The sequence below is a fragment of the Haemaphysalis longicornis genome, unplaced genomic scaffold (assembly GCF_048455015.1).
Source record: "Haemaphysalis longicornis isolate Haplotype H1 unplaced genomic scaffold, Haemaphysalis longicornis Haplotype H1 scaffold_8, whole genome shotgun sequence".
Lineage (NCBI taxonomy): Eukaryota > Metazoa > Arthropoda > Arachnida > Ixodida > Ixodidae > Haemaphysalis > Haemaphysalis longicornis.
In genome coordinates this window covers 70,343,747-70,399,803 of record NW_027526445.1, presented here as the reverse complement: position 1 = coordinate 70,399,803, position 56,057 = coordinate 70,343,747, and the positions used below count along the sequence as shown (strand labels likewise).

At 47.3% G+C, this 56,057-nt stretch overlaps 1 protein-coding gene across 1 annotated transcript; it reads left to right on the top strand.

Moving 5' to 3' along the window:
- Nucleotides 1–2,968: 2,968 nt before the first annotated feature.
- Nucleotides 2,969–47,838, top strand: LOC144148336 (uncharacterized). Its single transcript, XM_077679885.1, has 2 exons — nt 2,969–4,055; nt 47,400–47,838. Exons 1-2 carry the CDS (start codon nt 3,007–3,009, stop codon nt 47,836–47,838), a joined length of 1,488 nt encoding a protein of 495 aa, XP_077536011.1. The 5' UTR covers nt 2,969–3,006.
- Nucleotides 47,839–56,057: the final 8,219 nt, after the last annotated feature.

The window sequence follows — 56,057 nt, the reverse complement described above, 5'->3', positions numbered from 1 at the left end:
GCTTTCTCTCAAAATATGTTAGAGATAGACGCGTTTAAAACAAAATTTGTCTTCTTCACCTTACCCCAAAATATTTCTACTATTCCCCCCCCTTATAATTGTGGAGAACAACATCCCTGAAAGCGATTCCTCTCGGTTTCTAGGAACGAAAGTCAACTGTAGCCTAAAATACCATCGACAAATTGCACACAATAAAAAAAGATGACGCAGGGCATACTAATAAAAATTAAAGCTAGAACCTTAGGTTGATGATATAACACTAAGATCCTTATATTTCTGTGCATCCATTCCTACATTTCTTAATGCATTGTTTCGGGGGTATCACTTGCCGCACTCACCCCACAACAATTCCGACAATTAAAAACCAAGCACTGAGAATTGCCACATCTACCCCATTTCGTACCAACACTAATTCATTGATTCATGAAAATAACATAATGAGGATAAGGTACCTATCGAATATAATCTTGTTATTTATATGTACAAGACAATAAACAAGTTCCACACTTCTCAACTTCAATTTCTATGCTTACAAATGCTAATCTCACGAGGTTTGCCTGGCCAAATATTTTTCTTACTCGTGTTCGAAGTAACTATGGCAAGCCGGCCGTGTATTTCTCAGGGATTGCATTCTCAAATCGCGCTCCCAAACACTCTCATGCTCGCAGACACACGCACACGCACTCGCACACGCACACTCATACACACATGCGCACACGAATGCACGTAGACGCACGCACACAATCACGCACACACACACACACACAGTCACGGCAGGCGACCCACCCGCGCCCGCACACGCGCATTTGCACCGAGACACACACGCACATTCACACGAACACACGATCCCACCAACGCGCACCCACCCACACACATACACGCAAGCATGCAAACACGCACACACCCACACACCCGTGCGCCCACCAGTCCGCCCAAGTCTACGCACACGCACACACAAGCAAATGGACACATGCACACGCACACATACATGTGCACACTCATAGGCGCACGAACACGCATACGCAGACGCGTATGTGCGAATGCGCACGCACCTGCATGCGCACACGCAGACGCGTACGTGCGCACGCGCACGCACACGCGCACAACACACGCACAAGGACACGCGCCACACGCACCAGCATGTGCTTGGACGGCACACAGACATACAAACACACACACAGAGGCACATGCTCTTGCCCACGCGCACGCACACACGCGTAGACACAGGACCGCGTGCACCATATCTAGGTAGAGAGAGAGACAGAGAAAACTTTTTTCTGAGCCACGCTCTGTTACGAATCGGCCAGCAACACGTGTTTTCCCGCATCAGCGACCACGTATGAACCGACCATGTGCGCCCGCGTGTCGGTGAATCGTACTTTCGTGTCTCGCCATGCCGGGTCAGTCACCTCGCTTTGCCATGTGCCACCGGCGGCTGCCAGCGCCACACCCTTCAGGCACCTGCGCGTCGGAGAGTCCCGCCCTGACCTTCCCGGCTCAGACGGTTCGCTATCGGCACGATCAACCTTTAGATAGCGCGACCCCGGCACCTTTCAAGGACACTCTCTCCCCTCTCTCGTACGCCACGAGGGGCGAAGCCATGACTCGCGAACTATGGAAACGTGTGTGTGTTTGTGATGTTCGTGGCGTGTTACTCTTGGGGGCGTTTTTCGGGTATAAATAGAAGCAGCACAAACGTTGAAATTCATTCCTGTCTGAGCAGCGAATCCATGCGGTCGCTCTGCTCGTGTCCTGTATTGTAACCTCGCCCGTCAGGGCATTGTATGTTTTTTTGGCTTCGGCTCAGCTCTCGCTATGAAGTAAACAGTTACGTTATCCTACTGCTCTGGACTTCTTCACGGCTGCAACACCGGCTGGCCGCTCGCTTCATACACGCTACCCATCGTATGTTGGAGGCCACGGAGGAATGATCGGGTGCCCCCGCCCGGTCGCAACAACTGGTTGGCAGCGGTGGGATGACAACTTCGTGACACCTGGAGCCAGCGGTGCGAGACCCAACACCACGGACGTCAAGGCGGCTTCGGACTTCGCAGAATTCACGGCGGTCAAGGGTGAGCGCGGGACTTTTCTTCACTGAGTTTTACCAGGCTTCTAAGGATAGCTGGTAGGGCGTCTGTTTTTGTCGCATGGGTTATTCGCGCAAAACGTTTTTTGGAACAGTGGGAAAGCAGTACTCTAGACCGGCCATGAATTTGAAAGCGTTGAAAAAACCGCAGTTGTTGGAGCTTGCAAAAGAGTTGCGCTTGGATGTTACAGACGCGCTGAAAAAGCCAGAGCTGATAGAGGCTATACTCGCTGTTGGGGCTGACGATGACGAGATGTCGGAGTGCATTGAGACGATCAATGGCAGGGAAACCGCTAAACGTCAGGCTGCAGAGGCAGAGGCTGTGCGCCAGCGTGAGGAACGCGAGGAAAGAAAGCGAGAACAGGAACGCGAGGAAAGAAAGCGCGAAGAGGAACGCGACGAAAGAAAGCGAGAACAGGAACGCGAGGAGAAGGAACGGGAGCGACAGCATGAGCTAGAAATGAAGCGTCGAGGCGTCTCGACCTAGACGTCAGAGTGGCAGCAGCGTGCAGTCTGCGGCGACTGAGCGACCTACGTTGCGAATGTGTGACCTAATGCGACCCTACAAGGTAGGAGAAGACATCGGTCTTTTTTTGGTCAACTTCGAGCGTACGTGTGAGAGACCCTACAAGGTAGGAGAAGACATCGGTCTTTTTTTGGTCAACTTCGAGCGTACGTGTGAGAGGGCCCAGTTTAGCCGAGACTCATGGCCGCAAAAGCTGCTTACGCTTTTGCCAGGTGAGGGATCCGACGTGATGGCCCGCTTGCCGAAGGAGGAGGCGGAGGACTACCAGAAAGTCAAGTCTAGCCTCCTGCGTAAGTACAGGCTGTCAGCAGAGGCGTTTCGCCAGAAGTTCCGTGAAGCCGAGAAAGCTAGGGGCGAGTCGTACTCGGAGTTCGCCTACAAGCTGAAGGGAAATATGGAAGAGTGGCTCAAAGAGGCAGAGGCTTTCGGAGAGCGCGACAAGGTAGTTGAGTGCTTCGGTCTTGAGCAGTTTTACCGCCGTCTACCAGAGAACCTGAGACTCTGGGTGCAAGATAGGCCAGGGGTAAAAACTGTGGATCAGGCAGCTCAGCTAGCCGACGAGTTTGTCGCACGTCGAGGTGCGCAGGGGCCGAAAGACGGCCACAAAGAGTTCAGGCCGAGGCCTGATAAGTCAGGGCCGAAAGGCAGAGCTCCCCAGGTAGACGGTGGAGCAAGGAAAGTCGTTGTCGGGGATAGAGAAACTGGCCACGATAGCGAAAAGAGAGCAGCTGACGCTGAGGAGCAGCGCAAAAAGAAAGCTTTTGAAGCGCGCAGACAGGCTGCGTGTTACAACTGCGGCGAGACTGGACATTTCGCGGCTAGTTGCAAAAAGGGAAAACTAGTCTTTCACGTACTAGATCAGGATGAGGATAGCAGGCAACTTTTAGAGCCCTACGTACGCAAGCTAGCAGTTAACGGCAAACCGTGCCGAGTTCTTCGCGATTCCGCAGCAACGATGGACGTGGTCTACCCGTCCTACGTCGAACCGCATCAATTCACGGGCGAGTGCGCGTCGATAAAGCAGGCCGTAGAAGCACAAAGCGTGTGTCTTCCGATCGCCAGGATAACCATCGCTGGTCCCTTCGGAAAGCTCGAAACCGAGGCCGCTGTTTCTCCCAGCCTTCCAGTGCAGTATCCGTATCTTTTCTCGAACAGGTCCGATCAGCTACTGCGCGAAAGGGGACTCGTTTTCGGGGAAGGGATAGTGTTCGCGCTAACGCGCTCGAAGGCTCGCGAACTCGGAGCAAAGGTGGCAGTTGAAAGCAGGAAAGATTCGCGAAGAGAGGAGGTTGGGAAGCTTGATGAGACTAGCGCCGACGTTGCTTCCGAACGCGGCCAGTCGGCCTCCTTGCAGGTTCAGATCGCGGGTGTCGAGCAGCAGCAGCATCCAGCCGAAACAGATGATTCTCCGGCAGAGATTTTTGTAGCACCTACGTCGGAAAGGTCAGACCGGTTGCTGCACGTCGATAGTAAAGCAGTGAGCGCGGAGCAAAGAAAAGATCACACACTGGAAAAGTTACTGGACAATGTAACTTAAGGGGTTGCGAAAAAGAACGTAAGATTCCAGACGAGGGAGGAGATACCCGTAAAAACCCGCGTATAATACGAACCCGCGTATAATACGAGGTGTAATTCGGGGACAGCAAAATCAGAAAAAAAGTTTTCATCCGCATATAATACGAGGTAAAGAGCACAGAAAACATTTATTTGCACTGCAGTTACCCTTCAACCCTTCAGTCATTGTCAGTTTTCGCTGGCACTGTCTCCCGACGTCCGTTCAGACATCGTCAAGTTCGCTGCCGCTGTCTCCGGAAGTCGCCTTGTTGGAAATGTCTTCCCACAGAAAGGGGTCCTCAGTGCCATCAAGGGCGTTCGAGATGCCGCATTTCTTAAAAGAGCGACTGACGAGCTCCTCTGGGATGCTGGCCCACGCATCCGCGATCCAGCCACAAAGCTCCGCTGGAGAGGCCCGCGTCAGCCATTCGGTAGCTGTCACTTACGGGTCTCCTGACCTCATCCACTCTTGGTAGCAGGACCTGATGCAGTCTTTGAAAGGCTTGTTGATGCAAACGTCTAGCGGTTGCAGCTGGGATGTCATTCCTCCTGGAATGACAATGAGTTCGGTGCGGGGTTCGCGCAACAACTTCTTCACTGAATCAGCCAGGTGGCAGCGAAAGGCGTCCAACACGACCACTGACGGGAACCCCTAACAGTGCTCCAGGCCGCCGACACCACACAGACTTTATCCAGTCAAGCACCAGTTGCTTTCTCCACCCGCGAATGCTGCCTTCGGTGGCGCCGAACTGCCGTCCTGCGGCGCAATTCCTGATGGTCTTGGCACATAAAATAAATTTTCTTTTAATTGCCGCTGAATGCTGCCTTCGTGCACCCAACATATCGTGATAGACTTGCGGTGAACGTGCCGATCCTTCGCGTGGTCAAAACAATCAAAATGGCGCTGGCTGAGAGAAGCAGCAGCCAGCTCACCGCAACTGCAAGATGGCCCACCCTCCGCTGAAACCAAAACCGAAAGTGCAAATTTTCGGCTGAAAACTTTGGGATCCACATATAATACGAGGCACAAATTGTACATAGTAAAATTGGGAAAAAAACCTCGTATTATACGCGGGTTTTACGGTACTTTATCGCAAGTATCGAGACCGGAGAGGGGTGGAGTATGACCAATTAGTTGTCCCGCAGGTCTATCGTCAGGATTTGTTGCGTCTCGCACACGGCAACTCATGGTCAGGACACCTAGGTATACGAAAAACTAAAGACCGCCTATTGCAGGAGTACTACTGGCCAGGATGCTTTCGCGACGTCGAAAACTTTGTGCGCACTTGTGATGTGTGCCAGAGAGTGGGCAAGCCGGGAGACAAAACCAAAGCGCCCATGAAACTTGTGCCGGTTATCACGGAGCCCTTTCGCCGTCTCGTGATCGACACGGTTGGCCCACTGCCCGCGACGACCTCGGGCTACCGTCACATCTTGACAGTGCTCTGTCCTGCTACTAAGTTCCCCGAGGCCGTACCCTTGAAGGAGTTGAGCTCAGTGGAAATTGTGAACGCCCTACTGTCGGTGTTCGCGAGGGTCGGCTTCCCGGTGGAGATACAGTCAGACCAGGGCACAGTTTTTACGAGCGCACTAACGACAACGTTTCTCGAGAAGTGCGGAGTAAAACTCATTCATAGTTCCGTGTACCATCCTCGGTCGAACTCTGTCGAGAAGCTTCACTCGGTAATGAAGCGCGTTCTCAGATCCATGTGCTACGAACGAAAGACTGACTGGGAGCTGTGTTTGCCGGCCGCGATGTTTGCTTTGAGAACGGCTCCTCACGAGACGACCGGGTTCACGCCAGCGGAACTTGTTTACGGGTGCTCGTTACGGTCCCCCCTCCGCATCCTCCGGGAATCATGGGAAGGTAGGGGCGAAGACCCAATGGTTGTAGAATACGTACTCTCGCTGATGGACCGCTTGCACAGGGCACAGCAGCTAGCGGGCACCGCAATGAGCACAGCCCAGAAAAGGTCAAAACCCTACTACGACAAAAGAGCCAGGGCACGTCAGTTTGAGGTGGGAGACCAGGTAATGATTTTGCGGCCATGTCAACGCCACAAACTAGAGGTTCAGTGGGAAGGCCCGGCAAAAATCCTTCAAAAATTGTCTGAAACGAACTACGTTGTGAGTGTACCTGGTAAGCGCAAGCTCCAGCAAGTCTGCCACAGCAACCTTCTAAAGCCCTACAGGCAGCGGGAAGCGGTGGTGCAGATGCTAGTTAACATACCCGAGGAGATCCCCCCCGATATTCCGGAATTGGGGCCGCTTACCCATGACAGCACGAGTAGCCTCGTTAACGACCTAGTATCGAAGGCGGAGCTAGAGCCTGATCAAAAACGCGAGTTGGAGGCACTGTTAGAAGAGTTCTCGGACCGGTTTTCGGATCAGCCCGGCAGAACTTCCCTCTTAACGCATGACATCGAGCTTACGTCTTCCCAGCCCGTGCGTTCAAAAGCGTATCGAGTGTCGCCGCGACAGCGCGAGATTCTGGAAACTGAAATCCAGAAAAGGTTGGCTCTGGATGTGATAGAGGCTTGCGAAAGCGACTATACTTCACCCCTGATACTGGTTGAAGTTCCTGGAAAGGATCCGCGACCATGTGTAGACTATAGGAAGTTAAACCTTATCACTAGAGACCAAACCTACCCGATACCGAACATCGAGGAACGTATCGTGAAAGTAAGCAGCGCTTGCTTCATTTCCACTTTTGACTTGGTGCGGGGATACTGGCAGGTTCCGCTGACGAAGGAAGCTAGCCGGTACGCGGCGTTTATTTCACCCATGGGCACCTTCCGACCGAAGGTTTTGAGTTTTGGGCTGAAAAACGCGCCATACTGTTTTTCAAGTCTCATGGACAAAGTGTTACGGTGGTACGACGACTTTGCGTTGCCCTACTTAGACGACGTGGCTATCTATTCCGCCTCGTGGCCAGAGCATCTGGAACACCTGCGCTCCGTGCTTTCACGTTTGCGCGAAGCTGGCTTAACGATCAAGGCACCTAAATGTCAAATGGCACGCGCGGAAGTCACTTACCTTGGTCACGTTATAGGTAGGGGTCATCGCCGACCTTCCGAAGTTAAGGTAGCTGCAATCCGAGACTTCCCGCAGCCCCGAACCAAGACAGACATTAGGTCGTTCTTGGGAATCACAGGTTACTATCAGAGGTACATTCCGAGGTACTCCGAGCTGGCTAGCCCTCTAACCGACGCGCTTCGGAAAAACGAACCGCTAACAGTCGCGTGGGACGAAACAAAAGAGCAGGCGTTCGCCGACCTGAAAAATGCTCTAACTAGCCACCCTGTACTGAACTCGCCAGACTACTGAGCGCCCTTCGTGGTCCAGTGTGATGCTAGTGACCGTGGGATGGGGGTTGTGTTGTGTCAGAAAGCTGACGACAATGAGGAACACCCAGTCTTGTACGCAAGTCGTAAGCTGACGATTCGTGAAGAAGCGTACAGCGCCTCCGAAAAGGAGTGTGCGTGTCTCGTCTGGGCGGTGCAAAAACTGGCCTGTTACCTCGCCGGCTCGAAGTTTATAGTAGAGACCGACCACTGCCCTCTCACGTGGCTGCACACGATGTCCTCTAAGAACGGTCGCCTCCTACGCTGGAGTCTGGCTCTGCAGCAGTATACGTTTGAAGTGCGGTACAAAAAGGGGAAACTGAATGGCAATGCTGATGGCTTAAGTCGGAGTCCTTAAGGCAAGATGTGGCCTGCTGACGCCTGAGTTTCTCAAATTTCTTTGTTTTTCCTGAATCAGGTTTCGCCCTTTACGATTACGTTTTTTTTTTGTGTGGGACATTTCCAATCACGCGAAATGTCACCTTTCAGGTTTGTGCACTTGTCTAAAGTACTGCTGGGCTAAAATATAACTAGTGTAGTTAGTTATTAGCGTATTTTTTCGCAACTAAAAGCCTGGTAGATCTTCAGTGTGGATTTGTCTTCGCACTTGCCGGCGATGCGGTTGTGTCTTGCTGTGTTGTTCTGTTGCTTGCCTGACCAATCCAGAGACGTTCTTGGGGAGCCACTTCTCGTCCAGTGATCGGTCCTGTGAAACTCCAGCACGGTGTCGTACAGCCCAGGCCTGGAGTCGAGCGTCTGCTGAGCACTTCACTGCGAAAGCATCCCTCCGAACAACGGTTGAAGACCCTTATCCATCGGGATCTCGGACCCCCGGCGGAGAAGCTGTTACGAATCGGCCAGCAACACGTGGGAACCGACCATGTGTGCCCGCGTGTCGGTGAATCGTACTTTCGTGTCTCGCCATGCCGGGTCAGTCACCTCGCTTTGCCACGTGCCACCGGCGGCTGCCAGCGCCACACCCTTCAGGCACCTGCGCGTCGGAGAGTCCCGCCCTGACCTTCCCGGCTCAGACGGTTCGCTATCGGCACGATCAACCTTTAGATAGCGCGACCCCGGCACCTTTCAAGGACACTCTCTCCCCTCTCTCGGACGCCACGAGGGGCGAAGCCATGACTCGCGAACTATGGAAACGTGTGTGTGTTTGTGATGTTCGTGGCGTGTTACTCCTGGGGGCGTTTTTCGGGTATATATAGAAGCAGCACAAACGTTGAAATTCATTCCTGTCTGAGCAGCGAATCCATGCGGTCGCTCTGCTCGTGTCCTGTATTGTAACCTCGCCCGTCAGGGCATTGTATGTTTTTTTGGCTTCGGCTCAGCTCTCGCTATGAAGTAAACAGTTACGTTATCCTACTGCTCTGGACTACTTCACGGCTGCAACACCGGCTGGCCGCTCGCTTCATACACGCTACCCATCGTATGTTGGAGGCCACGGAGGAATGATCGGGTGCCCCCGCCCGGTCGCAACAGCTCACTAAGTGTTGGTGGCAGCTAATGAAGGCCATCCCCGCGGTCGGTTAATTTGCGTGCCAGAGCCTCCTGAAGCACTTGCATCGAGCTACCCAATGGCTCTCTGTCGGGATACCACAAATGGGGCAGAAAAGAATGGGCACCTGCTTCATGAAACACACAAAGATTTAACGTGTATAAAATCTGTGTACTGGTGAATGTTTGTGTTGGGCGCGCATGAACAGAGAGGTGAAAGATCTATTGGCGCGGTGCAGAAGCTGCACGGACAAACTGATTCAGGTCTACCGCAGCCCTATTACTAAGTTGGCCGAAAACACCCTATTGGTGGCATCGAATGGACATCAATTTTGCGTGCTCCCTTGGAGGCAGAATTATACTTGTTGTGCCAGACAAACACAAAGTAGACTGAAGCATATCTCATAAACCACGGGAACACATATGGTACCTTTCACTGTTTAAGAATTCTGTATTGTTGTTCGGCGGGACAGGCATGATCGCCTCCGATATGGACACAAAATTCTCAAGTTGTACAGGTTGGATAGTCAGGCAAGTGTTGATCTACCAGTGGATCATGTTGGTAGCAGTAAGTATTCCGAACCGGCATACTCCGTCTTTGCATGCCCGTTGAAACGGAGCAGCGGTAAGCGCGGTTAAAACCGAGAAAACAAGACTTGACGTGGTTGTTTTTCATTACAGGCGGACGTCCCCAAAGAAATAGTAACCTACTAAACTGAGCGTAGATTCAACACCCGTTGCCGTCTGGACCAATATCTTTCTTCCAGGGGTGCGAATTTGCAGGCGGGTGCTGACAACTGCTTGGAATATGGCTTGCTTTTCTCATTTACTTCATCACGAAGCAGCGTAATTGTTACTGCAACGGATTTTTAAAGTGTCACAATATTTGGTTTGATGACACAAGAAGCCTATAAACGAAGTCCACTAATTCGCAAATTGCGTTTCAAGTCAGAACCAGTTATTCCGAGTGAAAAATATTTTAAACAACATATTTGTTACTCAAGGAAATGACAGACGCCAACTTCGGTAATTTGTTTCCCGTAGAGGCGGCTAAATCTTTGCATTTTAAAGGGAGGTCGCGAAAAAAGAAAGTTGAGGATACTAGTGTTTATGATTTAAAATACTCTCTGATTTAGTCCCTGTGCTGAAGAACGGCGGTGAGACACCTAAATAGATGCTCCTATTCCACGGGAGACATCTGGACTTCGCGTTACCCCTATGTCTCGTGTAACCCCCGTTACCTCCCGTTGAAAAACACTTACCATCGACCACATGAAATCTGCTTTGGGGTTAAGCCTATTGTCCCAGCAATCTCCTCCCTCAAGATATATGACAATCCTTTCACTATCAGCGAATTTCGCGCGATTAAAAATCGCGCATAATTGTTCCCTTTTAACTCGGCCGCTGACAACGCGACTAAAGCTGCGCGCTTTCTCCCTGACAGGGGGTAGGCTCGGGGCCTTCTCTTCGGTGGCCTTCGCTGTATCTCATGCCGTGGAGTTTTCTCATTTTCTCCGGAACATGGAGGGGTCTATTTCTGGTATGGTGCCACAAAAAAGCAGGCATGGCTACCTTCTCGCAAGCGCACGCTCAGGCTGGTAGGGCGTGTTTGGAGCAATAAAAATTTGTTTTCGAGTGGTCTCGTTTAAAGGGGAGTATTGAGTTCGTCACTCAGACTGCGCGCGTACTTAAAACACAAAAGAAACGCCAAAACTGTGTGTAAAGGTGCAGACATACAAGTGGTTGGTACACAGCCCTGACGACGGCGGATCATAAGAGTAAGTGCGAAAAATAGACCGCAAAGTTGACCAGCACCAGCCAATAGGACAGCCATGGCCTAAGCTACGTAGTTTAGGTGATGCCAGGGGTACACAATGAGGAGGATTGAAGACAGCGTGGTTGGTTTTTCCGCGTCTTTAAGAGCGATTTGCGCGCTTATAGCTTCACGTGAGCATGTAATATATGATCAAGATAATCCCGGTAGTGCAATCTTTACGTCATGCAGGTTAGCTTACACAGAACAAAAAGTGTTGCAGGGTGCCTTAATGCTGGAGAACCCCTTCACCTAGACAACTGTCTGAAAATTAAAATACCAAAAACATGTTTATTCCACGAAGTCAATCAACTTTAGACACATAACGACAAATGCCATTAGACTAAAGAATAATACAGAATCCTTTTTCGTATATAGTTATATTTTCTAGTAACGCATTAGAGGCATAAAATTATTTCAGCAATATTCTAAGCAAATGTTTTTGTGAATAGTTTTATGGATGTAAACATGTTGATAAATTCTTCAGTCTGCTCATTTTTAGTTAAAAAGACTGTTACCTCATATTGTATCAGCTTAATGCGAGACACTCAACCCACCTAAAAAGTAACGGGATATATCAAAATAATGATTGTAATGAAGTAAATGAAATGCCCCATAAAATCTCTGTAGAGAACCATGCATTTGAAAGCTCCTTCTAACGAACCAAAATTGACGTGTCAATGAATATAACGGACTACATTATCTTCTCGCTCAAAAAACTTACTACGGTGCGTTAAGTACTCCGCGGAGTTTGACAGACTTTCCGCAAGGGTGTTGTAAAACTTCCACGTAAATTTCACGGTCATGTGTACCAAGCCCGATGCGTTCTAGTGAGCCATCCTTCTCGCTCGGACAGCAGGGGAGCGAGCGAACGGGCATGCCAGGTGACCACAGTTAGAAGTGGCAGAAGGTGGTTTCCCTCTACGGCGGTGCCGACGTGGTCACTACGGAGCAGCCCACCGACGCTGGCCGCGGATATCGCCGTACAAATCGACGCAAGTGACGACGAAGACGCCGTTGGCTCCCATGTAGTTGCGTTCGACGTCCCAACATCGTCACACGCACTTGGTGCGTTCAATCTCGTTTCTTCTGCGGTCGGTGGACACTGCTTAAAAGGAAGTCGCATGCGTCAGGACTCCGAAACGAAGGATCATCACGGCATCTTGTCCAGCTCTGTCTAGCGGAGAATGAAATAGGCAGTGTGCGCATAGAGCAAGCAAACTATTTGTCTTCCATTCGATTTACATCGCATGCGTGTTTGCCTATGGTCACAGTGTGTTACAAGGCGGGTTCCTTCTTTGCATGCTTCTAGTTGTGCATTCCACTGAGCATACTTGCCGTTAAGTGTTATAATAAAAAAATATTCTATACAAAGTAACAAATGCGGCTATTCGATAACTAATCTATACCGCGGATTTTTCTATAATTTGTCCTTATTATCTGAATTCTTGAACCAATATTTCTGAACGGTACACTGTCTGAGATGAATCTTGTAATTTAGAAAACTGATGAGGGTATTGAAACAAAATGCGGTTAATATGCTGCGGTCGTCCTAATTTAGCTAAATTGTGCTATTTTACAGTGAACAAATTTTTTGAGTGTTCTTCTTTGCTATCTTTATAGGAGAAATTCACGAGTCCACTTATAGCTTTTTTTGCTGCACGACTGAAGCATCCAAACTCGAAATTGTATGATTACCCAAAATCAGAAGAAAATAATGTTCGAAGGATTATGCAAACGCGAAATACAACTGCTTTTGTGCATCAGGGTAACAAACAATATTCTTTTTAGAAAAAACGGACAGAATAGGATACCTTAATACATATGTGATTTACATGATTTTTCAATGACAGTGTATCACAGGGAATAACACTCAAGTAAAACATTGAACGGACCATTTCAAAAACCCTTTCTTTAAATTGGACAGCGGGAATAAAATCTAACTGCTTATGTTTTGGTCAAATATTACACATTTATTTTAATTAACGCTAACGTTCATGTTCCGTAAGACTATGTGATAATTTGTCTGCGGTATATGTGCACTGTTCGTAAGGTTTTGGGGGTTAGGTACCGTAAAACGTTTCTGCGTATTTGTACATTAGTATCGTACCATAAATACATTTATATCCCACAATTCAGGGAGTGTGGGGGTACATTTACTGTATCATTAGGTGCAGTATGAAAAAAGTGGCGCCAAGCTAGACACTTGTTCAACACTGCTCGCTATTTATTTATTTACATTACCCTCAAGGCCAGAAGGCATTGGAAGAGGGAGTGCTTTAGTTACAACACGGTTATGACAAAAGCAGTAAATGTCTATAAAGCGGTTACAAAAATAGCTTCTAAACATACAAGTATAGCTCACGCCTAATACGGCAAGTAGAAAAATCACAAATTGGCTTCTAAGTATATAATGTTAGCTAATGCGCGATGAAGACAAGAGGACAACAAAGTAACCTCTAATTATACAATATGAGCTATGGCATGTTTGAATAACTCAGGATCAAGAATGGCAGCTGTTGATGAAGGGAGGGTGTTCCATTCTACTGAAGTACTGGCTATGAAAGACTGAAAAAAGCACTGGTTTTTGACGATGGTATCCCAACTTTACTAGCATGATCCAGAAGAAACGCTATAAAATGGGGAGGTGAAATGAACTGATGACGTAGGTGTGGGTGATGAAAAATTTTATGGAACAAACAGAGACGGAAAATTTTCCGGCGGAAAGATAACGTTGGCAGTTGAAGGCTAGTTTTGATCAAAGATATGCTTGCAGTGCGATTTTAATTGGAGACAATGAAACCAACAGAATTATTTTGTACCATTTTTAGCTATTGTGCTAAAGCAACGAAACTCAAATACCACACTGATACGGCCTGCTCGAGTTTAAAAGGAACTAGTGTTTTGTATATTAGATATTGAGGTGTTGAGGGGGGCTTTTAAAAATTTAGTCAGAGGTGTTGTAACGTGCGGTTCGCATTGGCAATTACATACTCGGTGTGATTGGTCGATGCTAAATCGGCTGAAATGTGAACACCAAGGTATTTATAAAATGACACATAATCTAAGCAGTAGTTATTAACAAAGTAAGTAGGTAACTGGTCAGCTGTTCTGGTGGCACGTACGTGCTTACATTGGTTGGCGCTCAGTTCTATGAACCAAGTTTGGCAGCCGGACGAAATAACGTTAAGAACAGATTTCAAGGCGGTTGTTTCATTGTCACACGTTATTTTTCGGTACAAAACACAGTCGTAAACAAATAAATGAATGTTAGAAGAAACGCAAGCTGGAAAATCGGTAATGTAGACAAGAAAAAGAAGATGACCCAGCACTGAGCCTTGCGGTACACCGAAGTGGACTCGTGTTAACCTAAAGTTAAAATTATTAGCGGATACCAATTGCGAACGGTTAGTAAGAAAAACCTCAACCCAAGATAAAGTTTGAAATCAATGTTAAGCTGATGCAGTTTAAACAGCAATAATTTCTGACACACCTTGCCAAATTCTTTTTAAAAATCAAGAAAAATGCAATCGGCGAAAGAGGACTGGCCAAGAAAATTATGCCGTCTATGGATGAACAGTTGTAGCTGCGTTTCACAGGAATACGCTTTTCTGAAGCCATGTTGTCATACAGAAAAAAAGGAATTAGCTTCAAAAAATTTACCTAGATTATAAAACAATATAGGTTCAATTATTTTACACGGAATACTATTAAATAAAATAGGGCGATAATAAGGGGTGAGTGCCTGTTACCAGACTTGTAGAGTAGAACCACCTGCCGATTTTAAACTGAACTTGTAGGACACCATGATCAAGCGACTGTTGATAAATTTTTGTTAATATTGTGAAAAAATACGAACCAGTGCTGATTAAAAATTTAAGTTGATCAGGCCGTACCAGAAGCAGTTGATGGTTTTAATGAACTGAAAAGTTTTTCTATACCGTAGGAATCAATGGTAATTGGTGGCATCTGCCTGTGATTATAATTGCAAGGTAAGGGTAGCAGGACATTAGTAGTAGATGAAAATACGTTGTTCAAAACTTCAGCACACTGGCTAGATTGAATGGAAATATTACTAGTTTGGGAAAATTCTAATGACTCGCCATCTTTACGAGGGTTTGTAATGCGCCAAAACTTTTTTGTGTCAGTCGCCAGCATCGAAGGTAATCTATAATGAAAACTTTTTTCCAGCATTTTTAAGAGAAATAACTTAATCTTTAGAAGGGTTCGGTAGGGAGCCTACCGAACAGAACTAGGGGACAGCCTAGCTAGTTTGTACAAACGCTTCATTCGATTAGACAAGCGCTTCAAGTGTTTAGAATAACATGGTGCATTATTATTGCAGAGTATCGTGTGAGTGGGTATATACTTATCTATTAGTTCGTTATATTATCAGAAAACAATGTCCCAATTAGTCTGTACGGAGTGATATTCAAAATATGCGAGGAAAGTGTCAAGAAAACTGGATGGTTGTTCGTTATTTGCTCTAAAAATTCCTTTCTCGAAAAGCCGAATAATTCCGCGAACCTTGCATTGGGTCTGTTTATTTATGTTTTGCTTTTACCGCCTGTCTGCGCCGGTCTGTGTTATCTGTGTGCCAAGGGAAGTCCGTGTTCCATCCTTTTTTTCTATGCCTCATGTGTTATCTCTTCTTCCCTAATCACCTCGGTAAGGGTGGCGACTTCGGCCTGCGGCAGTGTGGGGAGAAGTTTCCGCATCTCCTCTTTCACTACTGCGCGGATGGTCTCGCGTAGGCATTCAGCCGGAACCCTCATGTTGTCGATGTAGTTCGCATTGGCCGCGTCAATAAAGTTGCGGTCATACTGCTTACTACGCCTTTCCAGGGCCTTCTCAATTGTAGTGGCCTCGGTCACGAGCTCGGCGACGGTTTTGGGCGGGTTGCGGACAAGTACAGCAAACAGTTCCTCCTTCACACAGCGCATTAAGAAGCGTAACTTCTTTTCTTTCATCATTGCGGGGTCCGCGAGGTGAAATAGCTGCTTCATTTCCTCAACGAAGATCACAACACCTTCGTTGGGGTGTTGCCTGCGTGTTTCCAACAAAATGGCGGCTCGTTATATCCGCACGACGGTAGCGAATGTTTTGAGAAACTCGCTCTTAAAGAGAGCCCACACGGTTAGAGAGCTTTCATTGTTTTCAAACCATGTTCGGGCCGTATCTTCTGAACAGAAGAAAACACGGCGGCAAATTTCTTCGTCATCCCACTTGTTAATGATGCGGACGCGCTCCACTTCCCCCAACCAGTCCTCAGGGTCTTCTCCGGGTGATCCGCGGAACGATGGTGGTTCCCGGGGCTGTTGCAGGACGAGGGGAAGATTAGAAACGCTGGTCATGGTGCCTGCGTTGATCATGTTGGTTTTCACGTCGTCTTCTTTCTTCACGTTATCCGGAAGCAGTCCAAACTCGGGCTGAAGACCTTGCTGACGGTGACTGACACGAGTTGGGTGGCTTGTCGGCTTGACGAGGGCTTAGGGTGCATGTACCCAGTACCTTCACCAGGTGTCTCAAAGCCAAAGATGAGGCAGTCGTCTTGAAGGAAAGTACCTTTATTGGAGCGAAGTTGTGCTCCCCTAACAACTCGAAAAGTACACAGGCAGCAAGCAGCAGTGAACGATTTGAAGTGCGTCGGTGAGCGTCGGAGAGTGGATTGGAATGCTGTGGCGTCTGCTCTGCAGGCTTTTAAATGCAGAGAATTTCTTAGCCTCGCCTGTTCCTGCGTCGGAAGGCGTCCACATCTCCGCGTCCGCAGCAGGTGCGCGCATGCGTCGTAGTCAGCCCGTTCGCTCCGTCGCGGTCTCTGCGTAACAGGTGCGTGATAGCAGCGCGGTTGAGCGTGGAAGGGCGCGCGCTGCTTGCGCATGCGCGCTCTCTCCCCGTACAGCTCTCCCTCTACTGCGCGCGCTGCAAATATAAAGCGGCTAGCGGACGCTCGTGCTTCAGTCACTGCGTTGCTCCTTCCCTCCTTGGTTGACGCTCGCTCCCACGTTTACTCGTGTCTGCTACTCCAGCATCACGGAAGAAGCGATGGAAGCAACACTGCCTTCAACCAGTACTGAGGCCCCAATGCTCTGCATTTACTCGTGTTCCCCTCGCGGGAAGGCGCGGGAATTTTGTTTCTTCAGGCGCGACTGTTACTTGAACCGTCGATTTACATTCAGAACAAAGAAGCTTATTTTAGCCTGTTCACGTGAGTTAGGAACACTCTCCCTATCAGAAGAGATAGCACATGCGGCATAGAAAGAAAGAATGGAACACGCGCTTCCCTTGGCACACAGATAATGCAGACCTGCGCAGCCGGGCAGTAAAAGCAAAACATAAATATACATACCCAAAGCATGGTTCGCGGCAATATATTTGGAATGTTAAAGTCACGAAGTAGAAATAACGTGGTATTAGTATAACTTGTGCAAACTAAGTTGATAACATCATGGAACTCATTGATAAAGTTGGGGGAATTATGTGGTGGAGGGTAACAGATACCGATAACAAGTTTCTGGGATTTTAGATCGACGATAGCTCATATTATTCTAGATTGCTATGATTATGAATACATTGTGATGGGATGTGTTTATTATGGCTAGAAAGACACCGCCCCCCGAACGCAAAGTTCGGTCGCACCAAAAACCAGAGAAGAGGTGCGCAGGAAAAGTAATCATGATCTGAAATCTGCGGCCGTAGCCAGGTCTCAGTTAATACTAAAATATCCGGTTTACTTGTATCAACTGCCGATGTTAGTGAGTGTCGCTTCTTAAGAATACTATAATTTCAGTCAAAAGAACCGATACACGCGACAGACCTTGACCACTTCCCCTCGCGCGTCCCTACTGGCACGTACGCGGGCTCAAGAGAGGCTGATCGTAAGTGGTCGTGGGTCGCCGTACGTCTTGGGATATTTCATTAGTAGCAGGGGTTTAGATGTAGTGGGTCTTGTTAGTGACGAGTCTTTTGAAACGCAGGTGAAAGAGTGGCTCCCCAGGTTGCAGGACAGAAATCTTTAGACACCGTTATTTTCGTTATTTTCTTTTCTTTTGGCTTCTTGCGCGCAGAAAGTATTTGATCGTTCACTTTGAAGCTGGAAAATTTCACAATTATTGGACGGGCTTTACTCGGTGAAAAAGTCCGTAAGCGATGAGCACATTCGAACGCTATATTTACGGCCCAGCCCACACAAACGTGTGGGTCAAAAAATCGTTTACTAAGTGGCACCTGTTTCGGTTTCAGTTTCACAGCCCTTGGTAGTCGCTGCAAACGCTTCCGAGACTTTATTGGTTTCGTTAGTTCACTCATTTCACCACCAGGGGGCGAGAAATCGCACATTAAAAACGGCGCTCAAGCCAGCGCGATCACTCTAGCCGCCTTCAAGATGAGAACTGATATTTCCTCTTGCTATTCTCGTATTTTCTGAATAACAAGTGTAAGACACGACTTGCAGGACTTGGAAAAACGCGATTGGCTAAAAAATACACCCGTTCCCTTCGTCTTCGTTCCGTCATCACGCTTGAAAAATGCACCCACACATACGTGTGGGCTGGGATTTTGTCGTCACGAAAATTTTGCTGGGCACTACAGGGTGGCGGGCTCGTGCACTAGCGATCGCGCTAGCGATAAAAATTTTTTCTTCCTTTCTTCGTGTCTCATTTATTCGAGGTTTTGTGCTGGCTCGTTGGGAATGTTTTCTCGCGCCTTAACCTTGAACTAGTTCCGTAATTACTTGTGAAAAAATATTACTTATAATTATTAATTATATTAATTAAAACTTCAATATTTTTAATTTTCCAAAAATCCCATTTTATAATAAAAGTACTCCTGAAAACGATGTAAAACTCGAAAATAAAACGCAAAAATGCAGGTTTTCTGCGCCTGGTGCCATTTTTAAGGTATTCTTACTACCCGCAGATCATACGAATAGAAGCCCAGCCCACACATATGTGTGGGTTTGTTTTCTGTGTGAAATACTCTGCGCTTTCTATTTTCACTGGTCGAAGCAAGATAACGAAGGGGTAAATACACAAAATTTATTTACTTGTGGCCTTTTTTTCTAAAATCTTTTTGTTTGGCAGGAAAGGGATATCAGAAAAAGTGGGAAGAACGTCAGTAAGGACACCCTTCACGAGCGAATCTGATTGCTCCTAAGTCTCACGGGGAGAGACTGAAAAACCATAAAGCATTAGGTTATTACAGCGGGACCTATCCTCTAGCTCACCCATACGAGACAGCAAAGAATCATGCTGAGTGGCTAGCGACCCCACCTCATGTTCGACATGCTCAAACGCTTGTTTATCGTCTAGTGCCAAGAGACGCGTTTGAATGTTCTCCATGCTGGCTTCAATTTTCTTTTGTACTGCTTGCCGCATTTTAAGGCCATCTTCCAAAACAGCCTGACTATTTTCCGCTTCTATGGAACGCGAATGTAGCCCCTTAAGAAGGTGAAACATAATGTTCATTTGCTCGGCGGGGTCATCCGGCAAAGCTTCGAGGGCAAGAAGGCCAGCGGAGAGAGTAGTGGGATTGGGATTAATTTCCACATCCTCCGAGCATAACAGCAAAAACGTCATTGCAAAACACTCGGTGATAATTTCACACACTACCCCGGTGCACGGGAGCAATAGCAAAGAACGGTTGTCGCTTTTTTTTCGCATATAACGAGCACGTATTACGCACCCGCAAAACGTAAAGTTCAGACGCATTAGCCATGCTGCGTAGACTCCTCTCGTGCCCACTGAAGTTGCTGGCTGGCAGGTCACGGTTTATAAAGGCCGAGCTGGGCGGTGTTGACGTAGAGGAAGTTGATGCGGCGAAGTCCATACGCATAATGAAAGCCTCGTTCAAGAGAAGGCTATATTCCTAGGAGTGGTGGCTGATTATCTTCACCGGAACTGCAAATGCTGTAGGAGCGCCTAGTGAAGCAGACACACCCGGCAAACGAAGCTGCACCGAATACCGAAAAATATTCTGCTAAACGTAAAGTTGAGACGCGTGAGCTATGCTGTCGAGGCTGCTCCCAATCCCACCCAAATTGTTTCGAAACTGGCTGTAGAAACATTTACAATTTTGCATTGTTTCGTTAAAGTGAAGTGAATAATATGAAGATCAAGTGATAACCCCCTTATCCCATAAAATGGTAACCTTACCGAAATCTCCTGTTTAACAGAATCAAATGCCTATCTTATATTTGGAAACGAACCAAGTGTTGAGCAATGTTATTTCTATTTTGGTCAGAGTCTCTCCTTTTCTCTCAATTCGTGCCATTGCGGTTGCTATTGCCTTTTGAGAACCGCATTGTTCTTCTAAAATTATGTTTCGTTGAGAAAACTTTTAAACGTCTATGACTTTTACAGCCACTGGGGTGGGACAACCAGTGTGCAGACACTGTGGTGGACAGAATTTAGGCGGGGTCAGAAATAGGACAATAATTCGAAAAAAGCTACAGTTACTGCCATTGTGTACAACTGAGACTCTCGTTATCTTTAGTATTTTAGGGAAAACATCTTCTGTTAGCATCTGGTGATATACGTGTATGCAATAAAGCGCAGTGATGGCTCTTACATATTTTTTTTTACTTGATTGTTCTCGGTGCTCTTTGAACATCTAATTTCAAAAGCATCACGAGGTGAACAATTTAAGCAGATATTAGCTGAAAAACATTGTTCCCGATTTCTAATCTACAAGCTTGCTCTAGAGTGTACCTCAAAAGAATGTTGAACTGATTCTTTTTTAGAAATTTTGAACTGGTTTTTCGCCATTTTGAATGATACGTTCGAAAGCTGGTGATACGCGATGGTTTAGTAACCCTAATCCGTATCTTAGGAGGATTGCTGAAGCTATTATTGTTGCAAAAGTCTTTACGACGATGTTCAAAACCTGCCGAGCAACACCCGTCAGCTCATATTGCTTCAAAAAAATTCCTATTTTTTTCCTGTTACAATGGCTGCTGTAAACACTCATAATTTTTTCCTTTATATGCCACTCTAGGTCACAAATGTATGAATGTCAATTACAAGCACAAACTATATTTATAGATACCTTTCTAAGCGGATAGAGCAACTGTTGTCATGTGTAAGAATTTTTGACAAAATGTTTACAACAATTAAAAATTTTTTATAAGCACGTTTTGCTGCTATTGCGTGCAAATAGTTTTATAATAAAGGAATTTTTATAATTACCCCTGTTTTTTACAATTTTATTATAATGTTCATTATTATGAAATTGTAGCTAACTTGTAGCAATCATGGAGCCCTCTTAGGCTGGACCAAAAAAGGAAGTATCTGAATGGACAGTAATAACACGCCATTCCGTCCTGCGAGGCAATAGCACGGCGCCTCAGGGTTTGAACTTGAAATTTATGACTTATTAATGCTTTCGTGACCTGAATTTGCTCATCTTCGTCTGATAACACGCCACCATATAAATTGTCTCTGCCTTAAATATTTTAAAAAGTCAGAAATAAAGTAACCATTTCGTTATGTTTCTAGTTCCACCAATAGTTTTTAATGCTGCACAATTCGGTCTGAATTCCCTAGCCTGCGTTCACGCCGAACGATGGTTAGGTGTGGCTGTAGGCGCACTCAAACAGTACGTAAAACAAGTTCGATAATTCATATCAGCTGATTATTCGTCATCAATTTTTCAAGCTCATAAAGCGGCAGTGGTATACTCGTAGGCACAGCCGACCACTTAAAGTGGATTTAGGTACATCTCGTAAACCGTGCGCACACAGATGATGCCATTGGTGGTTCAAGAATTGTGTTTCGTGCGATCGTCGTGACACGCAGAATTATGTCCTATAACACCACACAATTATCTTGTCGGAAGGGATGGATGGTGGAGCAAGTTGATCATCTGCCAGTTTACCTCATTGGTAGCAATAATCAATATCATGCACCTGGGTATTCCCCTTCACACCCAAAATCGAACTAAGCAGCGGAAAAAGAGGTTCGAATCAAGGAAATTAGATTTTACGTGGTTGTTGTTAAGTTACAGGCGGACTTTCACAACGAAGAGGAAGTCACCTTCTCAACTAAGCACGTCTTCCTCCTCAGTGGCCGTCTCGGCGACTATTTTCCTGCCATGGGTGCAGACTTGTCGCCGGGTGCTAAGAATTGTTGGTATTATGGGTTTCTGTTCTCTTTTAGATCATCCATAAGCTGCATAATAAATATTTCCACGCATTCGTTAAGTGTCGCAATATTTGGTGCCTCAAGACAAGAAACCTATAAACTAATTCTAATCATTTTAAATGGAAGCCCATTATTTCGAACGAAATACTTGGCAGACCATACCTTTGCTATATTCCCGGCCGAAAAAAGGCAGCTGCTAACCTAAATTATTTGTTGTCCAAAAAAGGTGGCCACATTCTTGCAACTAAACGGGTCGAAGTGTAGACTCCTCACCACCGTAAATTAAACCCTACCACTGAAGATATAATTCCACAAACACAAGGTTATATAAAGGTGTCCTGCAAGGAGGTCCATCCCAGAAAAAGCTGAAGTATGCATAGTTGTATGGTTTCAAATGCGTGCCCATGTCGTCCCCAGGCTGAAATTTGGAGAGGAGTTGAGTGAACGCATGCTGAATGCAACACCAGACACCTGGAATTCCAGTTACCCCGAGAAACGCCGCCTGTATAACATCAGGCCTATCGGAGCCCACGCTTTCAGATGGTAACAGTACGGACGCCTGGCCTGGACGTTCTTTCTTGGTATGTCACGATCAGAAGAACGTGCCGCGAGGTCCTTGCTGACATATTGTCATTGTGAAAACCCGCGCTCTTCGGGAAGGGCTTGCCAGGTCGACAGCATGCGCAGGCTAGGGAAATGACATGAGGCGCTAAGAACAACACGAGACGCGCAATGAAAACACATCATTGACAACACCACCATCTTCACACATGAAGGAACATAACTACGCTTTTTTAGATGCGGAGAATCTCTTGCTCGGGGGCATATCACTTGTCCGTGCCCCGTCCGCAGCGCCTCTGATGATGACTGGGGCATGATGCCCCTAGGGATTGGCCAACCAAAGAATCCATCACAATATAGCTTCGCGTTCAACCACCGTCGTCATCTTCCCGTAGGGAAACCGCTGAAGAAGAAGAAGGAGAAGAAAACAAAGGTGCAAAGCGGAGGGCATGTACGTTGCTAATCCATCACGACATAGCTTCGCGTTCAACCACCGTCGTCATCTTCCCATAGGGGAACCGCTGAAGAACAAGAAGGAGAAGAATACAAAGCTGTGAAGAGGAGGCCGTGTACGTTGCTCTCAGCCGGTGCACCAACGTCAACAACCTTTACCTCACCCACGCTGACGGAGACTACCGATTCTACCACAGAGGCTACAACATCGACAAGAACTTGATGGACGAGTTTCGGCGCGTCGAAAACCACCGCGTACTCACCGTCATACAACGGTACTTGCGTGCTTTTTCCACCGGTGTGGACCCGGACGTGGAATTCCCGCTGGCGCTACTAAACACTAGATCACTCAAAATAATGGCAAAAGAATGGTAACACACGGAACCCCCATGATGCTTCGCAACCTCGTCAGGGTTTCCCACGGGAAGATGGTGTAAGTTTTTTTCCCACACGATTTCCATCCTGTAACATCGCTGCCACTTTTATAGAATGACGCGGAAACTTTTTCCCACGTGGTCCTTTTATTCCTCATGTTATAAAGTAATAGTTTCGCGAGACACTGTGGATGGAACCAAAATAAGGACACCATAGCCACTATAAATGATCAGCGATGGCGAGGGGAAGTGTATAGGAGCTGCGCTTGGGAGCCGCAGTCGGTCTGTTGACACGGAAGAAAACAAGTAAAAAGAATGATTTTCTTATTGTAGGTGTAATGGGGACACAATAACTACTAAACGCAATCATTCGCCATCGGTGATAACACTTGGACGAACCGACGACGGGTGGCAGGTGGCGGGTCGTCCAAGGGCGGAGCACACGAAAGTTGCGCGAATCGGCCCCACAATACCAAGGCACCTGCGAGACCCTTCTCAAACTTGGGTCCCGAAATCCTGACAAGCTTTGAGTCTTCCCCCTGGACGGTGCGGTCTTCTAACGTGCTTCGTCCACTCCTCCCGGCGTTCGCACCTGTTTCCGCTTGGCCACCCTTGCTCTTCGCTTGTGGCCGCTTCCCATTGGCCCACGTCAGCCCGTCGTATGGCTTGCCCCTTCTTTCTTGCCACACAGCCGCACGAGTACTCGGTATGTTCCTGCGAGGTTGCCGTCGTTATCGTCGTCACAACGGGAACCTCACCTCACAAATGCCTCCTCTTGAAGTTTGTAACAAACTGCACACGGGGGTGAAGAAAACCCACTCATGGACAATCGTACTTGCGTATCCAGTTAAGAGCCGTACCACACACGTGGAACACGATTCCCCACACTCACACGGAGAGCACTATCACGGCGTGGCATAGTTTTCTACAAGAACCGTGTCACAATATGTAGTTCACATAATCGCCTATGAAACACCTCCACGAGAACGTAAGTCCACATAAGCTGATAATGCTACAGGAATAAGCTAACACAAAAACTCATTAACTACCTTTACACAGGGCATGCACGAGAATACACCATCGAGAAATCAACCAGGACGCCAGATGGCAGCTAGTTTGTCGTTTTTTCTGCAGTGACTGCAGTCCCACTCTGTGTTGTAGACACGTGTATCCTAGTGGTTTATAACCTTTCTCTTTATTTCCTAAACCATACGGAATGGAGGACACTCACTGCCAGTGTAACGGCTTCGGCCGTGCTGGACACCATTTTTTTGTTGAACCTTTCTGCGAACAGCCCGTGTGCTTTATCTTTCCACTCTTGCCTATCTTCCCACTTTTTTCCTGCTTTTGTGTGATCCGTCGTTTCGCCCCCTTTCCTTGGTTAAGTAGCGCCTTCCTAGATCACGCTGCTGCTTCGTAGTTCGTAACACTAAATTCTTTCTTTTCTGGGAGTGCATGATATCCCCGGCTCTTCTAAAACTCCTTTGATAAAGATGTGGTTCGGTGGAGGCGGAATGTCCTCCAGATTGGTTTCACCGACAGCCTAGAGCTCAACGGGCTACCAAACAATAAAGCTTAATGTCGTCGCCTCGCCTGTTCGGAGGTGTCGACCGAATGAAGCATCGGTTTTTGTGTGACCTCACTTTTCGCAATCCAATCTCACATCAGCAAATTACGCGTTTCAATTTCTGCCTTCTCTAAGTGTTTCTAGCTCTAAGGTTCTTTCGTAATGCGCGCTTTCTTGCTGAGGGAGCACCCACACCGACAGCTCTTCGCCGCTTTACCCTAAGCGCTTCCCAAATTCTGTCAACCTGAGTTTGACCTCTAACTGCCGATTTTTTTTTTCTCCCTTTTTGTAACTGGAGTTGCACTCGTGGAACCCCGCGCTCTGCAGCCCTCTTTTCCCGTGGCTTCGCGAGAACATTCTCCACCCACGCCCGCAACTCTGCATCACGTAACCCTAGAAGCTCACTTGCGGCCCTTAAATCCTGCATGTTCATTGTACCTCCCGCAACCGGACCTACCGCGCCGTTACCTTCCGATGCACAAATGCCCTCGTCCTGTCGCATAGAGCAATATGTGGTGAGGAGAAACTCCCTCGCCGGTTCTTTTCAGGTACTCAGGGGCGACTAGGACCGGCCTTCTGGGCAATGATTACACGAGGGCGCTTGACAACAGCACAAAAGCATATTCTTTACACAACACACACACGGCAAGCAATTACAACTCAAAGTTAAACAACAGTTCTATAAAACTAGGAAATACAAACTCTAGAGAAAATATACAGTCCCTACAAAACGTTCAGGGCAGTGGGGTGTTGTCCGCAGGGCCTAGTGGGTGCTGGTGGCGATGAGGGGTGTGCCATTGCGGGGCTATGACGACGGCGTCGCACACGCCGGAGCGTCGATGAGGAAGACGCACCATTGTCCTCGTATACAATGGTTTTCTTCGAAGACCTTCACGATATGGCGCCCTGTAGCAGCGCGCAGGAGGCAACCGTGCACTGCCCGTCGTCGACGGGCAGCAGGTAGCGGGTCGTGCAAGGGCGGAGCACGCGAACGTTGCGCAGCTCCACTAGTCAGTCGCGTCTCGGCCCTAGAATGCCAAGGCGCCTGATAGACCCTTCTCGAGCTCGGGTTCCGAGAACCCGACGAGCTTCGCGTCTTCCCCCTGGATGCCGTGCTTCTTCAACCTTCTCCGTGCTTCTTCAATCTGCCCGGAGCTGTCTCCTGTTCTCGCCTGGCCACCCCAGCTCTTTGCTTGTGGCCACTTCCCATACTCCGATGTTAGCCCCTCGTGTGGCTTTCTGCTCATTTCTTGGCGGCGCAGCCACATTAAGGGTAATATCCGCAAGAGTTTTGCGTGACTATGTTCCCGAGAGGTTGTCGTCGTTGTCGTCGCCACAACGGGAACCTCACCTCACAATACCTTAACCTCACGCGGCACAATCTACGGCTCAGATCCTCAGGAGTATGATGAACACCAACAGAAATGTGACTGGGGATGAGAACTCAAGAAATGGATTATGGGTATTGGTTGATATTGGCTAAGGGATTGCTGAAGTCATATAGCACATATATATGTATATATTGAAACGAAATAGTCTTCTATCTCTCAATGCTCATTAGCAGCAATTTTGATGTGTAAACACCCCCGCACTCTGCAGTCTCCGCCCCTGCTCAGGTTGGTATTTAACGGATATGGCCCGTAATTTTTTTGGACAACCACACTTTCCGCACCTCCTGTATACCGGTGGATTGGCATCCTTTCAAGTTATACAACTGCCCAATAAACCCGAAACATGGTATGTTTAGAATAAGATAAGATGGAAAGTTTAACGTCTAACCTGGTAAAAATATTTTTGAGAGAGTTTTATTGTACAGAATCGAGACGTTTTTAACCAGTTCTGCACATAGACCGAGAGAGCAGCCTTCATCTGGCTCGTTATTCTAAAGAGTTCGCAGCACTTGTGACATTGGATGTGGACTGGACAAAGTTTATGATTGCCAGCAATACGACATACGATTAGAAAATATAGTGCTCTCACAATTTCCCGAATATATTACGAAGTCGGTTAGGTTATTTTAACCGGTTATAATATCTTTATTGGGAATCACAAAGTCACGTTTAAAAATTACAATAAATCATGTGGCCCACCATAAGGTTACGTCATTTCTCCTGTGTTATTTATTGTGTTCGTTAGCGAGGTGCTGGTTATTACGGGAATACAACCACATTTTTATGCGGATGAACTAGCTTTCTGCGTCTTACGGAAATATATATTCTTTGTTTCAGTCAGTGCAGTTGTACCTCTCGATATTAGAATCAGGGCTAGACGGGTTTGCCTCCCTTTAAATATCGAGACGTGTGCCCATTCGCATTCCCGCTGCAAGACCCAGTTTCAATTTGACTGACATTCCCAGAAAAATACTACTAAAGGTTGCTTCCCTGAAATATCTAGGAGTGATGTATCCGAGGAATAGAAATTATCCTCCTCATATTTATTGTACTGCAGCTTAACTGGGAGTGCGGTTTCACTGTAAGTCTTTGCACTAATGCGTCGGGTATGCGGAGAGACAATCTCCTGAAGCATATCGCCTCTGCGTTCGACCCATTCTAGAAATTGGCTGCATCCTTTATTTATTTATTTATTTATTTATTTATTCAAAAATACCCCTAAAGGCCCTCACTAGGAGGGTATTACATAGGGGGCAGGATACATTGAGAACGAGAAAAAAAAAGAATACTAGCAGCACGTTAATAGGCAAACAAATAAATACAAGTGTGTGTGAAAAAAAAGGAAGCAAGAAAGAAGGAAAACAAACAAAAAATCTTGAAGGAACTCTAGAACCTATAAAAGCACTTTTTAGTAGTTAACATACGAAGTAAGTGTGTAAAAGTTCTTGGAATTTGGTCGGATCTGTAAAATTTACAATGTGAGATGGTAGGGCATTCCAATCCACAATTGTGCGAGGTATGAAGGATTGTGAATATTTGGAAGTGTGGCATTTCACACGTGTCACTTTTAAGGCATGGTCCCGTCGGGGAAATATGGTCGGTGTCGATGAAAAGAAATCAGGATGAAGAGAAGAGTGATGGTACAGTTTATGAAACAATGATAAACGTGACAGTTTACGTCGATCTGATAGGATAGGTAAAGATGCGCGATGTTTTAGAGCCGTGACGCTGGTATGACGTGAATAATCTGAAAAGATGAAACGAACGGCACGATTTTGAAGGGATTCAATTTTGTCAACTAAGTATGCTCTGTCAGGGTCCCAAATGGCAGATACGTACTCAATTTTAGGTCTGATGAGAGTTGTGTATGCAAGTTTGCGGAGGTTAGATGGAGCATGTTTTAGTCTGTGCTTTAAAAAACCCAATGAGCGGTTGGAAGATGCAAGAATGATGTTGATATGATGATTCCATGTCAGGTCACAGTGCAGGTTAAGACCCAGGTACTTGTAGGTGTCTGCTAGCTCAACAGTTGTGTTATTTAAGGAATAGGAAGTTTGAATGCGCGATGCGTGGTTTGTAAATGACATAAGTTTAGTTTTAGAATTATTCAACGACATTAACCAAGTGGAACACCAAGTAGATATAGAGTCAAGGTCAGTTTGGAGGGCCAGTTGGTCAGTAGAGCAGGTTATTGTACGGTAAATAACACAGTCATCAGCAAACAGCCTGATCCTTGAAGAAACGCAATTAGGTAAGTCATTGATAAAAATTAGAAAAAGTAAAGGGCCCAGGACACTGCCTTGAGGAACACCAGAGTGTACTTGACCGAAAGAAGAATTAACGTTATTAGCAGATGTGAATTGAACCCGTGATGACAGAAAATCTTTAACCCATGCAATTACAAGAGGGTGGATATTAAGTTGTGTAAGTTTGATTAGCAATCTGTGGTGAGGTACCCAGTCGAAAGCTTTGGAAAAATCAAGAAATACTGAGTCAGTTTGAAGCCCAGCGTCAACGGAAGAGTGAATATCGTTAATAAAACCAGCGGGCTGAGTGTCACACGAATACCCTTTCCTAAACCCGTGTTGGTATTTAAAGATGATATTATGTTCTTCTAAGTAGCTAATCACCTGTGAGTGGATGATGTGTTCGAGAAGTTTACAAATAGTGCTTGTAATTGATATCGGTCTGTAGTTGAGTGGTGATAAGGAATTGCCGAATTTAAAAATGGGTGTTACTTTTGCTATTCTCCAATCTTCAGGAATTGCACCAGATGAAATGGACCGTGAAAAAAGAGCGGACAAGATGCGATAGATACCATCAGAAGTATTATTTAGTATTTTATTATTGAAACCAAGGTGGTCCGGAGCAGAAAAGTTTTTTAGTTTGTTTAGTAAAGATTGAATTCCGACTTCGCTAATCGTAATCACTGGCATGTTAGTGTCAGCAACGTTGCTTTCGTTAGGACAACTGATAATGTTTTCACGGGTAAATACGGAACAAAAGCTATCGTTAAACACCTGCGCGCAACCATCCTCTGGAATCAAGGCACCATTGACTGATGAAATCGTAATAACGGGATGCGATCGGGGGTTAATTAAGCGCCAGAACCTTTGTGGACTGTTAGTTAACATCGAGGGTAAATCGTGAGTGAAAAAATGACGGCGTGTGGTTTTAAGAAGCGCTTGATATTGTTGGTCACACATTTTGTACAGGTGCCATGAATTCGATCCTTTATTCTTGCCTGCTTTCCTGTAAAGTCGTTTCTTTTTGTTATTAAGGCGACGAAGTTGATCGTTAAACCAAGGAGCAGTGTTAGTGCATGATATGGTAATCACTGGTATATATTTGGCGATGAGTTGAGAAAACGTATTTTTGAAAAGAATCCAGTTTGCTTCGAGGGAACGGGACAGATATTCACGCAGAAATCCTTCAGAAAAAATGGATAATTCATGGTTGATACGATCGAAGTTAGCTCTGTTGTAACACCTTATCGGTTTTCTTGTTATTTTTTTCTTATGAGGTGAATAACTTAGATTTCTCGTGATGATGCAATGATCTGAAAGCCCATCGAGTTTGATGATGTCAGAGCAAAGATCGGGATTATTTGTCAGGATTAGATCAAGGGTGTTGGCTGAGGTGGCGGATTGTCTTGTGGGCTCGGTGATCCTTAAGTTATCAGTTATACAAACTATATCCAGTGACCACTTCAGAACAACAAGCTTGGGGCTTGTGTATGGGTTTACCCCAGTACGTACCTATCCGGGAATTCGACTGGGAGGCTCCCACTCTTGCTCTAACAAACCGATTCAAGGTGTTGAAAGTAGAGGCATGATTTGGTGTAATGGAATTGCCTATTTCAAGGTCGCAAATGGCATTCGTTCACTGACCTCTGTCCTTTTTCTCTCAGCCATGGTCTAGTTATGAGTGTCGGCCAGTGGTGTTTCTCCAGAATTGACAAGCCTCGTTAAACATCAACATTCCAACGATTCTTTCTTTGAACCATGCAATACAACGCTGAAAATTGATTTTATAATACTTCCTTCTCCAATTCTAAATATTTGCAGAAGGGGACGATAACTGGCTTTTTGAGCAATCACTTAGACCAGTTTCCACCGCAAGGGTTACAGATGGTTCTGTTCAGGACAAAAAACCTGGTATTGGGATCTTTTTATTTCCCTCGACTGGGCATTTTTTCTGCGCCTGCACCATTTCATGACACCATTCTTGGAAGACATTCTGGCTATTCTTCTAGGTATTCGAAAACTTAGCGAAAACCATTCGTAGTGCTCATTGTGACGGAGTCTCTTTCAATCTGTTCCTCCCTCTCTTCGCCAATCATTACTCTTAGACGAACGCTTGCAACGACCGTACCAACATGTGTACAAGAAATCCGGCTGGTGGGCGACTCCGGGCACAGGCATAGCTGCCCTAATTAAACGGCTGTATATTTGGCTGGTCTAGCATTGAATGGACATCTTGTTGATGCTGAGCCCCCATAGCACAAGTTGTTTTTTCTCCGTTTCCAAGGTACAGTTTACTGGACAGCTTTCCACCAAACACTATCTCTAGCTGCGCCGAAATTGAGCACCTCTGGTACTCATGGAAGTGTGTCGTTTTTAGGTCTCGATTGTGCGAGAAAACACAGACCACATTTTGCTGTCGAGTGCCCAACTTGAATTCCTACATTCACCGCGGCGCACAGCACTTTCGGACTTAAGCGGGTTTTGTCATGAGGGAACAAATGAACATTTCCTCCCCTCTTGCCGGCGGACCTCCTTTCTCCGAAATCGATAACTGGATCTTGCCTCCTCGGTTTCTAATCAACGGTAATTTGGGCCACCTGCGTTAGGTTGCTTTTACTGGGATGTTTGTTGTGGCCTTGCTGTTATTCAGGAAACACGTGGTTTACGTGCCCTGTTAATAAAACAAATATCGTACTTTCGTTTCCCGGTACGTTAAAGGAGCCATGAAGACAAAATACAAGTTGGGTTTATTAGAAAGACTGCTTAGTCCCGATAACAATGATACCAATATCATCGCAATCTTCGAACAAATAATGGAGATATTAAAGAAAACGTGTGAAGCCGTGGCGACCCCCTAGGCAATTTCCCGCAACTTTTCTATGACGTCACGGAACCTTGTTTGTGCGATTGGCGGCCGCCTAACTGACCTGTCGCGACGACACATGACTGGACGTCTGTAATGGGGCCTCTAGTTCCATTTGACCGCATCACTTGAATGCTAACGTGCAGTTAACGCACTGAAAATTATATTTTATTGTTGGCCCGTATGACGTCATTCTTGCTCATAACACGTCACTGTGGCGCAAAATTTGAAAGTTTTTAAATACTTCTTGCTTTTTTTTTCGTTAAAAAAACGTCTTTTGTGGCTCTAATGGAGCTGAGTGAGATACTGAATCCTAGTGCTTTCAAATTAAACAAACTTGTATTTTCTCTTCATGGCTCCTTTAAGGATGTACATTTATCTCAGAATCAGTATGTGATAATTATTTCGGTTATCCTCGGGTCTCCAAATTTTAAGAGTCACGTTCGCCACAATCTTCTCAGTTCTATTTGCGTCTTCGTTTTACTTCCCAACCTTTTACGAAATCTGACGCTTACCAATCCCACAGAGTGTGTACGCCCCATTGATTTCTTGGTACCATCAAAGCAACCAGAGCCTCAATCGCCATTTTTCTTGTGATTTATGCCCCACTTTGCCATTAAACTACTTGCTTGCGCTTAGCGACCGTCCTTGTTACGCTGCAATATGACTCGTTCGGTGTACTGTAGGCTGAAATTACGGAAATATCATGCCTGCGCGTATGACGGCTTATTCCGGATTCACCTTGATGTTTCTATATGCCAAGGTGGATAGACTGTCTCTGCGCAAGAGCGTTTGGTATTTGCTTTGCTGCTCTACATTCATTTGGAAGCCAGTCTAAAGGATGAACTTTAATTTTGAGGCTACGCTAATGTCGGTGTGCGTGAAAAGGATGGTGTCCACTTGAGTCAGGGCTTGCAAGTTATTGCGATAGTTTGCTCCTGCTACCTGAAAAGCTGGTTGAAAGCATTGACGGACAGAAAAGAAAAAAGTGATACCCGCAACGTGCACATTGGACAATATCTTTATACAGGGATCGCCAATGAAAAGGTGGGACGGAGTACGTCTGAGATGAGAGAACACGCACCTTTTCAACGATAATTATAGCGTAGAACAGAAGATCTACGTCTAGGAACAACGCGCTTTCATTGGTGAAATTTCTCTGAAATGCGGAAAGCGTACGAATACCATTTCGTTGCAAAATTGCAAAGAAAACTTACCGCTTGTGCAGTAAATGGTTGACTACAGTGGACAATACAGCGTGTTTTTCAATCAAATAAAATGTTCAGTTTCAGGTGGATTGAAGGTTTCCTTTATTGTGCAATAATTTAGCGCTGAGATAAACTATATTTTTTTGTTGCTTGACTATACAGACAATAAATACCATGATAACCTCCCTCTCCCTAAAAAAGAACGTAACAAACACCCTTGTAAACGGCGGCCGTAATGCGTTGCATCGGCATTTTTGTTAGTAGGGGCAAATAAGTCTTGTGAACTCTTGTGAAATGATTCGGTTAGAGTACATAACAAAAATGAAATAACAAAGGGCGATCGAAGTGCGAGGCTTGACATGTACCGGTCCGCCACTGGGAATAGTTATAATAATTTATCGCTTTTTGAGACCGATACAGCTTAGAACTCAAGCACAGTTGGTGTAAGAGTTAAAGATCATACTGTTCATTCTATAGAAAAGAATTGTCATGTGATCGACTGTATGACAATAACTAATTTCTGAGTGCTGTTAGACACATATACAATCTGCATTCGGAGAAATAATATAATGGTAAATTCTATTGTATTAATCACAACTTTACTGCCGAGGATCTTATCTATAGGATTGCGCAAAAGGGAAGCTTTTCGCGTGCTCACTGAAGAGACCCACGCGTGGCGGAGGTGATGTCAGAGGAATGTCTCAGTATTGCTTTATCACTGCGCGCGAATCCGTCAGCTTCACGCCGCGGAGTTTCTGTGATGGTGTACACCACAGGATGCGTAGCCCTATCGAAAGGTGTGCGCTTTAATCACCCTCAGGACAACTGCGGACCCATGGTGTTAGCAGTTTAAAGGACGGTCGACGTAACAGGCTGCAGTGAAGTTCTCGATCCCCGCCCATTACTTGAAATTCATTCACGCAACTTTGAAAAATCTTGCCAAAACATAAGAAAACGAATACGGGGAAACCTTTTGCAATGTTTATCGATATATGGAAAGGTGTGTGCTTTAATCACCATCGTGACACCTGTGGACAGATGGTGTTAGCAGATTGAAGGACGGTCGACGTAACAGGTTCCAGTGAAGTTCTCGAACCCCGCCCATTGGAATTCATTCACGCAACTTTGCAAAATCTTGCCAAAACGTAAGAAAACGAATACGGAGAAACCTTTTGCAATGTTTATCGACATCCGGTTTCGCAGGAGAAGGAAACGACACTTGAGTTGCCTGCGGAGCTCAAGCATGGAGTTTTATGTAGTACAGGGTACCATCGGCTTCCACTTTTTATTTTCTTCCAGATGGTGACTTTAGGTTAAGAGAAAGCTGGCGGCCACAGGCTAAACATAAGAGCAGTGAGTTCGTGTTACCAGTATTGACTCTGCGGTTACCTGTATTGACCAGTATTGACCAGTATTGACTCTGCGCCTACTAAGAAAATGAGCGAACAACTTCCGTAATATTCGGAATTGAAACTCTATGTGGACTGCATTAGCGAAATTATTTTGTGCGCGCATGCCAGGTTGGATGTCCAACACATAGCGGGCAATGTTTGCCGCAGGTACCTTAATTAATTCCGTATCTGTGCTAGTTCCTGTCTGCGGCTACTGCTTGAGGCTGGCCTAGTCATCCCGTATTCGGGAAGGGCTGTCGAGTTGAGGTATATGCCTTGGTTTTGGTCAACGAACTTCGAAACACTACAAAGGGGGCCTCAGCACCCATGCCGAAGCATGAAGAAGATATATATTGAGAGAGAGTTATTAAATGTTTATTAAAAGGGAGAGGAGGGCGGCTTGAGAATACGATCTTGAGCCTGCTACTCCCCGCTGGGGGGAGGGTACTGGGAATGAAAAGAAAAGGGAATGAGTAGGCAAGGTATGGGAAATGACAAAGAAATCCACAAAAGAACTATGTACAAGCAATATCTCATGGAACTGGGTGCTAAATCAGATGATTACAGTCGAGTTTTCAGCAGATGATTACGGTCCATAAAAATCTATTAGGACATTTTTAGAAGACTCTTAAATTTCGTCGCAACCTAGAGCCAATAATCCAGAGAGGACTCACTAAGAAACATAGGCAGGTCATTAATGGGTAGGCTTTCCTTTCTGTTATAAGCCCACCTGGCTCCCCCAAAATATATTTGTCTAATTAGGTTTACACAGGCAATGTGGTTTGTATTCAACAATGAACAAAACGTGGCAAGGGAAACGTTTATAGCGAAGCTATGTTCGGAACATCACTTAGGTTGTGTTGAGATAACAACGTCTGCAGTATGCCGAAAAGTTAATCGGCCATTCAACCCACTGAAGTTGGTTGACCAACCCGTCGCTGTGGCTCCGTGGCTAAGGCGTTGTGTTGCTGAGCACGATGGTGCGGTTTGGATTCTCGGCAGCGGCGGCGGCGTTTCGGAAAAGCAAAAACGCCAGTGTGTACGGGACTTCAGCGCACTTAAAGACCCCGGTAGGTGGCGAAAATGAATCCGGAGCCCGGAGATGAGGTTGAGGGCAATGGATCAACGAAGGTGGGCAGCTAAGATTTTTAGGTACCTATACTTGAAAAGCGTGGACACGCAGTGGTTAAGAAAGACTAGAAGGCTAACGATGAAATACGGAAAGAACAGTGGGGAATCCAAAACAGCCAAGGTAACCAAAAAAGAGGCAAGGCAGATTGAAACGAATAAATGGAGGGAAAAAATGGAAGCTAAAACGTCGTTAGAGACGTACAGGACTGAGAAGATGAACATCAGAAAGGAAAATTTATACGATAATTCCCAGGGCAGTGCTTTGCTTTTTGAGGCTAGAGCAGGTTGTCTGCGAACTAAGAGTTTTGTGGGGAAGTATTCACAAAACGATGGGGTATGCGTGGTCTGCGGAAAAGAAACAGAAACTATGCGGCACATCGTGTTAGAATGTGAGGGTATCCATCCAAATCTACATGAAGGGAATATTGGGCTTTCAGAAGCCCTAGGATATAAGGGTATCACAGAGGAAGTTACCTTCAAGGCTGTCGAGGGGACGAAAAGAAGATTAGAATGCTGGTGGACGAAAAACAGAGAGGGGAATATTGCCTAGGACAGTTACCACCTGTAACAGAAAAAAAAGTATTTTGTGCCTAATAAGCTTTTTGTGCCTGCCCTAAGCAGCGCTAGTATTGAACCAAAAGTGTAAAACATATGTATATTAGTCCTTTTTGGTAAGATGACATGTCATCACCCCGATACAAACGGGAAACCAATAGAAATCATCAATCATCATCATCATCATCATCACCCTCCACTACGGCGCACCTCATCGCCTGCGTTCCGTCGGCGCATTAAATTCTACAATTGTCGTAAATCAAGTAGGATGACCAGCGAAGTGCTGTGGCGGAGCTACGGCACTACAGTACGACAACAATATTTCAAAAGGCCACATCTGCAAAAATGGTGTAGGTTCGGGAAACAACTATTCACGTGACTCAGATCCAGCTCAGCGACATCCGTCAAGAGTATGACCTGCTAATCAGGCAGGGGAATAATTTTTTTCAGTGGTTTCCAGTCCTTTGGGGCACTCCGGGGACTTTTTCTCAGACAAAGCGGCACATTCTGCCCGTGATTGTGCCCAACTGGTGTGGAACCCCCTATCGTTTATTGAAACAATATGAACGACAATCGTTGCTATGAGCAAAGAATTTTTCGGACCAAACAGGATTGCTTCATCAAGCGGCCTCAGCCCCGAATTGTACATGATGGTGTGAGTCAACTTTCACTGTGATCAACAGAATTGCAATAGGCTTTGTGTTTACAGAAGGGCTGGACGATTGATCGATTAACCTTCCGATTAATGGATTATAGCTTTATAGCGATTACTTTGTATACAGTTCATCAGTTGAAGTCACATGAGTGAAATGACGCAACTGAGCAGTCGTTAAAATTTGCCTGACAATGTTGATAATTGATGATTATTATCGCTTTCAGACAACCTGCCATACGTCACAGAAACAAACGATGCAAGTATGATCAGAGACGACATAATTAGAACGACAAGTCGATATCCAAAACAGACAAGGTGATATTGAAAAAAATTGGGAACTCTAAACATAAAAATACATGCTGTAAAAAACATCGATCGGGCACACCCACTGTTTTACCGTTATATAAACAACTACTGCTTAAGTAAAGCCTGATTAATCGACCCCCCTGCAAATGCGGTGCGTGTCAGGGTTCTTGATTCTAGAAATAGTGCGGGACGAACGCGTTGGCAAGCGTTCCGCCAGCTTAAGCGTCATTTGGATGATCTGCTTAGCTTATTTGCGATGTCTGTGATGTGCTAGGAAGATTTAGTTCTATCACTTATCTCCTGTCTTTTTGCTCTATTCATTATTTACCCGTTACTTCCCCTCTCCCGCACGGATGTCATGCAGGCAAGCTCCCTACTGAGCACAATAATATTGCCTGTGAACTTACTTCATCGTCTCTTCTTGCGAACTACTACAATAAGCTGTGAACATGCCGGGGGGAATATTTACAATGTGTATAATTATATTTTCGTAATTTTTATAAAACAGTGTTTTCTTCTTTTGTCTTCCGAATCACCTGCAACCGATCCATCCACCAATTAACCGAAGAACGGCCACAGAATAAGCAGATGAACCTTTTTATATGACGCAGAGCTAAATTTGCAGTACTTCGAGCGTCAGAAGATTCCAAACACACGCGTTCAGAGTGCGTTATTGGGAAACGCAAAGCCATGGTAAAGACGTTATCGAGCCACACTCACACTACCGACAGCTACGTAAGTGTCCATTGCGGGTTGAGGATTGGCTAGTGTTCGCATTTACATTGCAAGTAACAAACTTAACACAAAACGTCTTAAAGTAATTTAATAACAGTTTGAAACTGCAACAAATAGGTACATATTTTGGGCCAATTTTAGATTTCTAACAATTACATCATTTTATAATACCCAGTGCACAGTGTTTTATAGTTGGAATGTTTTGTTATTGTACGTAGTTTCTGTACAACTGACCGTTGATGATTGTCTCTATTTCTGGAGAATATGTCCCAGTGACGCCGGTATCTTTAACTGGTCCAAAAAAGAATGTCTCAATGGAGACTAATGCAAAGCCCTTCGGTAAGGAGAGGCAAGTTATGACATCTCAGGCGTTGAACTGCACATTGATGCCTCTGCATTCCCAACCTAGGACAGGGGTATTGTGTCCTAGAATGTTTCTTTTTTATATAATGAGCGCAGCACCGTATCGTAATACACCTGCATATATTCGGTATGGCCTGTGAATATTTTCAAATTCTCGAACCTAAAGTAACGTACGCTTTAGTTATATATCTAGTGACACGAATGCCTTCCACTGCTGCACCCTCACAGCCAAATACCAATCCTATATACGAGCCCGTGATGTTTAAAGGTGCTATTAAACAGACGTTCATGGTAATGGTCTAAACACAGTGTCGCATCATGTGGCGACGGGAGCAATCTGTGTTGATTTAACCCAACCGGCCAAACCTCTTGCGCTCACTGACTAGCAAGGGTCACTGTTAATTTTTTACAATGACTCAAGCTAGTCAGTCAGCGGAAGCTGTTTAGCCTGTTGGGTTAAAATCAAGACAGACTTCTCCCATTCACTACAGCAATACTCGCTGGGGTCGTTTCGCAACTACAACGGATCAGTCTGTCTTGATTTTACCCAACCATAAAAACCACTTCCGCTCACTGACTAGCCAAGTCATTGTAATAATTAACAGAGACTCTCTCTAGTCAGTGAGCGGAAGCGGTTCGTCCTGATGTGTAAAACCAACCCAGAATGCTCCATTCGCCGCCATGATGTGACACTAATTACACCGTTCCGTTAGTTCCACGAAAGAAGCCTCACGCACGCACGGCTTTCATGGATGGGGTGGGCGTATGAGAAGAAAGGAAATGGGTCGCTCTGAGTTTCACAGGCGTACTTGAGATTCGAATTTTCACTTCATGTATACGTTGCTTCCGTACGTAGAGGTGACGAACATAGCGGAGCCCTCCCCTCCCGCTTGGCAGCTGTAACAGCTTCTTCGCTAACCCCTACTTGCGATATCATCTTCTAAGCTGTCTGTATCGCCTCCTATTTGGGCGTTCTTACGCTCATTCAAACTTTGAATAGAAAAATAACTTTTGGTTTTCATATATGTGGGTGATTTTCCAGTTGTTAATCTGTCAAATTACCCATAGCAACAGGCTCGCGAAATCACGAGTGGCTACAGCAGACTTTCTGTCTGTTAGTAAAGTGCGTTACGAATATCGCCGGTATATAAGTGGAACGCGCATCCATCTAGGCAACTTTAGGGTTTTTTTACATGCAACTATAGGGGCTTAACACTGCTTCGGCGTGGGCTACGTGTGCTAATCCCGCTATGTGCGTGAACTCTGTACGCAAATGAAACTAAATCTCTCTATTAGAAACACTCAAAGGGTCTCTAATACAATTTCTATCGGGCATGTTATCTGCTCAGTCCTTCAGCGCTTCTTCAGTAAACACGCAGTTTCGAAATTTTGATCCCTACTTGAGCGCTTCTGTGAAAGTGATTATACTGGTCTATTGCTAGATATGCCCGGGTTAAATTTGCTGTTCAGTTCACGCCTATATTATTTTCGCATTCTTTCCCCAAATAATGTGTGGTTCAGAAAACTAAAAATGTTCGAAAGAAACTACTAGCGTTTTACTAAAACATGTCCACGCAAATAACGTTGTCATGAGTAAGAGCGCTTCAACGATGATAGCTCAGTTGAGCACAGCGTCGCCCTGGCCAGTCAAGGTGATCGTTTGCGGGGCAGCCGAGAGTGAAAACTACGGTGCCTCGGCCGGAGACTTGAACACGTCACTGAAAGAAGTGACAAATTAGAACTACAGTCTCAAAAAAGTAATCAACAAATTACTCAAGAGTAACGATACCTTGCAATGTTTCATTCTACCTTTTTTTAATGTGGCACTTATATACACAAAAAGCGCGGCCTCTATTGCGACACCTCCGGTAGAGTCGTAAAATTCGGTACCTGTGCGATCGTATCTCTGATTTACGATGAATGATTCAACGAAATGACTGTTTTCACAGGATGAAGCTTTAGTATAACGTACGAGAAATGCGGACGAGGCGATGCAGCCACGAGAGCACGCAACGGCTCGTGAGGAGGAGACTGACACGACGATGATTAGCGTCGTCTGCTAGAAGGGGTGAGATAAAGGCAGTCACAAATTTTCCCCGGTGCCCGTTACCGTGTCAAATTTAGAAGTGGAAAGTCTGTCCTGTGAGAAGAATGAAGCAATCTGCAACTGTCTAAACGTGGCGGCGACGCTTTCGGACGTCTATGGCGTGCGCTGATGTGTAGAGAAATTTCGAATTGATAATTGTCCGATTCTTTACAGGAAAAGAAGCTGTTGCAAATATATTGTTTCCCTTTTCAGATAATTTCGCATCGCAATATTACAGCGAAATGCAACAGGTTACAACTAATTCATTACTTGTAACCCACTACGTACACGTGTGGTGGGCGATGAGCGTGCGATGTGCAGTGATCAGTCAACATCGCGGTTGCATGGTTACGGAACATTGCAGCGTTTGGCACCGGGACACCTCACTGTTGTGCAGAATATATTTTATGTTCTGTACGTTCATAAACAGTGTGGATAACAAACTCAAAAAGTTTTACAGAAACAGCAGTCTGCGACGAGTGAACGAGGAAGTATGAGGCTCTTCTTTCCAATTTAAAACCAGCCAATATGACGCCAGACCAAACTCCCAAGGTAATAAGCAACTTGACGGTGAAAAGAGTTGGCTTCGATAGTGCATATTCCCCACAACGAAATTGCAGCCGACGTCATATCAAATGTGCTCGGTTTTATTGTTAATTGAATGTTCAAGACAGGCGTGTTTCCGCATGGTCTCAAAGAGGTAAATATTTGAAGTACATAAAAAAACTATATCCTTTCTGGTTTAATAAGAACCACGATATTGGCATATTACGTTTTTTCAGCACCGCAATTGAAAAATTGTTATAATTACGCTTGACTTATTACATAAATGAATTTGACATTCTTTCTCTTCGCAGTTTAGCTTCGTTCCGAGTAGAGTATTCCAAAACCATATCTCGTAGGGGCCCAGGCCGACCACACCACCTTCAAACGGCGACGTCACAGCGTGACGTCACTCTCTTCGTGGGCGACTTCATGCGACGTGGAATTTTTAAATGCAGAGCATTTCTTAGCCTCGCCTCTTCCTGCGTCGGACGGCGTCCACAGTTCCGCGTCCGCAGCAGGTGCGCCTCTCCTCCTTCCCTCCTCTCTCTCAACAGCAGCTGGCGCGCGCATGCGTCGTAGTCAGCCCGTTCGCTCCGTCGCGGTCTCGGCGTAACAGGTGCGTGATAGCAGCGCGGTGCGGCGTGGAAGGGCGCGCGCTGCTTGCGCATGCGCGCTATCCCCCCCCCCCCCCCCCGTACTGCTCTCCCTCTACTGCGCGCGCTGGAAATATAAAGCGGCTAGCGGTCGCTCGTGCTTCAGTCACTCAAGTCACTGCGTTGCTCCTTCCTTCCCTGGTTGACGTTTGCTCCCACGTTTACTCGTGTCTGCTACTCCCAGTCCTAAGGTACTCCGGACATAAAAGGAGCGCCGGACATCATATAGCAAAAATGAGCGGCGCACGTAAACGCATGCTACTCGCTATCGGTCGCTGACAAAAATTGTGCCGCTCGCTCGGAGCACCGCGCACCGCGCCGCCGGGTGCCACATTCAAGAGAAACCAAGCGCTGCGGCTGAGATCCAACCGATTGCCCCGCAGAGAGGGTGGGGTGCAAACGATGGCAATAACACGTTACGTACTTACGTCTCTCGTCTCTCTCTCTCTCTCGCTCTCTCTCTCTCTCTCTCTCTTTCTCGTCTCGCAACCCAACTACCCAACCCCTACGACAGCAACAACTACAACTACCACCGCCAACTACCACAACCTACGCCACGTGACCACCCCCAATGCTCTGCATTTACTCGTGTCCCTCGCGCGGGGCCATGCGACGGAGGTTTTTTTTTCCGTTTTGGCCGGCGGCCGATGGTTACGCTCCGTGCGCGAGGCTGGGGCTGCGGCGCTGGGGAGCTGACGCACATTTAGTAGAAGTTAAAGGCCCAACCACATGCAGCATACTTTCGACGTTTTCTCGCGTGGCGACGCGAGCTGACGCGCGAGCAACACCGATGTCTACGCTCTACACATATCGGAGTGACGCAGCGCGAGAAAGCAGCCGAAAGCTGGCAGCAGCGGTCGTGTTTCACATCCTTCTCGTGCTTTGGGGTCATTCCTTTCAGCAGAAGGGAATCAATTTTTTTAATTTGCGGTTATCGGCTGCCTTGAGACAAATTGCAAGCTATTTCTGCTCGAAAGTGCTCATTCATTTGTGGCTTGTTTGGCTTTCATCGGGGAGATCGTGTGAACAATGACCACATGTACGTGAAAAAGCGTCCGCCTGCTCGCGCACTTAAAGCACCGCGCCCAGCGCTAGCTTAACTAGGAACAGGATGGAAGACGAGCGTCTGCAGGCTCGCAAGAGAGTGTGGAGAGTGAGAAGCGAGAACAGGTATGCAAAGGTATACTTCGTGCTTCAGCTTCCCAGCGCGTACGTCATGCGCGCGCACAGAGCTAAACCATCGACCGCCGCGAAGCAGCGTCACCACAAATGACCAAAGCAAATTTTTGCCTTTACTTTATTGAGAGTGCTTTCCGCAACGTATATGTACAAAAAGGTTAAAGTCCTAACCTCATGGACGCGAAATCACGCGTCGCGCGAGCGTCAGCGTCGTTCGGCGGCAACGCGCAGACACGGGCACTTTCAATCGCGATTGAAGTGAATCGCGATCGAGTTTTCAAACGCGCTCGACGCACTGCCGCTGCTACACGGCACGTTTCAAACGCGATCGAAAAGTTGCCCTGGTTACAATCGTGTACGCCAGATGGCGCTAACAATGTACTTGCGGGCGGCGTCTGGTAACTACGCGCGGACGTAGGTATACGTAACTATGTAAATATTACCGCACACTCATTTGGGTCAAGTTATTTGACACAGTTTGTGGCGTTAGTGGAAGTCGTCACCTTCTGTCCCATTACTGAGTGGAGACGAGAGTATCGCCGCTTTCATTCGATCGCGCTTGAAAAACCAAGATTGAGTTTGAACGGGATCGAGCTCGATCGCGACTGAAACTGCCGTGTCACAGGGGCATGAGACCGGCGAAGTCACGCTATAGTGTGCTAGTATAGTCACGCGCTAGCCGCCGCTTCGGTGCGCTGCTGGATACGTTTGTATTAAACATGCCATTAGTTGAAGTCATTTAATGCACAGTTATTGTCGATTGTTGAACTGCACTTAACAAGAACCTTGCCTTATAAAAAATTTTTCGGGGCAAGTGTTGACATCGTGCGAAATGTGTTCCAAGTCATTACCGTCAAATCTGAACAAAATACGATAGGATGATGAACGGAGACGCACTTCGCAAAACTTTACTTGCTACTTGATTTAACCTATGTACCAACTGCAGCTTCATGAATTCAAAGTGTGAGCAAAGCAAATTTCGGGGCTGCCTTGATACTGAGGTTGCCATCGAACGTCACTTGTAGGTTTAACGGCAAGGCATCTGGCCCCCTTTATTTGCCTTGCAAAAAAAGAAAAGCCCGTGAAACTCTCATAGCAAAAAAAAAAAAATCAGGTTTGGCAAGATTCGAACAACGGACTTTCAAAACAAAATGCCAGCACACCAGCGCTCAACCGCTCGAACACGCCACGAGGCGACGCGGGGACCAAGAAATTGGTACCCTAAACAGACGCTGCCAACGAATATTAAATGCAGAGCATCTGATTCACTCGCCTTGTCCCTCCGGCGTCGTCGTCGTTGTTGTCGGCGTTGTCCACCCCTCCCCCATTCTCCTCGCCGCGCCAGCTGCGCTCTCCGCCGCTCACCCCCTCTCCTCTCCGATAGCGAACACTCTCTCGCGAGGGGCATTTGATTGGATTCGATTGGATTGGATTGGATTGGATTGGATTGGCTTGGCTTGGCTTGGATTGGATTTGATTTGGATTGGATTGGATTGTGGCGACGCAAAGCGGCGCTTCTGTGTGCGGTGCAGAGAGCGCATGCGCCCGCACGAGAAAGTTATCTTCGAGACGAAGGATGATAATAAAAGTTCAGTTGTTGTTTGGGACGCGAGTTGTTCACTTGTGAAGCTCTGCCGAGCGACGCGTCCCAACATTGGTGACCCGGAATACAGACACAGCGACCGGAGTGTCGAACCAGCCGCAATATGGATTCAACGTCCACGACCGACGCCCCTCCGACAGTCTCCTCAGTCGACGGTAAGCTGCCCCCTTTTTGGACTGCGGACCCCGCACTTTGGTTCATACAAGTGGAATCTCAGTTCGCAGCCAGACGAATCACCGCAGACCTTACGAAATACCACTACGTAGTCAGCAGTCTGCCGCCCGCCATAGCCAGTGAAATCAGGGATCTGTTGCTCGCACCACCTGTCGAAAACGCATATGCAACGCTAAAAGAAACCCTTGTTCGCCGAGTTACGCCCTCCGAACCACAACGACTGCAGCAATTGCTTCGCGGCACGGAACTCGGCGACCGTACTCCTAGTCAGCTTTTGCGGCACATGCAACAATTGCTCGGCGAGACATCAACCACGATAGATGGAGCATTGCTCCGAGAACTTTTTTTGCAAAAGTTGCCTTCAGGCGTCCGCATGGTCGTCGCGGCCTCAGAGCACAAGGATTTAACCGCAGCCGCCGAACTTGCTGACAAACTGGTAGCGATGACCCCGCCCACACCCATGGCTGCCGTGCAAGCGCAACAGCCTCTAAACGAACTTCAAGAGATGCGTGAGGAGATTTCTCGACTTGCCGAAAAAGTATCAGCTTTGCACGCAAGCAGGAGGGCGCAAACGATAACCGAGCCTAACACGCCGCTATCGCAAAAGCAGCACGAGCATATCTGCTGGTATCATCGGAGGTTCGGAAGTAGTGCGCGTAAATGTGTCCCACCGTGCGCGCACTCGGGAAACAGCCGCGGCAGGCACTGAGGGCGACCAGTGCTACTACGTTGCCTCCAAGTCGTCCCTCGGTATTCTTCGTTACCGACCGCAACAACGGAGTACGTTTCTTAGTTGACACAGGCGCCGAGGTGAGCGTTATACCGGCGTCACAAGCTGAAAGAAAGAAACCTAGTGCATCGCCCTTGCAAGCTGTCAATAACACGGTGATAACAACATATGGCCATCGTTCACTGTCGCTGAACTTCGGTTTCGGCAGAACGTTTAGCTGGGTGTTCATAGCTGCTGATGTCAAATTCGCCATACTAGGCGCAGACTTTCTCCAGTTCTTCGGTCTGTTGGTCGACGTCCGCAACAAACGGCTTCAAGATCCTGTTTCTCGGGGAGCGGTACAAGGCACGCCGTGTTGGCACCCCCCTATCAGCCCGGCCTTGCTTAGTCCGGCTGGAGAAGCGTACTTCACCGCAATACTACAAGAGTTCCCAGAGCTGACGCGACAGCCACAGGCATTTCCAGAAGTAAAGCACGGCGTCCTGCATCACATCGAAACCACAGGCCCACCGGTCTATGCGCGACCACGGCGCCTGTCACCCGAGAAGCTGCGGTTGGCTCGACAGGCGTTTGCCCACATGATGGAACTCAGGATAGTACGTCCTTCATCCAGCCCATATGCGTCACCTCTTCACATGGTCCCAAAATCAACAGACGGTGATTGGCGCCCTTGCGGGGACTATCGAGCGCTGAATCGGGTAACCGTGCCAGACCGTTACCCAGTCCCGCACATTCATGACATGACCTCCTTCCTGCATGGTGCTACCATTTTCTCTAAAATAGATCTAGTGCGAGCATATCATCAGATACCCGTAGCACCGGAGGATATTCCCAAGACCGCAATAACAACGCCGTTCGGAATGTTCGAGTTCCTACGCATGCCTTTCGGCTTACGCAACGCCGGCCAAACTTTTCAACGGTTCATGGATGGCGTTGTCCGTGGCCTCGACTTTTGCAAGGTATACCTCGATGATCTTCTGATTGCTAGCAGCACTCCTGAAGAGCACGAGCGGCATCTGCGCTACGTACTTCAGCGACTGACAGAGAACGGCATCGTTATCAATACGGCAAAGTGCGTGCTTGGGGTACCGACACTATCATTTTTGGGCCACAGCATTTCAAGTGCCGGAGTACAGCCCCAGAAGGACAAGGTGGAAGCAGTACGGCAGTTTCCACAGCCGAAAAACCTCCGCCAGCTTCGAGAGTTCCTGGGACTCGTGAATTTCTACCGTAGGTTTATCCCGAAATGCGCCAACATCCTTCACCCTCTCCACAGCCTACTTGCGGCATCTGGATCTAAGGCAACTGCCATTCAGTGGAACGACCAATCCACACAAGCATTCCGGATGATTAAGGAAGCTCTCGCAAATGCTACCATGCTCACGTACCCGCAGCCTGGTGTTCCTCAATGCGTCATGGTGGACGCCTCCGATGCAGCGATTGGAGCCGTGTTGCAGCAGAGGGTGAGCGGAGTGTGGCGACCAATTTCCTTCTTCTCCAGAAAACTGAGCCCGTCCGAACGAAGGTACAGCACCTTTGGTAGGGAGCTCCTGGCCATATACGCGGCTATCCGGCATTTCCGGCATTATGTGGAAGGACAAGAATTTTTTGTGCTCACGGATCACAAGCCACTCACCTACGCATTGCGCGCGAACTCCGATTCTGGTGCGCACGTGGCACGGGAGCTCCGCCAAATGTCGTACATCGCAGAATTCACGACAGATATACGCCATGTTAGTGGCACGGATAATGCTGCTGCCGACGCTCTTTCGCGCGGTCCAGTGAATGCCATCAGCCTGCCGAGCGGCGTGGACTTCACCACACTTACGACGGCTCAACGCAGTGATGGAGAATTGAAGCGTCTACTGACGTCTTCAACCAGCGCCTTGAAGCTGCAATGGTTGGCAGAACCCACAGGATCCGTATGCTGCGACATGTCTACAGGCAGGGCCCGACCGTTCGTCCCCTCGAACCTCCGTCGCAGCATTTTTGACTTGCTGCACAGCCTGGCGCATCCCGGGATTCGAGCCACGCAACGGCTATGCACAGCGAGGTTCGTGTGGCCAGGAATAAACCGGGATGTCCGACACTGGACACGAGAGTGCCTCGCATGCCAGCGCTCCAAAGTTCAGCGACATACTGTGACCCCCTTGGGATCCTTCCCTCTGCCGGACTGTCGATTTGCCCATGTGCATGTTGACATTGTGGGACCACTGCCGTTGTGTCAGGGGCAAAGCTACTTGCTAACCTGCATCGATCGCTTCACGCGATGGCCGGAGGTCGTGCCCATTCCAGACATGACTGCTGATACCGTCGCTCGCGCATTTATCTTCCACTGGGTGGCCCGCTTCGGAGTGCCGGCAACCGTGACTACGGATCGCGGAACACAGTTTGAGTCCGCCCTATTCGCAAGCGTCACCCGGCTCTTGGGTACTTCCCGCATCAGAACAACTGCCTACCATCCGATAAGCAACGGTATAGTGGAAAGGTTCCATCGTCATCTGAGGACGAGCCTGACGGCTACTGCGAGTCACAGTTGGGTAGAGGCACTGCCGTTTGTTCTGTTGGGCGTTAGGACGGCTCTGAAAGCAGATATTGGATGCTGCTCTGCTGAACTGGTGTACGGAACAACGCTTCGCCTCCCAGGGGAGTTTTTCGCTACCAGTAAGGACGAGAACGTGTACGCGAACGCGGACTACGCCGTGCGACTGCGAGACATCATGAGCAAGCTACGCGCTGTTCCTCCGCGTCCGCCCGCAGCCCGGCCAGTCTACGTGGACCGGGAACTCTCCTCCTGCTCTCACGTGTTTGTGAGGCACGACGCCGTACAGCGTCCACTCCGGCCCCCGTACGACGGGCCTTTCAAGGTGCTGCGACGGGCAGACAAGCACATTACAATCGACAGAGGTGGTCGTCACGACGTGGTTTCTCTAGACCGCGTAAAACCAGCACACGTGGACTCCGACAGCGAAGCACCTGCACCACCTCGAGCTCCATCTTCGCAGGCACCCCCGGCAGACCACGTAGCGCAGCCCCAACAAATCCTCAAACGGTTCACGCGGAGTGGACGGTGGACGAGACCCCCGGTGCGCATGAACTTATGAACCGCAGTGGGTCGTCCGAGTGCGACCGTTGTGCGCGCACTCACTAGGGGGGGAGTACTGTGGCGACGCAAAGCGGCGCTTCTGTGTGCGGTGCAGAGAGCGCATGCGCCCGCACGAGAAAGTTATCTTCGAGACGAAGGATGATAATAAAAGTTCAGTTGTTGTTTGGGACGCGAGTTGTTCACTTGCGAAGCTCTGCCGAGCGACGCGTCCCAACAGGATTAAAGTGGATTGTGTTGGATTGTGTTGCGTCATAGCCGCGGCACGTTGCGTCATAGCCGCGGCAGACGCGCTGGGGCCGGCGCATGTGCAGTACTCTCTCTTCCGCGGTTTCCTCTCCTTCGGGCGTGCTGCGCATATAACCGGTGTGCCCTTCTCCGGCGAAGCAACATCCACGCTTGGCTCAAACACCTAGAGTCCACGCCGCTTTACAAGTAGGCCAACGTCATCATCGACTGGGACCGGCTTACGCAATCCCCTCAACGTTATGCGCGCTATAAAACGCGGTCCCTTCGCCGCTCCGCCTATGCGTCGCATCTACACAGGGGTTCCCGCGAGGGGAGGTGGGAGTTTTTTGTCGAGTGATTTGCTTTGGTCGTGTTTGAGAAATTTGAGCCGTGGTAACGCTTGTTTCTTACGCACCCATCTTGGATCCGAAGCCAGTTATGTTATTAATACAAGCGATGTAACCACAGCCCCCTTATTTGAGTCAAGAAAAGCTATCGCAAAACCTCAGTGTCCCCGACGCAAGCCACGGTAGCAAAGAATAGAATGGCATGTGCCGCTAGCATTCTGCCGTTGATAAGGCTTGGTCGTCACGCACCAATCTTGCAGCAAAGCCCCATCATGCTAATACGTAAAGCGAAGTAGCCAGAGCTGCTTATTTATTAACTCAAAAAAAGGCTATCGCAAATACCCGATCTCCCCAATGAAAGCCAAACAAGCCACAAATGAATGAGCGCTTTCGAACAGAAATAGCTTGCAATTTGTCTCAAGGCAGCGGGTAACCACAAGTTAAAAATAAATTGATTCTCTTCTGCTGAAAGGAATGACCCCAAAGCACGAGAAAGACGTGAAACCCGACCGCTGCTGCCCGCTTTCCGCTGCTTTCTCGCGCTGGGTCGGCGCCGATATCTGGCGAGCGTACACATCGGCGTTGCTCGAGCGGCAGCTGGCGTCGTCACGAGAGAAAACGCAGAAAGTACGCTGGATGTGGTTGGGCCTCTAACTTCTACTAAACGTGCGTCAGCTCCCCAGCGCTGCAGCCCCAGCCTCACGCACGGATCGAAACCATCGGCCGCCGCCTAAAACGAGAAAAAAAAAACATTCACGTCGCATGAAGTCGCACACGAAGAGAAAGTGACGTCACGCTCGGATGTCGTGGTTTGAAGGGGGTGTGGTTCGCCTGGGCCCGTACGGGATATGGTTTGGGAATACGCTTCCGGGTACCCTGTGACCTTAAGCGTATTTCACCCACTGACATATTTAGGATGTCTATAAACAGCGGTTGTTATGCTGGCGGCGTTTCTATAGACCGAATGAAAGCACTTGAAACGATCAAAGATAATATTCTTTTTAATAATTTTATATATTTGGCGCTAACTGCATTACCGATACTATTATTAGAAAACTACTTCCTTAAAAGCAGCCAGAAGGTGCGATTATATCAGGCATATATCATAAAAAACAGCTTATATTGGTGTACCTGTAGGTTCGATTCTGGGGCCTCTTTTCTTCCTACTTTAGGTCAAAGATTTACCTAGTTCCCGTCTTCATTTAAAAAGCGTACTATATAGAGCTGACAGCACACCTTTAACTAAATATCTTTGCTGCATCAAGAGAGAAATTAAGCTTTGATTGACGTTTTGACGTGTTTGTTTCTCTCAAAATATGTTAGAGATAGACGCGTTCAAAACAAAATTTGTCTTCTTCAGCTAACCCCAAAAATGTTTTTTTTTCTTTTCGCCCTCTAAACTGCGGAGAACCAAATCATTGTAAGCGATTCCTCTTAGATTCTCGATTTCCAAGTCGACTGTAACCTAAAATACCATCGACACATTTCACACCTCAGAAAAATGAGGACGTACGGCATAAGAATAATAATAAAATCTCGCACTTAAGTTGATCAGATAATACTAAGGTCATTTTATATTTGTTCTTCCATTCGTACATTTTTAATACATTGTTTCATAGGGTAGCACTTGCAGAACTCACCTGACGACAATTCAGACATTTGAAAAACAAGCACTGAAAATTGCCAGATCTAGCCCATTTCGTACAAACACTGAGTCATTGTTCATGAAAACAACATATTAAAGGTTAAGGAACTTATCGAATATAACATTTTATTTATATGTACAAGAAAATAAACATCTTCCACACTTCTGAACTTCAAATTCTATGCTTGCAAACACTAATGGCACCAGGTTTGCCTGAACAAAAATATTATCTTACCACATGTTCGTACTAACTATGGCAAGCAGACTGTATTTCTCTAGGATTTCATTCTCGGACCGCAGCCACGCACACGCGCACCCACGCATACACACATGCACACGCACACGGACACATGCACGCGCTCACTCACATGTGCACACATGCACTCACGCAAGCACACGTACTCAAGCACGCATGCACACGCACGCACACACACATGCACACACACGCACACCCACACACACACACACACACACACACGCGGCCAGCCACCCGCGCGAACCTGCACACACGCACGCAAGTACACAGGCAAACACACACGCACGCAAGCATGCACGCACCCAGCCACACAAACACATACACACGCCCGCCCACCCGCCCTACCGCACCCACGCACACGCACGCGCACACGAACACAGACACCCACGCAAACGCACACGTACACGCGCACACACACGCATACGAACACGCAGACACGCCTGCGCGCACGCGCACGCGCACACGCGTACACACACGCACACCCACAGAAGCGAAGCCTGCGCTACCACAGCCTGCAGGCGAAGCCTACCCACAGCCTGCACAAGGACACGTGCGCACACGCACGTTTATGCGCTTCCACGACACACACACACGCTTACACACACGCACACGCACTGGCACATGCGCGCACACACACACAGACACCAACACAGGTACACTTATGTCCGCATGCACGATATCGACAGAGAGCGGGAGAGAGAAATCTTTTATACGAGCCACGGTCACAAAGTCATGGTGGCAGCTAGGCGAAGGCCAGCCCCGCCGCCGGTTATCTGCATACCAGGGCCTCCTGATGCACTTGCCTCGAGCTACCCAGTGGGTCTCTTTCGGGATGCCACGAAAAGCCCAGAATAGAATGGGCACCTGCTTCATGAAACGCACAAGGGTTTAACGTGTATGAAAGTTGTGTAACAGTGAATGTTTTGTCGGGCGCGCATGAACCGAGAGATTGAAGATTTATTATTGTGGTGTAGGGGGCTGCATGAAAAAACCGATTCAGGCCGGTGGTAGCCCCATTACTAAATTGGTCGAAAACAGCCTATTGGTGGCATGGAATAGACATCACATTTGCGTGCTCCCTTGGTGGCATATACTTGTGGTGGCAGACAACCACATAAAGTAATCTGAAGCATACCTCATATACCACGGGAACACATATGGTACCTTTCATTGTTTAATATTCTATATGTCGTTCTGTGGGACAGGCACAATTGTGTCCGATAAGGACAAAAAAGTCTCACGTTGGGAGGAGGGGATAGTCAGGCAAGTTGTTGATCTATCAGTGGATTATGTTGGTAGCAGTAAGTGTTCTGAACCGGCATACTCCGTCCTTGCATGCCCGTTGAAACTAAGCAGCGGAAAGGGCGGATCGAACCGGGAAAACAAGACTTTACGTAATTGTTTTTCATTTACAGGCGGACGTCCCCAAAGAATTATTGACCTCTCTACTAACCCTAGATTCCACTTCCGTTGCCGTCTCGACTAATATCTCTCTGTCAGGGGTGAGGACTTGCAGGCGGGTGCTGAAAACTGCTAGGATTATGGCTTGCTTTTCTATTTTACTTCATCACGAAGCAGCGCAATTGTTACTGCCGTGGATTTGTATAGGAACCGGGCAGCTAGATAGGTGGCGCCACCACTCGGCGCTCCTCTCGTCAGTGGAATGAGCCGGTGCATTGGACTACACAGCATCCCATTGTTTTTGTCGTGCTTGCTTCGGTGCTTTGAATGTTTCGGGGGTGTTGTGAGCGTATATTTGCGGTGAAACAAAGTCTAGTTCTGAAACAAAGTCTGGGTTTTTAGATGCAGTAATGACTACGTAAACTTGTCGGACGCTTCTAAAGTTGGGTATCGGCTGCACTGGCATGAGCGCATTTTGCAGCGATCTGCGCTTGGCTACACCCGTTCTGAGTACGAATAAAACTACTATTATTAGTATTCATCTCTTCTTAAATGCAGTAACGGCTAAGCAAACTCATTGGATGCTTCTAAGGTTGGGAATGGGCTACATGGACATGAGCGCTTTAGCAGCGCTCTGCGCCTAGCTCCGCGCGATCTGAGTAGGAATAAAGCTATTAGCCATTTTATTATTGATTTCTACCACTTTAAATTATCTTCACTGATTGCAATGACTACGGTTTCCACGCCAGCCTTAGCGCTGGGATACCTCGATACGTGTGCTTTAAATAGAAAGGCACCTGCATACGAGATGGATTACCATGTAGCCGTAGAAATGTTGCGGTAGTTTGCACTTTCTGTAACCGTGAGCTTTGTGCCTTCGGTTTTTGTGAGCGACACTGTGACAGCATGGGAGCCTGAAAGCCGAAGTGTAAATCCCACGTTTGTGGTAGTCATTTTATCAAGAGCCAAAGTTATTCTCCAACTCAATAGCCCAAGCTACAAACCATCCGCTATCCCTCCTCCTCTACCCTCCCCTACCCCTCCTCCCCTACCACCTGCGTAGAATAAAGGCTGGCACCGAGGGTTAAAAAAAGTGGCAGCGTTAACATGAGCCGGTGTTTTTAATGCTTAAGTATTCTTTACAGAGTACCTAAAAAATTATGTAATGGCTGGTGAAGACACCCAAAATGCGCGATTAATTGCCTCAAATATGGGTGCATCAGCCCGAGTCCTCCAGCACAGACACATTTCCGACACGCTGAACAAAGTTTAGATTTGGAGAGGGGGGCATGGAAGTTCAAAATAAACAGCAATATCATCTAGCCCTCCGTCTAATGATTATTATGGTTGAAGCAATTCTTCCTGCGAAATCGAATGGGAAATGGTCAAAGTCAAAGACGCTCCGATCAAAAGACCAAACTGCGTGCTGGTCAAATTCGACGCTCAACTAGTCAAAGTTTAGATTCAGAAGGCAACCAAGGAAACCCATCGATAGAACTTTACGATAAACCCTCATCGTCGTTACACGAAGGTGTGCATTATTTTTCAAGCGTAGGCGGCAGCTTGTTAACCGACCGCAGAATTCAGTTGTGAAGCTGAGTACAGGTTTCGGGCACCCTTCTGTCTTGCGTCCTTCAGCGACGCAGTAATTGGTTTTTGAAAAACTATTTACCAACTAGCCAGCAACCATGGCAAATCTTGTAAAGCCATGCTTCTCCACGGCAAGCAATAACGTTCTACTGTAATGCGGTATTTATTCTATCAACGATTCCTGATGACTCTAGTAAGAGCATTTCTGTGAAATTAAACACATTTCAGCCGTAGGTAAAGAAGTCCCGGAGGATTCGTCCATCACAATTTCTGTTTTGAGGTAAATCTTAGGAGACACCCCCCAACTTTGTCTTTCGCTTGAGCACGACGTCGATGCCGTTTCGTCATCAACGGCCCAAGACCAGCGCCGCAGCATTCCTAGATCAGTTGCACACACTGGCTTTGTGGGAGCATTTAGCTGCAGTATACTTCTCGATACGCGAAACTGCAAGCAGGCAAAACAAATTGCATGAAGCAACGAACTTTCACTTCCAACTTGACTTCCAGCTTGGCGCATTGAGCGTCGTCTGCGATTTGTAAATACTGAGTATAGGGCGTAAATCACACATGGCATGCCTCGTAAAGGTCACATCCACGGTCAAGATTTACCGATCTGAAAAAGGCACGTGGGGTTACGTACGCTTCGCAAGCCGCATCGCAGAAAAACGACAGAAAGCCATGCACAGTTACGCTGCGCTGACCGCCACCGGCATTCCACTGACGAGCGGTTCGCCACGGGCGGCGCTGTTCGCTGAAGCGACGGTGGTGCCATACAACGGCCGCCCGGTCCCTATAGTGTCGCTATACTTGGTTTGTTCACAAAACAAGCCTCTAAACGAATTCCAATAATTTTAAAATTGCATTAGAAGTCGAAACCTGTTATTCCGACTGAAATATTACGGAACCAACATATTTGTGGCTGAAGGAAAGGACATCGGTCAAATTGGGTAATTTGTTTCCGATAGAGCTGGCTACATCCTTGCATTTTAAACGGAGGTCCAGAAAAGAAGATGTTGAGGATTCTAGTGCGTATGATTAAAAATACCCTCGATGTTATCCCGGCGCTGACGAACCGCGACGAGACACGTAAACAGATGTTCTAATTCCACGGCACCCATGTGTGCCTCCCTTTACCCTCAAGCCTCCCGTTTAACCCGGTGGGTCAGATCAATGAAGTTCGATCGGGAAAACGAGCAAGACACTACGGGAACCCAGAGCGTTCTTGTCTCATATATTTTGTAAACCACTATAATAATGGATCAGAGAATTTGGATTGCATTTAACTATCTGTTTACAACAATGCGCGTTGTGTAGTTTGCGTACGCCGCTTAGATACCTACTTGTATAATTGTTGCAACTTTTCCGCGCTTTAATACTGTATCCATGACTTCGTGCGACACCCTAAGCATTCCGAGCGCTAAGCACTTTCTTTGGGGTCGTAAAAAGGACGTTGGCTTCGGAATGAGCCGCGGGCTCTAGTGCGTGCTAACACGGTCCACGTTGTGAGAGATGGCAGAGCATGGGACAAATCAATCCGGGCATGCCATTCATGAAGAAATTTCAGGCTCAGATCCAAAAATAAATGGGAATTGCAACAGCCCGGTTTCCGATGAAAAAAGAAGGGCACAGGCTCTGCAGTGCTGTACCCTCGCAGAACAAGTGGAAGCTGAGCGAATTTTTTTATCAAACGCGAATTGGGTTTTAGGGGCATAGTACCTTGGGGGTTCTGGGTGCCGGCGTCTCATGTCATCTTCTACTGTACTCATGATACTACAACACCGGGACGCCCATTTTCAAACTCCTCGAGCTAAAATGTAACGCGTACTAAACGAAAAGGGCAGAATGGATGCGTCCGGTTCAAGATAAACTATCATGATTTAAAGATTTGTAGAACGCTCCCTGTCCGCTTCAGCAACCACCAAGCACAGCCTTAACAGAAGGGAATAGGTTTGCGCATGTTGGTTCATTGCAACACACAAAACAAGCGCCGTAAAAACAGAGAACCGGGCTTGTCCTGTCCATGCCTCGTCCTCTGTTTTTCACAGCGCTTGTTTCCTGTGTGGCACAAGCTTAAGCTGTTTGTAGAGTGGTTTTAAGTTTTGTTTTAAAAAGCGCAACACTGGGTAGGCCGAGCCGCACCATCCTGGCCGGCCGCCTGCTTTAGGCACTGCGCACGCGTCCTTGCAAAGGCGTCTATCAAGTGGTTAGGTGCGTTGAAGTGGCTTAAGTTTGCGGAATACGCTGCAACGGTGGCAGGATGGAGTGTTATAGACCGAGAGGCTTTAAAAGAAACAAAGCGCAGAAGGAAACCTACCGCCCTCGCTGCCCTGAATCGTCCGAGTTGGGAAGGCTGGTCACAGCCTCTTCGGCGGCACATGTTTCCGCGAAATTTTTAGAAAATACAGCGGCGATGAGTACCAAGCAGATTATATGCTGCTGTCAAAGTAAATCAGCTGTTAATACCCGTGAGCTTACAATAAATTTCCCCTCTTGGCGAATACCCCGCTCATTGGCAGTATTTGCACGAAGGTTGGTTCGTCTGCATCATGCAAGCGTCTTCCGCGGCGTTTATAATGAAAGTTCACGCGGCATGTAACACTCAGCCGTATTTCAATTGTAAGAGAACTTATTGATGGCTGCAACGTCCCACCTCCTTTTATGGAAAAATATGATGGGTCATTTGTATGACAAAAAACCTGTCAAAAAGTCGAAATACTATACGTCAGTACAAGGTGTAAAAGCAACGAATGTGG

What these genes read in the sequence shown, in the direction of transcription:
- LOC144148336 (XM_077679885.1), top strand. Translation starts at nt 3,007, where the DNA reads ATGGAAGAGTGGCTCAAAGAGGCAGAGGCTTTCGGAGAGCGCGACAAG. An exon ending in GTAGCACCTACGTCGGAAAG is followed by an intron (nt 4,056 to 47,399) that starts GTCAGACCGGTT and finishes TTTCGCTACCAG; the next exon opens with TAAGGACGAGAACGTGTACG.